General features: G+C 38.8%; 1 protein-coding gene across 5 annotated transcripts; it reads right to left on the bottom strand.

Annotated features, from left to right (window-relative positions):
* Positions 1 to 3,341: 3,341 nt before the first annotated feature.
* Positions 3,342 to 54,450, bottom strand: ZNF292 (zinc finger protein 292). 5 transcript variants are annotated; one of them, XM_053937045.1, is made up of 8 exons: positions 54,246 to 54,450; positions 27,392 to 27,546; positions 26,853 to 26,931; positions 25,371 to 25,506; positions 18,023 to 18,225; positions 15,135 to 15,271; positions 13,815 to 13,956; positions 3,342 to 12,078 (listed from the first exon to the last, which is right to left on the bottom strand). In XM_053937045.1, exons 1-8 carry the CDS (start codon positions 54,303 to 54,305, stop codon positions 4,906 to 4,908), a joined length of 8,085 nt encoding a protein of 2,694 aa, XP_053793020.1. In that variant the 5' UTR covers positions 54,306 to 54,450; the 3' UTR covers positions 3,342 to 4,905. The 5 variants fall into 5 exon arrangements, with proteins under 5 accessions (XP_053793020.1, XP_053793019.1, XP_053793022.1 ...); XM_053937044.1 differs by lacking the exon at positions 54,246 to 54,450 and adding an exon at positions 53,543 to 53,704; XM_053937047.1 differs by lacking the exon at positions 54,246 to 54,450 and adding an exon at positions 52,824 to 52,841.
* Positions 54,451 to 72,089: the final 17,639 nt, after the last annotated feature.

Genomic DNA, 72,089 nt, shown 5'->3' on the forward strand with positions numbered 1-72,089 from the left:
GCAGCTCCTGGACAAAACCCATCAAAAATTCCGAAGTGAAACCGCCCGTGAACCCTGTGAAACTGCAACTGCCGCAGCTTAAGTAACTGAGAACAAACCCCAAAATTTTCTTGGCCCGTCTGGACCCTCATGCATCATTTTATTAACACAAGGGCAACACTGTCAAAGAAAAAAATGTTTCTGAAATATCTGGGTTTTCATAACTGCAGACAGATATTTAAGAGCACATTAATGAAAAAATATTTATTCATTGTTTTTAAGGTAAGGTTTATTTGATAGAAAATGAAGAGAAGCAAATAGAAAATGAAAAGAAGCAAACACAGTTTAGCCAGTACAGGTTTCTGATAAAATTAGTGCATTAGCAGCACTCTAATAAAAAAGTTGATTAAGTCAGGGCTTGAAGGGTTTTAGAGATCCCCTAAAGCTCTGTGGCTGGTCAGAGATTACCACTTAGACCAAAAATTTTCCCATCAAACAAGAACTCTAATTCTTTGGAATGGATATTCAAAGTTTTATTTTTAATTCTATCTTCCAACAGCCAAGAAATTGTAAATAAACTCCAAAATCAATGTTTCGAGTCTTGGAGGATACTTCAGACTTGACAAAGCCAGTACCTTACATGAGAAATATTTTGAAAGATTATTATGGACAAACTCCACATAACCCAACTCACTCACAGCAAACTGCCAAGTAGCCTTCACATCATGTGCTGCAAAATTTGAGTGTTTGACATGGCTACTAATGAAAAGGAAATGAGCATCACTTAACCTGAGAGAACAGAAACCAATTCATCTGCTTTCTGAACCCTTGCTCTTGGCAACCATTTGGTCTTTTACTGACTCCCTTTCCCCACTTTTATATGCCTTTGTTCTCCAGTTTAAGTTTCGCTCATCCATGCACCCCTGAAGGCATTTGCTATTACATTTTTGGTTCAAATGAGTTTACAGGTTTGATCCCTAAACTTCTGAATCACTCAGACTAACATTTTAAAAAACTGAACTCAAGTGCTATGTTCTGCAAGGATATAAGCAACTGATAGGAAGCTGATCTGAGCCCATACTGTAATGGAGAAACAACATAATCACTGCATGCACATTCATACAAAAATATTTACCTCATTAGTATTTCAAAACATCCCTGCAAACATCAAAAGATCTGTGTCTTACATAGACTCTAATTTTCCTTAAAATCCAAGTAAGCTTCTTGCCTTGGGACAGAAGAGGTTTGAAAAAAAGACACAGACAAAATATTTCCCTATTTGCTGATAGCTTCTTTCCTCTAACTCCCTTCTCCAGTACCAGTGGCACCATTTCCTATCCCTTTAATTGTATCATCTCCGTACCAAGTCTCCAGGCAGGGCTGAGCAGTGCATGAGCAGGAGCTTCTACAGCTCGAGGACCTAAACCCCAGTGCCCCTGTCCCTCTCTCCCCTGGCACACAGGTGGGAGCCCCAGCCAACCAATTCTTTGGCACAGAAATTAAATGAAACAATTAGCCAACTAGCCTCTCACCTGACCCAACAACTGATTCCAGTGTTATCTGTACAAGCATTGCTCACTTACTATCCAGCATCGTAGACCAAATGTGCCAGCATAATGCTCTAGAACCAACAGTCCCCCCATCTTGCTGAGAAGGACCACCCTGAAACATGTGGGGACAATCCCACTAATCTTATTTACACTGAATTAGGGCTCAGGTAATAGCAGATTTCTTTACAAACATAGTTGAGCACCAGAGAAGCTGACTGTCACTTTAAAGGTGTCTTTTGATGACAAAACAGTCCATGCTCTGCATTCAGACAGACCCCTCTATTTGGTTGCTTCCCCATCAGCAACACCTGCTGCTTTAGTCAGCACATTCCTAATGCCAACAAGGGGCTTCAAAGAAAGCACCTTTGCTTGAATGCTCCACAGTTAATGGGTGACAATTCTGGAAGGCAGAGACATAGAGGAAGGAGAAAGAAAAGGCAGAAGACAGAGGACTGGGCAGTGGGGCCAAGAGCACCTTTGGGGCACCCCACAGGCTGAAGTGCTGCTGGTACATCTGGCTCGGCCACCTCAGAGCCCCATCCCACCCAGCAGCCCCAAGGGCAGGGGTGTTGCTTCAGGCCCCAGAGAAGCTGCCCATCCAGGTGTGCTACAACTGCTAGGGTGGGAAGTTTTCTGTATCACCCAAGGTAAAACATCTGAATGCAAACACCACATTTATTTCTTTGGGAGTTTCTGTAGGTGGCTTTACAAACCAGAGTGCCCTCTGCAGTCTGTGACATTTTAAATCAGACCCTGCCTCTGGTACCCCATTTTAACTTCAAAATACTCCAGTTTGTTTTTTAAAAAGGAAACAACAAACCCCATACTAGCTTACCTGTTGGACAGGCCTTCAGTAACCACCTAAAAGGGAGTGTACTAACTATATGGGTACAGCATCTGCTTTAATTGGATTGATTGGGATGAGACAGTATTAAATATTTTATTCTCAGAAATTCAGATCCAAATAAGAAATTGCTTCCTGGATATTTATGGCATTGGATTTTTTTATCCGTTTCTCTTTTTTTAAATAGCATTCTAGTATAACACTGTGTAGCTAAATAGTTGTATGCTATTCTCAGTCCACGAACTGCAAATGATACAGTATCAATCATTTGGAATGTTGAAACTACTCAACTTACACAACACAAACATTCTTCTAAAGACTAACAGTTGCGAGGTTTGTTGACAGTGACTGAAGTGGTTAGGTACAGCTGAAAACAAGAGAATTCAGGTGAGCTTTGAGGATCCTCTCCAGAGGATCTCTGCCCTCTTCTCCCCTGCAGAAGTTCCCTCTACAATCACCGTGGCTGGTATCCAACAGCAGCTCCATCCAGGGGGACCAGCGGCCTCTAGCAGGTAGAAAATGGCACTGTGTACTTGTAATGATTACAATGATCGCTCTTAGAGTCAAAATGGAAGGGTTTGTTTTGGTTTTATCATTCTCAGACTGCACCTTTGATTTACTAACGTGGCATAATAAGAGTTTGGTCACTTGGGAGGGATGGAAAGCGAGAGGAGCTGACGGGCTCTGTTCAAATGGAAGCACAGGCTTTCTGCGAAGGTAAGCAATTTAGCACCATGTAGCAAACCAAGGGCTGGGCCCGAGGTCAAATGCTGTTGCTGTTAACACAAAATCCTCACTCTCGCAACAAGTCATTTCATTTGGTTGTAGGAAGGTGCCCTCTGCACTGATATTCAGGAAAACTGTCAGAGATTCCAGGTGAATAGCTTACAAGCAGTCAAATCTAGCATTTAATGCAAAAGCTTTCCACAGCAAGACAAGTTTATAGAAAAAAAAAAATCAAGCCAATCTCACCCAAGATAAAGACTGTTTTATATTACTGAAGGTAGGTCACATCCAGTAACGATAATAATCTAAGAAAAGTTTTTGGTACCACACAATCCAGCTGGCTGAGTCAAACATAACCACGCATGAAAACCAACACTGAAGATTCCTGGGTACTGACAGCCCCCACCAATGCATTCACACTTTTGGTTACTCAACAAACGGGATACCTGTCATTTCAGTTAGCAGCATACAGAGGAATTGCTCCAATCCTGGGCTCTACAAGCAGCACCACTTCTGAGGCTCATTCCAGTGTGGAAAAGAGAGGTTGTGACTGGTGCCACGAACAGTCAGCGAGAGGCAGAGAAGCGCAAAGGGAGCCTATGCCACCAACAGAGCACAACCACCGAGTTTATCTGTAAGATCACCATCTCACTTCCCTTTCAGAAAGTGCCTTGTTTATTTAATTTTTAATGGTATGGCATAAGGACTCGTGTATTTTATAGATAGATACCAAACTGGTATTATCAAAATAAACCCATCTGTTTTATAAACCCACTATTTACAAAAAACGGTTTCTGAAGTTTTTTTGTTTTGTTTTGTTTTTTTAACAAAAATTAAACTATACACCAATCTAAGTTACAGAAACAAAAATAACCTTTATAAGATCACATGTATAAAACAAGAAATGAAATGTGTTTTTATTTAAGGCAATACTGGGCTACTTCACAAATCACCACCTCAAATATATACACTGCTCCACACTACTAATTTTCTATCACATTCACAACGGATTCTTTAATACCAAATATTGTTTTAAATCTTCAATTTAGCAAACTATTTTTATTCACATTTCCATTTTTATTATGGAATCATAAATGCTTTGTAACCAATTAAAAGCAATGAAAAATGTAGCTATAAGAAAACTATTATATTTATGTGTTAACTACATATGAATATCATCCATAGATACTGGATGTTAAAATTTACAAAAATGAGAGTGTGTCAGTACGTTTAACCTATGAAATGTGATCTTATCCAGCTTTTCTTCTGTAAATAAATGTTTTATGCAAAATAAACTGGATATGATAGACTTAGCTAGCTTTAGTTCAAAAGTTCTTAATTTAAAATGATTAAAGGACAGTTTTAAAAACTTGCTCACTTAGTTACAAATTAAAATTCCGAATATAAATGTGTCATTTAATAGTTTAGACTTACAGACTGCTGGTGGCAGCAAATGATTTACAATAATAAATATATACAAAAAAATGTATCTACAAATAAAGAAAACTGTTATACATGAGAAGTAACCTGGTGAAAGATACCAATCACAGACAACTCACAAAGATTTAGTTTATGGAAAAGAACAATCTGATAGAAAGTTGAGGTCTTGATCAAGTATTTACAAAACTGAAGCAATTACTTTCTTCAAGTCCCATAGGGATAAAAACAAATAAGACATTTACATGACTAATGTCATGTTTTTTGCTAGATTAAATCACTTCAAAATAAAAGAGCTCCACAGTTACTAGCATGCTTGATGGCTTCCTATTCAAAATAAATTCTATTATGGTTAAACACATTAGGTTTTCAGGACTTTGATTCCCCTTCCTCAGTACCCAAAACAATTACTTTTGCAGCTATAACCTCTGGATCATCCTCCCAACGTCCTTCGAGCTTTCTCAAACTGACAACAGGTTTCATTTCCTGAAGCTGCTTCAACACACGCTCAGTGCAGTCTTTAAGAGTCTTGTCTAACACTATCTTTACATTATCACCACATGGAAGCCGTGATGGGTTGGCAAATGGTACCAGGGTTTCAGTTTCAGAACACGACCAGGAAATGTTATCGCTTGCTACAGGGGCCTTCTCGCTGGCTTTCCGAGAGTTTGAATGGGATCCTTTTTTGGTTCCACCACTATGGTATTCTCTTTCAGAGTTCTTCTTTTGCTTCACAGCAGATTCTTCAAGGAACTTGAGGAACGACACTTCAAAACCCATTGGCTTGAATGAGCTCCAGTCAAAAGCTGCAGGTTGCTCCTCGGCCGTTTGAATGGCGACAGCAGTCTCTTCCTCCTTGTGCAGGCTACTCCCGCCACTGGGCAGTGCTTCCTCTGTTTTCTCAGCTCTCTTTCTCTTACTCTGAGAAACATTTTTTTCTTTATTTGCTCTTTTCAGGTTGTTTGATTTTTGCTTCTCTGAGGGGCAGGAGCTGGTCTCCTGCAAGTCACTATTTACATTGGAAGAGATTTTTGCTTGATTTTCAACAGTTGAAGAATCCTCATTAATTAGTTTAGTAATGAATAGTTCTGTCAGTTCATCCACTTCATCCTTCTCACCTTTTTCAGTTTCCTTTTGTGATAAGGTAGTTGTGCTTGAATCATTATTGCTCGCTGTCAAACTCGGTTCAGGCTCTTTCACATCAGTTTTTTGATCAGTTTCCTCCGGCTCACAAGAGGCTTCTTTTACTTGGGTGACAGAGTGTTTTTTAGATACAATAAGAAGATTCCTGTGTTGGGAAGTAAAAGCTTTGGACAGTTTGTGACATTTATAATGCCTTATTATGTTACTTTCACTTGTGACTACGGATGAACATCCTTTTATCATACATGGATACTGAGTTATGAACCTGCTTGTACATTCCGACAAGGCATCGTTTCTGGCCTTTATAAAATACACGTACTTGCCACGTTTCAGTGAATAACCCTTATTTTCCTGAACCTGTATTCCTTTTGAGTTTTTGTTTTCCAAGTTCACATTTTTCTTTCGTTTTGTTTTCACTGAAAGCCTGTTACCCTCTTTTCCTGATCTGTTTTTGAGTCCTCTCTGTTTAGACTTCAAAGGTTTCTCCTGATTTGCTTTGCTTGAAATATTTTCCTGGCCTGGTGTCAGTCTCCTGGGTCTTATTAGATGATCTTTATGCCTGTCATTATGTTTGTTAAAAATATGCCTCAAGAGGTTAGACCTAGTAGCATAAATACGGTCACAGCCTTCACAGTCACACTTGAACATGCCATCATCTTCTACTTTGTTTGGCTTTATATCAACACTGTGCTCCGTCTCAAGATGCACAACATAATTAAGATATGCTGTAAATGAGGACTTACACTGAGACTGGTCACAGAAAAACCTTCCCACCTCTGGAGCAGATTTCATGCTTCCAATTTGCTCTGGGGTCATGTCATGAAGCTTCATATAATGCTGTATCAAGCTGGTAACCTCCTGGAAGATGCGAGAGCAGTCACTCACCTCACACCTGAACTCTCTGACAGCAGGTTTGGTTTCCACCTCCTCGCGTTCTTCTTTGCCTTGCTCATTCTCCTCCTCCACTTCAGCAGAGAAAGCAGGGAGGTCTGATTTGTGCACAGCTTGGTAATGAAGAATTAGGTTTTGTTGTATTGTGAAAGCTGCAAAGCAGCCCTGATGGACACACCGGTATGGTCTGTAAGGGCTGTACCTAGTGGGAAACTCCAGAGATTTTGTTACGGGCTTCCTACCATTCCTCTCCTCTTTCTCCTTCCTGTGCTTCCTAGCCTTGCGTACTTTGGTTTGTTCTGGCGTACTATCAAAAGATGCTGGATTGTGCTGCTCCAGTGGAACAGAAACCACCTGTGGAGGTTTTTCCAGTCTTTCAGGAATATTATTTTCTGGCAGAAGTTTTTCCAATACTTTTACGGGCTCTACAACTTCCTTTATCTGAGTTTCTTTGACCAATGGAGCTACAGTTTTGTTTTCTATTACTAGTGTCTGCACAGTTTTTATTTCAACAGGTTGTGGGGCTGTGTTTACAGTTTCATTTTGAGACCTTCTGCCATAAGGCCTCTTAATTTTTAATTTTACCATCTCCTCTGTTGTAAAATGATGTACAAGCTGACAGTGTGCTCGGAGATTAGAGTTTCTTGTGAATGTTTTTGGACAGGTAGCTACAACACATTTGAATGGGGCATACTTCAGTTGGTGTTTCTTTATTTCTAGTATCATTTCTGCAGTGTACTGATGGATCTTGCCATAGTGTTTAAATAATGCGTCTTTAGTCATAGCACTGTAACTGCAGCCAGGATTCTGACATACAAAAGGTTTATTAACTCTATCACTAAACTGAATGTTACTTGCCTCTGCAGATAGCTGGATGAGAGGTTTATTTTCAGTTGATACAACAGGAACTGCTGGTGCTAGCTTATCTGCTGGAGGACACTGAGAAACAGTCTCAGAGATGGGAATGGGAGAATCATCTTCCAGCTTCAGTTTTTGCAAGCCTTCCAAAATTTCTGACATTTGGGTATCATCCTTTTGAGATATCTCAGACTGAGCAGAGCTACCTTTTGCAGCAGCAACCTTCCCTGTGTGCACAGCAAACTGTGTAGAAGTGGGTAGTTTTACACTGTGTGCAGAATTTTCTGAAGCAGCCTGGGCGTTATTTACTTGCAAGTTGTGTCCTGAAGCAGCAACAGTATCCTGAATTTCAGTTTTCACGTCAAGCACCTGTGAATTCATAGCAGTTTTAATTATTTCCAGGGTTTTTTCAAAGTTCTGCATAACACTGTCCTGTGAAATCTGTTCTTCCGAATTTGCCTGCACACAAGAATTTGCAGCCATCATTTGGGAATCCCCATTTTCAGTTTTTACTGTTAAAGGAGGCAGAACTGTATGAGCCTCAAGATTTGTTTTGAAATTCTCTTTGATACTGGCCATGAATAACTGATTGTCAACATTACTGAGTTTCTGTGCAAGGTTTTCCACTACTGTTTGAGAGCCACAATTTGCCAGCAAGTTGGACTGAAAATTTTCTCCCTGTATTTGCATGTTTCCTTCAGTGCTTTTGGTTAGAAGTCCCATTACTGTTGCATTGTTTACTGCTAATTTCTGTGATGTATTGGGTACAAGCAGGGGTGTAGGTGTTTTTCTCTTCCTCTTTGAAGAGCTGGTTCCCTTCTTATTCAAGTTACTTGATCCCGAATTCTTGGGACTACTGATAACTGAAACTCGTGAACTGTTCCCTGCAAAGTTTTGTGCTGCTGCAACAGTGTTAGAATATGAGCTAGGACACAAGCCATTTTCAATGGTCTTTAGCATTAAGTTCTCTGTTGCAAAAACAGGCAAAGTCTTGCATTCGTTTAGTGGAGGAATTTTGGCATTGAGGGTCCTGTTTTGGTCTGTCAGCAGGGTACTGGGGTTACAGACTGTCTGCAGCAGAGAGGGCGTGGCTGAGCTGGGGAGAACAGCTGCATTTATCTGAGTTGTTCCGGAGACACAGCTTGTAACCACACGTGGAAGTGCTTCTGTATTATCAAAGCTACTTGGGATGCCTGCAGTTTCCAAGGCTTGCTTTATAATTTGATTACCTTCCTCATTCCCACTGGTATTAAAGTTAGTCACACTGGCCCGTGGAAACATAGTCTGCAGTGCAGAACGATTTTCAGCTGCAAGTAACTGGAGGAATGATGGATCTTTAAAACAAGTCTCTGGATTGAAGGCAGACTCCTGAGGTTGCTGCAAGTTTAATGAATTTGAAGAAAGAATCATACTGGCAAGCAAAGACTGTCCATTAGCCTGCAGAGCTTCTGGAGAAATTTCTGATCCTTCAAGAGGCTTACAGTAAGACCTCTTAGATAAGTGACCACCAAGTGATCTAGGATTAGTAAAAACTCTGAAACACCTGCTACAGATAAATTTGCCATCTCTAATTATTGCTGGCCACTTTGCTCGCTTGTTATGTTTTGGCTTCCTTTCTCTCCCATTTGAGCCCCTGCCACGATCTTTTTTCACCTTTTCTGAAGCTGGGTGATGAGAACTAGTTTCACTGAAGTTATTTTCAGTACTCAATTGTGAGGGAAATATTTGATCAACACTTTCCTCTTTTGGGAAGGTAGAACTAGTGTTTCCTTCTAGTTGCAAAGAAAAGCTATTTGTGTTATTTTCCAGTTGTGAGAAGACTGAATTTGGAGGATTCTCTGCTGATGAAGGAAAGAGAGACATTGGACCATTTTCTGCAGGCAAAGGAAGAAAAGGATCTGAACCACCATCAATATTCAAAGGCATAACTGTTTTTGCCAGATCATCCAACTGGGAAGGTAAGGTTGTAGCAGACAAAGTTTCCATTTGTGAACACAAAACACTCTCTGGCTCGCTTTTAATACGAGTAGACAAATTTGGATTTATGACGCTTTCCACTATAGGCAACATAGGATTCGCCAGATTTTCTAGGTGGGTTGGGAAAAGAGTACTTGAGACATGCTGCACTTGACTGGAACAGGTGGGATTCAAATTTGATTTGTTCTGTGCAGTAAAAGCAGCATCACTGGGATTGCCCACTTGTGATGGCGTAAGATATACAATCTTCTCATCATTCGGCACATTTTGCAAATTGCTGGATTTTCGCGGTTTCTTATTCTTACGCTGCATTTTAAAAGCGGCATATTCATCAGGGTGTGCTGCCTTCATGTGTTTGCCAATGCTCTGTGATGAATTGTACGTTCGAGTACACCCCTCAACCTGACAATTAAATTTCTGAACTGGGGCTGCTGGTGACACAGCTGGAAGTAAAGAGCTATTTATGTTAGGCTGTGATGGAACAAATGTAATAGTTTCTAAAGTTTTTAAAGGCAGGTTGTATAGATTAGCTGCAGCTTTAATACTGTCTTCAATTTCAAGTTTGGAAATGGGTACACCGTTTCGATACCCTGTCTGATTCTGCATGCTGAATGGATTTACAATGCTCACTTGTCTTTCTAAGCTTTTTGATTCAAGGGCTTCTGGTTTTAATGTGTCTGAGGTCACAGAAACAGTTTGAATATTCTGAGTCTGACTGAGACAGCCTTCCTCCTTTCTCTCTTGGAAAACTGGAAGACAAGAGTCAACTGATGGGCACAACTGCTGGACTCCAGGTTTAGTAGTATCTACTTTACTAGCAGTAGCAGCCAATTTACCTCTTTTCATGAAGTTATCTCGGATCTTCTGGTTAACAACAGACAGCTTAATGCTGCCTGCTGGAACTGTTTCTTCTGTTTTTATTGAACCCACAGGAGACTGCTCTGAACCAGCATTAGGCAAGGAATTACTTTGCTGCAGTACACTCACCGATGCATTTACACTTTCATTCCCTACTGGCTCTGCTTTGATTTGGTTCCAGACGTTTTCTCCTTCAATGAAACTGCTTCGGTTTTCAGCTGGAGGAGATGTCAATTCCTCTTTAACTGCAACTCCATCAGTACTTTCATTAGCTTTAGAAGGCTGACTAAGATCAGGCTGATTAGTTTGGTTTTCAGGCTGCTCTTCTTTCTCAGTCTGCTTGTTGTGATCCTCAACATGCTTCTCCAGTTCGTTCTGTGAGCGGTACACCTTCCCACAGCCTGTGACTCTGCAGGTATAGGTATTATAGTGTTGTGCTTCATGATCATAGAGTAAATAGGCTTCAGAAAACACTCTGCCACATTTGGGAAACATACACTTAGCTCTGAAGACTTGATGCTCTCTCCTATGGGTCAGCAGCTCAGCATAACTGTTAAAGCCAGCCTTACATTTCATCTGTATGCAGATATAAGGCTTGCTGCCACAGTGCATTTGTAAATGATCGTTCAGGTGAGTAACACTTACAAAATGTCGTCTACAGTACTGGCAAATCACTTTTTTGCTCTGCATTTCAAGGAAACGTTTAGCTTCTTCATTATCTTTATGGCCCTTTGCATGTGCTATTAGATTTTTAAAATATTTAAAGCCTTTTTTACAAAGTGTTACAGGGCAGGTGAATTCATTAACAGGGGGTGGCTTTTGAACTGGCACTATCTCTGGTATATAAGGTTTATCTTTGTCATCGTTTTCATCATCTGAGCCATCATTATCATTAAACACAATGAAGTCTGTTGAATAGAGGCTGTTCTTCTTAATGGGTCGTTGCTCCTGTTTGGATACAGAATTTGTTTTCTGATTCTCATTGGCAGTTGCTATTTTAGGAGGTCTTCCCAGTCGCCTCAGTGGTTTCATAGCAGCCAATCTCTCCTTGCTAGATTTTTTCACATGCAAAGTTACATGGGGAACAAAGTTTTCTTTAGAACTAAAATTTTGGGCACAAATAGGGCAACTGTAAATTCCATCTTTGTAATGTTTCTGTGCATGCCTAACTATTCTATGACCTAGGAATTCCTTGTCACATAACACACAATACTGCATGTAAGCTTGCCAGTTCCTAAATCTAGCTGATATGAACCCTCTCTCTCTGAGTTTTTTGATTTCTCTTTTTTTCTGCTTTTCATCTCTGATACCCCTAAGAAGGCTGGTAGCCTCATCAATGCCAGCAAGCCCATTCAGAGAAGTTTCTTTACTATCTTCTTGGCCATCCTCAACCTTCTCATAAACTTCACTATCATTTAGTTCGTCTATGGATGACACGATGGATGCCTCCTCTCCCATAAGTGCCAGACACTGACGCTTTAGAGTTTTCCAGTCCCAGAACTCTGGATCAAAAGGCCACTGAGTTTTCAGTACAAGTAAGAGCTCACAGCGCAAAGAATTTGGTATTGGAAGATTCTCTTCATCATACTTCTGATCAGGCTGATTATATAGCATTTCAACAGCATAATATGCATCCACAGTGGGTTCCAGAAGAAATTCACTCAGCTGACAAGCACGTTTCACCTCCAAATCATCTGGAAGTAAGCAGGAGATAGTCTTGCAAATAGATATTTTGACATCTGCATTTTCACTGGATTCCAAGCGCAATGCTTTCACACACAGTTCAATGCACGTCGCAAGTCCAGCACCATCAATCTGTAAAGCAAGACTAATTTTAGTAAGCCATTTTATCTACCTCTTTCTATACTTTTAAGTAAAAGATGTCATTATTCAATCATAAGTGTCAGAAAAGCACCTGGGATTCACAGTAATACTTTTTACCACAAGAAACAGAATGGATTGTCTTCAGATGCTATTCCTTAAGTTGCTTAATTTGTCTTCATGCTACTAAGAAAATGCTGAAGTTTACATTCAAAGACCAATTAATTATATGTTCTGTCTAGTTTGAGGACTTTTGGACTGTATGTTAGAGGTGTTCAGTTTATATTAGAGTAATATTGAGCCTTTTCCTTGGAATAAAGCCTGTCAGTTGTGCCACAGGTATTTGAGATGAGCTTCTATGAAACATCAACTTAACACTGGGTAGAATTCAAATGGTAAAAATTGCTGCAGTTAAAGAAAAACACGTGATCATCAGAAAGATCTATAATTTGGAGATCACGTAAGGTAAAAGCTCTACTTTTATTTTTAAAAATTATGTCACTTCAAAGTCAACTGACCTCAAATGAACCTCACATGGCTTCAGTCCAACTGAAAGCAGTAAGTATAGTTAGGTTTTGTTAAATGATCCATCATTTGAATGTTCTAAAGGTCATGTGGTCTTTACTCATTCATACCCTAAGGAAACACCATTTACATTTACATTGACTTTACAAGCCCTTTATGCTGCCAGGGATGCAACAGAAGAGACTGTGGCATACACGAGAATAAAGTTCAGCAAATTTATGAATGTACAAGTCTACTACCTACATGGTCTCCAATTTCTGCCAACAAGTAAATGCTCAAATGCTCACTGGAGAAAAATCAATATGGCACAGAGCAGAGATCTTACTATCACAAGACTCTGTGAAAGTTATTTTCCTCCCCCTCTCTAATTCCAATTTATTTCACATCTGACAGAGGTGGGGGGAAAAATCCTTGAATTAGAAGCCCATGATTAGCCATACCAGAACACTGAAAAACAAAACCAGGAATTTTTATGCTTAGAATTAATTTCCCAACTTAAAGAAATCTTCACAAGAGCTCAATTTAGCTATCAATATTAAATATTGCAACTATTAAAGAAACTAAGAAAACTAGATGACAAGGTTAGCTGAGAAAGATGAGCAGGCTTTTAATGTAACATTGGATCTAAGCCCACAAGTGACAAGTATTTAATTTATCAAAATAAACTGCATTCATAAGTGGCAGTTCAAAAGATTTTGAGTTGTAGTTTTGGGGTTTTTTTGTGTAGTTTCTTCTTTTCTTTCTAATTTCCTGTAATTTTCCTTTTCTTATATATTAACATACACCCTTAATTTCCTTTCCTCATAATCTGGTCGTCTCAATTTTCTGTAATTTTTGAAATATGGAAAATAATGGTGAGGAATGTTAGGGCTTGCTTACAGAAAATACCATATTTAGGGACACAGGCAAATCTAGAGGCCATAACCTCACCTTTAGTAATTTTTTTCATCTCAGTTGTGGCATCCAGCTTTTCTGTTTAATCCCACTCTTTTTTTGCAAAGGAACCAAAGTTTTAATGATTCAAAATAAATCAAATTATAATTTACCTGCAGAAGGAAGTTGCTATGGCCTTTCCTAAAACCAATTAGGATTGCCCTGAAACTGATACTATACAGAAAGACAGGATGTCAAAGAAGTTTTCATAAATTTTCCTGATTACAGTTCCATTGAAAGTCCCAAAAATATTCTTTCAGGAGTATCCTTACCTCTGAATTAATTACTTTAATCAGGAAGAAAATGTGATAAACAGTCTTAGTTAACACAGAAAGTTGACGACATCTCTCTAGATACACTTGAATAGAAGGCTCTACCCTTTGCTGCAGTTTACTCCAGAAAAGAGTCAGTTCCCTAGAACAAGAGAACAATATTTCAGGGCCATCAATGCAACCACTAGTCTTATAACAAGAAATGCAAGGCTAAGAACAGTTTCCATTTTGACTTTGGGAAAGGAAAAAGCCTGAAATTTATTTACACCTTATCTTTTATTAAAATACCCACACTATTAAGTGTCTAAATTTCAAAATTATGACAATTCCGGAAGGACAGTTCAGAATAAATCCTGTATTACCACAATTCATACTACATATTTTACTCATTATGTGGCCTTGAAAAAAAGAAGTGTCCTGCACAGTGGTTTACTATTCACAGACTGGAACTGTATACTTCTGAACTCTTAGTAATTACTCACACCTACAGAAGATGGCTTTTCTCTGTGGTAGATACACTTTTTCTAAAGCTACTCTTCTTTAAGAGCTGAATCTGACTGTGATTTAGCAAGAAATTAATCCCCAAAGCCAAAGAATATCACAGTATCTACATTATCTTATTTGTTCATTCCTCCTCAGGTGCAAAGAGCCAAGAGTACCTAGTACCTTGTGGAATGCTATAACACCCAAAACTTTACCAGAATCTCTTAAAGCGAAATCCTGCATAAGCAGTTTTCTCCTGCTGCTGCACATAAAACAGAGATGCACACACAAAGCAAATTCTTTAGGAATTATACAGGTTTGCTAGTTAGCATGAGGAAATTAAAACTCTAACAGCTCAAATATCTGCCAACAAAGACCAGTTACTTGTTCCCACATTAATGACAGCAAGCCCTAAACAATAAGTATCTTCATCTAGCTTATTATTGTAGTTATAGTAGTAGTAAAGAGCTTCTTCCTTTCTAAGTTTGTTAGAAAGAGAAACACTGTGTTATTACAGGACAGAAAGAGCAGTACTTACTCATTAAATGCTGACATAATGCTGACCAGTTGCCTGCAGTTACTAAATTTCTTATTTCTACAGAAAAATTATTAACCAGCTATTGGTATTTACCTCATCCTACAGACACCCTTCAAATTCCTGTAATGGATTCTTATCTTCCAAAATACATTTCTTTTCTTTTTCAGCTTTCCAAGAGTCTTATCTCCTTTCTGTTTAGCTCACAGATTTTATCAGCTAAACAAAAGTTAACTTATGGCTTATGTATCTTCCCCAGACAAAATTTTTGTTCTTAGATAGAAAACAAGATTCAAACTCACCAGGCACAGTACATTTCCCCTTGCTGCAGCTGGCGAGATAGAAATGCTGCACATAGAATTAGAGCACTTTTTTCATCTCCATCAGATTCCAGGTTACAGATCATTTCTAGTGCATCCTTGCAATCTACTTCTGCAATCTAGAAGAGAAGAAAGAGAAGAACAAGACTCAGAAAGTGGTTGTATTTTCAGACACACAGTCACATTAGCCTTCGCAAGACAATAATTCAGAACTTTAATTTAACAGTTGGATAGAGATGAGCTTGAAAGCATATTAGCATATTTCTAGACAGCATCAAAACTCATCATGCCACCAGAAAAACTGTTCTATTAGAGTGAACATAAACTTTTTTCTTAGACATGACTTATTTGTATCTAGTGTCCCAGTCACCAAAGAATTTTAAAGTATATTAATTATTCACATATACCACATACATATGGTAATAGTGATATGAAGACTTATAACTTTAAAATGCAGCTTAATACAAAAAAGAAAATTACTTGTAATTCTAATCCAGAATTGCTACTGCTTTAATACAATGAGCTGGGGGGTTAACGAATCTGAGGTTTAACATGACTGTTCTAGTACTTTTAAAAAAATCAAAGATATAAAGAAAAGGAAAGCTGTACAGTAAGAAGCAGGTCATCTGAATGCTGATCTAGAAGAATGCTACAGTCTGTACAATATAAATTATTTGTCAAGTACCAATTGAAGTACTTAGTTTTATGGCAAATCACAGTTGCCCAGTACTACTAGACAGCTATATCAGTACTGAATCAGTGCCCTTGCTGTAACAACTACTGTCTAATTTGATTCTCAGTAGACTGGTTTGATTACCTCAATTAGTGTATCTTGCAGGACATGCTGGTATTTATTCTTTGACACCAGCAGCTGAAGAGTAGCTTGACTATGACAACAACACTGTTGGAAGTCTCTCTTGAGAAATCACAAGACCACCCAAAGCAAGAAACAGAAGTGCTCACCCAAACACCCAGCTGGTCCGGCACTCTGGGTAAGGCAGCAGCACAGCTGGGTTGGGCACCACGGTATCCAGCAATCAAACTACAATTTTGAATAGTACAACTACTTATTTTCACACCTCTAAATTGACACTTTGTAAATATACTAATAGCCCTTCACTGAATGTCACTGGATGTTTAATAACCTCAAAGTTATCTTCTAAAGAAAATGGCATTTCTTAATATGGAACAGTATAAATGTAATAGCAATTTAGACTGAAGATCTGCTTTGCTCAGTGCCCCATCTCAGATAGGGACATCAATGAAAAGCTTAGAGAAGAATACAGTGAACTGAACTTATTATAAGGGAACTTTCTTCATTAAAAGCTTTTCCAGCCTGTCACACTTCCTAAGGGACCCTGTTTCTAACAAAGGTTTGTAACATCATGTTTGTCAGTATAGCATTTCACATACTGCAGGTTTGAATTCTTCCATTATTGAAGGAAACTATTAAACTAATCCATGCTGAGAACTTGCTTAAATGTTACTTTCCTGCCTAGTCTGAACAGATATAAAAATTTCCACACTGATAATATACTTTTTTAGACCTTTTTTTTTTCTTTTACTATTTTCCTGCTGTTCTCACAATACAAAATGACTGTCCTTCTCAGTTTGTAAGTCCACCCTGACATGTTAAAGCTTATCTGCCTTCTCTTGGGGTAAGACGTGATCTTTCCAAAATGGTTAGCAATACTGCAAACAGTTAGCTGAAGCTGCTAATCTAAGCAATCCAAAGCTCAGAAATACCTGAATTAGGTTCTCGCTGATAACCCAGTATGAACTTATCTGTACCTTAGGGCATCCAAAGAAACAAGGTTAACCCATTCCTTTTGTCCAGGGGATTCACAGTTCATTCACTGAACCAGCCCATTCTGTTTTAGGGCTGAGTAAGGAAGGAAGTCTGTTTGCAGGGTCAGAAATTCCAAGTTCCATTGCGTGTCTCCAGCAAACAAAGGTAAGATTGCACAGCCCTGTCACAGCCCCTCCTAAGCCTGTTCTGACAGAGTCTGCAGCAGCCAGGGCTGGGAGGAGAGCAAGACTGATCCAATTCTACTGAGTATCTGAAGAACATGCTCAGTGAGAAGCTGTCATCTTAAAATTTCACCTGTATCTAGAGCAGGAAAGTTTTCCAGCTCTATTCAATGCACAGCTCTTATCCTTTTACGTTCAATTGCAATATGCTTAATATTTAACATAAAAAGATGACAGCAACAAAAAGACAGCAGAGACATTGGCAGACAAGAAAAGTGACATTTGCAGTTAGTTTTCCTTCAAGGAGGGAAAAGGCTCAGCTAAAACTTTGGAGTGGGATGAGAAATGAAGATGCCACCTGAAAGAATGCAAAAGAGCAAAGCTGTCATCTCCCCTCTGACTTCTGTATTTAAATTAGAAGGATTTTCTATTGCAAAGCAGATCAAAGATCTGATTTCACCTTCAATTACACCCAGGAATTTGGGTGAAGTTACATTTATTCTCTGAACTGCAAGCAGCATCTAAAGGGCCCCATTCTATGTACTAGGTATACACAAAAAGCAATATAGTTCAAGTAATAAGAGTGGGAAAATTATTAACTTCACTTTACTAAGGAGATCCGAGGCAGAGTTTTAAAATACTTCAAGCAAAATCAAACACAAAGCTGTGGCACAGCCAGAAAATGCCTATTAATGACCTAATAATACACTTCCATGAGTGTTTTGAGTCACTACTACTCAGTTTAAAAGTGACATGAATGAAAAGAAAAAATACCAAAAATATTTTAGATCATATTTTAAAAGAAAAACCTCTTCTATAGAACACCAGCTTATGATTAGTGACTTTACTATCATTGAAGAAATAAGTCTAAGAAAAAAAAATCTGCATTATTTACTTACTTCTTCCATTAGCCTTTCATTTGGTGATCCTGAACAAAGACAGACCAGGTAGGTTTGTTTGAAATTGCCTTTCGCACAGATTTCTGGATGGTCAGAGCAGAGTTTTGCCAGGGCAGTAGCTTGCACTAATTGCTTTGTTTTCATTAGGTGCTTAATACGCATATCCAGCAGGACAGGGCCTTCTGACATTAAAAATTCATTCACTAAAAAAAAAAAAAAAAAAAAAAAAAAAAAAAAAAAAAAAAAGCCAAAACATTATATGCATGTTACAGAGTTAACAGACTGCATTTACTCATCATGGTTAACCCCTACAATTTACACAAATCAAAACAGATATAAAAGATACAAAGCAAAGATGAGGGAAAAGTTTCTTGGTGAACTGCACTTCTTTATCATAAAGATTCCCTGTCACAGACCTTTTATACACTTGCAGGTTTTAATTCATTCTAATTTCTTGGCTAAACAGTTGCACACAAAACAGACTGAGAGACCATATAAATATTAACATATTTAGATATCATTTAATTATAGTTCTACAGAAAGACAATACAAAGCCACTACTCTCACATCCTTTGTACGCTTGTGCTACACCTTTGCTACTGTTGCCTTTTAAAGATTTTGCTATTGAAGGATATATGTGACAAGTGCAAAAGTTTCTGAACCCTTTTTTATTGGTGTGAAATGTTTCATGGAGTCAAACACTTTATGGTTCTTCAACGAAAAAAGCTTCCTTATTTGAAAAAAAGAGGCATATCTTGTATACATTTGACTGTGCATAGTCTAAAACTCAAAAGAGATGGGTACTGGATTTTTCAAACATGCTCCCACCAGAGCTAAACTCTGTCTACACTAACAACTCAACTCTTAAGTTACTCAGTGGAAGGCATAAGAATTCTACAAAAAGAGGGAATACACATTAATCATCCAAATCTTAAATATGCATCTCTGGTCTCATCCAGATCTTCAAGATCAAAATTGTTCCAGCTTTGAAGCATGAAATTTATTTCTACCTCTAGAACATTTAAAGCCAATTATCAAAACTAGAAACATAGACAATCAATTTTCTCTAATCCTTTTGATATCATCCCCTCCCTGTTTCCACATGGTAGATACATACTGCATAAAAAAATCAACATGGTTTTCAACTGCCCTCACTTTAATTTCATAACATACTCTCACATCTTTTTAAAAAAGTGGACTTTTTCTACTGATTTTTTGTTTCTTTTGTGAAAACCAGCACATTCATTATATGCTTTCAGTATTAGGAGTAAAATCTTGATCATTTCTGAATGAGTCTTTTTCCAGCCTTTGAGTATTCCCAAAACCTTCTGGTCATCTGCAGTTCTGGTCATTTCTAACACATCTTGATAGGAATGTTCATCATATTCCTTTTAATTGCCTCATCCTGAATTTCACCTGAATCATGTTGCCCATTCACTTAATTTATATTTTCTTGACTTTTCAAATTCTGTTATGATTTGATGAAATAAGTATGTAAATATGTAAATGTAATACATTTACATATGTAAATATTTACATTTACATATGTAAATGTATCCCCATACATTTCAATATGTAAAAAATTAATTCTCTCTGTAATACTTGAACTATTAGAATACGAAACATGGTTTACTTAAAAAAAAGCTCATCTCATTCTTTGCTTCTTCTCTTACTATTTATTGTATGTATGTATTATTGTATGTATTTATATACTATTCTTCCCATACTATTTATTATTTGACTCACTACTGTCTTTATTTCATGATTTCTCCTTCTTCAAGTTGCTTATATAGAACATTACTAAAAGTCCATCTTGAAATTGAAATCAGGTCAACTGTTTTCTTTACCACTTTAGTGCACAAGGCGTTAAGGCAGAAAATACTGCCTTTGCAGAAATTGGGCCTGTTAAACCCCATCATTATCTTTCATGCATTTTCAGATTTATGGTTGAATTATCATTTCAACCAACTTCTCAGTTATTTGTCCATATCCTTGTACCCTGTTACAAATGATCAGCAATGGCTAACTGATGTGTAAGCATATTCAAATCAAATGAGCTCCTTCTTCCTTTCCCCATGGCGATGAAGCTACAACAAGATTTGTATTTATGCAGGAGCAAAGGAAATCAGAGCACACTAACAGACAATGGGTAGACAGTAAACATTTTTTGTATTTATTAGAGGCCATTCTAAGCAGCAGATAAATGTTCCTTTAATGTCATTACCAGTGCATTATAAAAGATGCTCATACTCCTGCCAACCCACAAATGACCCTGTGACTAACCACATTCAATAGTGTAGCCTTGCTCTTCCTCTACCAGGTACCAATAATCCCTTCGCCCACAACATTTACTCCTGGATAATCTGCCTGGAATAACATTGGAACATTTTACCTTATTTCTGTAACAAGATACAGGAAGACCTCAGACTTTAAGATATATTGATAACCCAAGATGTTTCACTCTGATTTATTCCTATAATTGCTGTATTTAATATTGTAAACACTACATTCTATCTGCTAGTTCTCCGTAATCCCCTTCCTTTAGCATTTACTGCTTCAGCCAGCCTACCTTGCATAAGCATCAGCACATTTTCTGTTATCTTCTCAACAAGACACAGGAAGACCTCAGGGTTACCAGTTACATATTAGCTCTTCAGCCTTTATTCTAATCCCAGTGATTATAACCATTATGTTTAACATCTGAAAGCTCATTCAAAACATGAATTTTAATGCATTTGTTTCGTAACTGAATTAAAACCAATATTTTAAGACAAAAACCAGTACTGGGGTTACAGGACTAAGTTTATGGTGTGGAACAGTCTTAAAGACAAGATTTTGAGGTTCCTGAGGTTTTGTTTATTTTTAAAATACTTGATAAATGTATTTTATTGTGCAATGTCAATTTCAGAAGTATTGTGGACAAATTGCTAGCCTACCATAACAATTGTAATTTATAAAAATGCTTTGAGACACAAGTGCTTTTCTAGAACAAATCTTTAACAAAACTTAACCTTTATGAGTGTAAACCCTGACATTTAATGGGAACAATTATTGGAAAAAATATTAAATGTCATTTTTGTGCAATGCTCCCTCATCTACTAAAATTCACAAACATGTTTGTGCAAGGCATGCGTAAAATTCATATAAAATTTCAGAACATGAGGGAAAATAAAGATGTGCAGATAGCATCTGACAGGTGGTACTACAATCTACTAAATCTAGCCAATTAACTTGGACAGACTGTGATCTAACCTTTTCGACAGTTTCCCTCTTATTCTCTTGAATTCCATAGCTGGCATATCAGGTCCTACTACCAAGTGATTCCCCACCAAGTTCTCAAAAAGGACTATGAACTCTTATTATGGGTATTACTTGTACCATATATGGGCTAAACCAGAGAAAACGTAATCCACAGATTAGCGGCACATGAGAGCAGGAATAAGCTCCAGGCACTAACAGGTTCTCTGTAGAAACCAGTCCAGATTAATGCCACGTTTTAGCAGACTATAAGGCTTAAAGAGAACAAAGAATATTTGCCTTACAAAGCACTCATAATCCTACTACCAGACCCCTCATCAGATGTAGTATAGGTACAGATTAATCCACCACCTTTATGTCTTATCAACCTTGCTTCAGCCAGGGACGATGAAGCCAGGAGGTGAATATACACATGAAAAATCCATCTCCAAGAACTTCAGTTGCTAGTCAGGAAACTAATGTACTGGGTTTGACTGGAGTAGGGTTAATTTTCTTCACAGCAGCTGGTACAGGGCTGTGTTTTGGATTTGTGCTGAACACAGTGATGACCATGTGGAAATGTTTTTGTTATTGCTGGGCAGGGCTTACACAGAGCCAAGGCCTTTTCTGAATTTTGTGCTGCCATGCTGGGGAGGAGGCTGGGGGAGCTTGGGAGGAGACACAGCCGGGACAGGTGACCCCAGGTGACCAAAGGGACATTCCAGACCATGGAACATCATGCTTGGTACATAAGGCAGGGGAAGAAGGAGGAAGGGGAGGATGTTTGCAGTGATGGATTTGTCTTCCCAAGTCACCGTGAGGTGTGATGGGGCCCTGCTCTCCTGGGATGGCTGAGCACCCACCTGCCCATGGGAAGCAGTGAATTCATCCCTTGCTTTGCTTGTGTGCGCGACTTTTGCTTTCCCTATGGTACTGTATTTATCTCAGCATGTGAGATTTCTACCTTTGCCCTTCCTATTCTCTCCCCAGTGCTGCTGGGGGGGCATGAGAGAGTGGCTGAGTGGGGCTTGGCTGGGGTTGAGCCATTACACCTCTTTAGTCATCTTCAAATGTTAGTCTACATGTGCATTCACATTATGGGTGACTCTGAACTGACTTGACGCTTTCCATATCTACCAGGAGCTGGGACATAGAATCCTTCATGCAAACATCTCAGCACAACTCTGCTGAATGCAGCATCAATCCTGGATGCCTCTGTGGTGGCACAGTGTCTGGAGAAAGGGTAAAAGAAGTTCCAGACGGCTGCTTTGAATATATCCAGGATGAAAACACATTTTTCTCCTCTCAAAACTGAGGCTGCTGGTGTTCTTCAATTTGTGGTGACAGGTGCTCTAATTACTGAAAATAGATCCACGTTGGCTGTTACATTCTGCCTGTTATCCACCTTGCCAGTCTCTGGATAGTGATGGTTATATCCAGATCCTCTTTTCAGTGAGATATTCTTTAGATGCCTCCCTACTACATTTAAATTTACGAAAAACTCAAGAACCTAACTCTTCGCATGCAGGTTTAAATCTCTAAGGATAATTAGAATTAGATACCAAAAAAGCAAGAGCAGCCTGGCTTTTCATAAGGTTATCAAAGATCCTTTTCCTCTAGACAGTTCCTCCACTCCCCCTCAGTATCAGCTGAGGAGATACCAATGACAGCTTTGAAGGATTATACCATCACTACAAAAAAAGGGTAACCTCGAGGATGGAAAAGCAGGTTTCTGTTAAAGGGCACAAGCCACACTATAGAAATTGAGGATGGAAGTGCAGTGTTTTAACATTGCATAGGCTATGGCATAACCTTAAACACTTTGGTGTACTTGAACTTTCAGTCTTTGGCACACTGAGCAATAAGGCTGCACAGACAGACACATGACTTCAGGAAACCTAATTTTCAGTTGTTATTAATTCAGATCAGCTTCAATTCTAGATTAATAACAGTCCTGATCTCATATTAAGCTATCTGGCAGTTCAGGAGGAGGCAGTATGACAAAAGACCCACTATGTTGTGAGAAAATTAAGACAACATTACTGAAGTTTCCTTCTGTAACCCATTAATGAAGTGGAGAAATGTAGAAAATTCCTCTCTCCAAATACAAGTGCTTCTTGTCTATCATATGCAATCCTGAGAAAAAAAATGTCATGCAGGTGAAACCTGAAGTATAATAGCAGGTCCAGTCACCATGTAAATGCAATGCAATGCAATGTCTGATAGCAGTGCAGGACCTGTTCCCATGGGACTCTTACAAGAAATTCCTTAAAGATGCTAAAGTTAGCTCTCCTGAAGTCCATGGTCACAATCTTACTTACTGTCCTGTGTCCTCCTTGCCCAATACTGAATTCATGAGCAAGTTCTTAAAAAGACTCAACTATAAGGCAATTAAATATTAATTAAACCTCTCTCTTACAAGTACCTTACTGTTACAATGGCTGCAGTGTGGTTGAGAAGAAGCTAGTAAAGGAGTACTCTGTGGGACTCTGAGGACTACATACAAATCCAAAGTCTGTATTAGGTGTATAATAAGTAATTAAAAGAAGCAACAAAATGCAAATCTTGGGGAAGAGTAAGCCCAACTTCTGAAAAAAAAAATTGAAAATCATATTATACATTTATTGGACTTATCCAAGGGAGCTGTAGTAATTTGAATAAAAGGATATTCAACCTATTTTCTAAAAGCACTAAAAGAAGTCTATCAAATCCCTAAAGATACCAAGCTCTCTTGGCAGTAAAAAGAAGAATCTTGTACAGATAAATTATCAGTTAATAGAAAAAGAAAAAAAACCCAAACAAACTCTCAGCGGGTTTCTGTAGGATCTGTACCAGGGACAGCCTACATCCAGCACTTTTATAAATACCTGGAAAAGGGCAGAGAACCATGATAAAATACGCTGACAAAAGTAGGGTAGTAAAAACATGCCAACAGTCCATAACACAGCATAACAGATAAAATTAAAATGTTGATAAAACCCCCAAAATTATTTTCATGGAGGAAAAAAATACAAGCCTAAGTGCAAGCCTAAGTACAGGCATGATAGGGGAAAATCATAACATTTAAATAGGTACTAGTCCTCAAGAAAATGTCTTGTTTAGTTCTGATTTAAGAAAACATTGGTTCAATGCTCAGTCAAGAGAAGCAAGGCTAATGTTATGAAAGGAATATTATTATTATATATTAAATATTATGAAAGGAATGCTGAAGGAAGCAGAAAATCATATTGACTGCTGAATAAACCTTTAGTTTCCCATACAAGGAATGGGACAGTAAATTTGAAAGACATGTAAGACAGTACAGAAGAGATGAGATATGATAGCAGTCTGTCGAATCAGGTCTTGTGCATTCATTAAAAGACATGAGAATAGTTAACTTGTTAATAGATAGAAAATATCATATGAAATAAGCAGGCACCAGGATAAAAGGAGGCAGACACTAAGAGAAACTACTTCATTTGATGTAAGAACTGTGCAACTTTGCCACAGATGCTTATGTGTGATGCTTTATACAGATTCTAAAACCATTTAGGCAAAGAATCAAAAAAACAACTAAGATTTATTCACACAAGGATACCATTTCTGGACTGCAATCACCAAAACAAAAATAACCTATCAGGGCACTATCCTTGTAAGCCTCTGCTGATCATATACTCTTCCCTATGCAACTCTGTTAGCCATTCTCAGAACTCAGGTCTAAATGAATATTCAGTAAAGGTCCTCTTGGCATTTCATAACTGAGTAAATGATATTCCCATTTAAAAATAGATATGCAGTTTTTTTTTTTGGGTTTGTCTAATAAATTTTGCATATTAGTATTGAACTTACCCCATCAAAAATTACCTGTATGTAATTACCTGTCCTTTCACATAGCTTATAAAGAAAATGGCAAGAGAATTTGAGGCATGATTATGTTTTATGCAAAATACGAACATTCAGTTATTTGCATGTTACCATGAACATACTATCTTAATAGTTCAGAAAATGCTACATGCATATTTATTAATACAGTTTATAAATTACCAGAAACTATATAGAACAAAAAACTTCCATCGATCATAATAATATTTCAATGTACCATTAAATTGAAGTAAATAACTTTAAATTTTACCTTTATCTGGGTCCAACTGTTCCTGGGACAGAATACCACACAATATTGGGTTCTTCCACACTCCTTTCTCTTGTGTAAGTGTTGTTAAAATGTGCAGTTCCTGGCTGCCATTTTCCATCAAGTTTTTATGAGCCACCTGAATAATATATTTTACAAAACAAGGTATTGTTTAAAAAAGACATAAATAATGTGTCTTTCATACTCCTTTATACCTTATGTTATCAAATCAATGCCTTACCAGATAGAGAGTTAAATGTAAAATAAAACAATCTTAACATTCAGCCTATATAGGTTTTACTTCTGCCTCTGTTGCCTAATATATAAGCTGAGAAACCAAAAAAACTGAGTACTTCAAATTCACCTTGAGATTTATTAACAGGGCTACTTCTGAAATTTCTGAAACTAAATTTTGAAATAGGCCTCTCTTTTAAAAATGGATGAGCAATTTCTCTAGTCCACATACTGTACTGGTACCAGTACAAAACCATCTTCTCAAACTCTTCAGCAGCTCAATTTCTATGTACTGAAGACACTGAAAAAAAAATATTTTTATCATGTCGAAAGATTTTAGCTGTTAAGATCTCTCTGCATAGTTCTCTGCAAATGTGATGAAACAGTCTGGAGTCTTAAAATCAATTAAAATATCATCCACTGCACTTATATACTAGAAAAAATTCTGTGAGCAGACCTACACTTGGGAGCAAACTAAATACCTAAAAAATCTGTGGCTTAAGTAGCAATGTACAACTTACACTGGTCCTTAAAATAATCAAAACACTAAAACAACAAGAAATAGCTCATTTTTCTTTTATTTTTCCATCTGCTCTCACAGCTGTGGAACCCCTCAGCATCAAACATATCTCTTCAGAATTGATTTATATAAGGCAATTACTAGTCAAAATTCACTCTGAAAATAATCAGCCTTTCATCTTCCTACATTATTTAGGCTGTGAATCCTGAGGTAACTCTATCTGGTCTTTTCATTATTATTCTTTTCTCCTCTCCCCTTCTTACTTTTTTTAAAACTGTAGACTGGACCTCCCACTACATATTCCTGATAAATACAGAGAAGCACAACTTGTTCCAACACTCTCCTTTAATGCAGTGCTCTAACCTTAACCAGCCAGTGCCCTGTGAGAGATCTAAAAACCCTTCCATATCAACTGGCTTTCATTCATAAGTTTCAAACATACAACCATATATAGTAAAGAATGACTTATATGGTAATATTTCATCTCTAAGTGTGTTACTATTCAACCATATTTTAAAACATGAATTTTCTTTCAATAATCTGTAACTAGTTTTTTTCTCCACAGCTCCTGCATGCAGACAAATGATATTACCTTGAGCAATTACTGCAGAGTATGTAGGATTTCCAGCTGAAGGCCTTGCTTCTGACAGACAGGCTACATACTTAATATCCCTAGATTTCCAAACCATTCTGAAAAGCTATTCAGTCTTTATTTTATGAACTAAACTCACCTGTACAAAAGCCTGAAATTCTTCCCATTTATTTTCAGGTAAGTCCAGAGGCAGACACAGCAGAAGTTCAATACAGCTTCTGGAAGTCAAAGAGAAATATTATTTGAAGACATTTTTGATGTTGAAATTGTATAATCAACAATTCCTTATTCTAATATCAAAACAGTTGTTTGAAACACCAGCCACAAAACAGCTTGCTTCCTTGAACACATAAAGAAAAAGAGGTCATGAACATGCTTGCAGAAACTGTAAAAGCAAGTTTTCTACGAGACACCATAAAAAAAATCACTGCATCCAACTCTGTGCAAATTTCAGATAATATGCAGATCAATAATAGCAAAGCATTTCAAGCCAGGAATGTTGGCTTGTCCTAGGTCAGGAATCCTTCTTGCCTCAATTCTAACAACCAAATATTCTCCCTTATATACAACATCTACCATGAGGAAGGCAGGTGCTGAGAACTGGATTAGGAAAACATTTAGGCAATGAAAAGTTAATACCATACAGACTGGTTTTAGTAACCAAAAAAGCATACTCACAGTGCTAAACGTTCAAGCACAAAGGCTACGTTTTCACACTCAGAGGTAAGGTAAGGTCGTGCTTTAACGTAACTTCGGATAGCCACCGTGTACACCTCCAGCAGAGGCAGAGGATCTTCTGATGTCTTCCACTTTTCTGCATATTCCAACAAAGTCTATTTAGGAAAAGGAAAAAACCAATCCAAAAATCAGGAACAAATATAAGTTTAATTTTTTTTTATTTCTCACTTGTAGATCCCTTAATATGAATTACATATTCTCAAAGCATACTTTTTTGCCTTAAAATTAACTGTTTCATTAACAACTGACACTTAAGACTCCATACACAATCATTCTCTGATCATATAAAAACGTTATGACTGACACTTCCTCCCTGTGGTAACATCATATGATTCATTTTACATTCCTATTTTCCAAATCCAGAAGCCTGAAGAGCATATCATAGTTAAGGGACTGAAAACTCATTTTTAGACATTCATCTCTACAGTTCAGCTTCTAAAGCAAGTAAATTTGAAAGTATTAGTCTTTATTTTAACTTTTCTACTTCCAGGAACAATTTTACTTTTCCCCTGCCTTGCCACCTTGAAGACACAGGTGTCTTCAGGACATTGATTTTTACATGGCTCTGAAAGGAGTATGTTCTATGCATTTTAAAGATACCATTTGTACATCAAAAACACATTAGTAAAAAAATTGTTTTCCTACTTGCCAGATGAATACCTACAAACAATGATTTTAAACTAAAACTCATGAGAGTGATGAAATAAACATCAGCAACCAAAGTGCAGAAGACTTCTATTCATTTCAGTCAATGCCAGGAGACTCAGACACATTTAGGCAGAGTATCCAGTCAACATCCCAACCACATCTCCCATGGATCTCTGCTATCATGCCTAGGGTAACTTGATGGATTGCAAACTAATTCCTACACCATGGCAGGTTGCATGGAGTCTGTCATATTACAATGACCAATTTTGCTGTTTGCTTCTTGAGGGGCACAACACACAGAAAGCTGAGAGTGAGAGAGAGCAGTTTTGGCTGAAAGCAGGGCCATTATAATATACTGTTTGGACGAATATGTTCATGGAGCTGTGTGTATCCTGAAGAACAGACTCTACAGCCTTTCTGGGCAACCTGTTTCTGAGTGTTTAGAATTCCATTTATTAGGATTTTCCTCCACCAGTAACTAGAGAAGCAGTCTCACAGGTTCTCAACAGAGGGATTAATCCCACTCAAACTGGTGCTTGCACAGCTGAGGGTGTAGCAGGTGCTCAGCCAGGGCACACTGGAGCTGCTGAGGAGAACAGCTGGGCTGCTGTCCCAGAGCTGGTCCCAAGCTTCTGCTGGTACATGAGGCTACACTCCCTCCCACCCCTCCAGCTTTGTGCTCACCTTAGCCAAACTACATGTCAGTGCATTCCCCCTGGATGCTGAGCTCCTTCCCAACAGTCTCTCTGACCTCTCTCTTACCTTGCTTGCTCCCACCAAATCACTATCATCCACAAAAGTGCTGAAGATGCACTCTGTCCCCTCATTCACTTACTAATAAAGAAGAGAATATTTGCTCCAATATTGAGCTTTGATAGGAAGCCACAAGTAGCTGGCTGTCATCTGGGCTTTGTACTACTAAGTCTTTGGGACCCACACTTCAGTCAGTGGACTATTTCATAGTTTTGTTTATAAGAATACTATGGGAGATGATGATACTAGGACCTGATGTCTGGCAGAAAAACATCTGCTGAACCTTGTCTGCAAAACCACCTACTTCATGGAAGGAAACCAGGTTTGTCAGCGTGAAAGCATGTTACAGAGCTCATTCTGTCAAGGACATTTAGCAAAAGTCATAGTTCTCCTTTTTATTAAGGTCAGCTGTAAGTAAACTAATTTTGACAACATTGTTTCAATTCTGACACGGTTTGTTCTGGTAAGGAAAATCAGAGCCCTCTGAGCAACAAAGCTCTTCTGCTACAGAGTCCTCCACATACCTGAATAAGAAACAGAACAAAGTGCTTCTCAGCTCATTTAACATCTAATGTTGAAATTTTGTTTAATTTCTAACATACTAGTACGACTATCTGAAAGAACTTGCTATGTTTGGGATACAGTGAAACTCAAATGATAAAATGGAACTTGGTGCAAGTTTATGTATCACAAAGTAAGAAAACCAAATGTTAACTATTGTGGAAATGCAAGCCATCTTATTAAAAACCAAGACAAAACAAAACTAGGTTTATTCCTGTCTTCAAATCTGCTAAGCTAAGCTTAAGTAAAATTCAGCATTGTCTATGTTAGCTGCCTCTACTGAGTTAGATAGTGGTAATATTAAGAACATACTTAAAATTCTTATATTTCACAATATTCAAATAAATCCTCTCAATAAAGGATGTCAGCTATACTGAACTGAATTAGAAATCTGTTTCATGTGGTCGTTTGCAATTACAATACCATCACATTATATATCATTATATATATTCACCCAAAATCAAGACCCAAAGGTATCTCATTCGAGGACATAACAGGTAAGAAATACGCAAGTTTTGGCAAAGTTCTGCATTAAAGCCTGGTTTGGTTTTAAAGGAGATCTTACTACACAATCAATATGTAAAGAAGTTACATAGTCTCTCTCTTGGAGCAGAAGATGCTTCTGAGCATCTAGTGCATCCTCCTTGGACCTTGAACCTGACTGGAATATTGTCTGTTTTACTCTAACACTCAATTTGATGCTCTCCTAAGAGCAGCCAAAAAGCACCACAGATCATGGCAGAGAAATCAAGGAAGAGCAAAACAGAGATGAAGCACGTAAGAAAAACAGAGGAGGACTGGATAAATAAGATGACGATATTAGCAAACATGATTTCAGTACCACTTGGCAATTTTGCTCAATGCACTAGAATAATCAGATCAGAACAAAGGAGTTGCCTTCAAAGAATCTTGACAGAAACTCCAGTGAAAAGCCTCCCTTTGTCCTGATACTCTCATAACCAGAAGTACTGTGATTTCCATTATTGACTTGTCACATGCAACATGTTTAAGGATGCTCGTGGCAAAACAGCAAAGCTGAACAAAAAACAGCCCAGGAAAGTATACTTTATATTCTTCACTTTTTGGGTCTTGGAGCAGTGTTTTGGATAGAAAAGGCAATAACTTCTTCACTTTGTCCAGCTGATATAAGTAGTCACATTAAAAGAGTGAATAGCATAACCTTCAGTTTATGTGAATGCCACAGACCTGTAAAAGTAACCTCTCTCCTCAAACTGATGCTGTTTCTTGTTAAGAATTCACTAGAGCAATCAATACTGCACCTTTCATGGTACAGTACTTGCAGAAAATTTAAAATAAAAAGCACGGTGATATAATTCTTTTTCCTTATGGAGTAAACTTTTTCTTCTTTTAAGAGCTTTGGAATGACTTGCATTTTTGTACTAGAAAAAACACCACATAAGTGCTTTTTGTTAAAAGAGTATTACAATGTAACCAATTACACACTTGCTTAGAAGATAATTCTCCCTGTAAAGGGAAAATGTGAAAACAAGTTGCTGGGGAGACTGAATAAAAGAAGGTCAAACATGGTAATCTAAAATTCAGCATAGCTACTGTTCATATTGATTCATAGATATGCTGGGAAATTTATTTGCATTAGTCTGGAATGCTACTTAGCTCAGACAATTAGCTTTGTAACTGCTGATAAAGAGTTAAAACAACACTGTCACACAAAATTACTTCCCTTTCTGATTAATTTGAAAAAATGTTCTTCTCTTTTTAGACAAAATATATATTTAAAAACCCCAAACCAAACCACAACAATAACCAATCTCCCAAGTGGTAGCTAACATGTAAGACCAAGGCAGTAACAGCATAAACTACCATTCAGTTTTACCCAGCTTTTATCCAGGTTGTCCAAACTTGCTACAGCTAGCCTATAAATAGCCAAATCTGGCCAAGCAACTGGTCAGTAAGGTAAGTTGATATTTAGGAAGTTGATCTATGAAGTCATGAATCCTGACTTTAATACTTGAAACACCATGTTATTAGTTGATGCAAATTTCATTTTGAATATGGCCCACCTACTTTTACTCATCTCCTCTTAAAAAGACCACAGCAAACAAGATTAATGTAAGCTTTGGTAAATGAAGGACATTTCCAACTAAGTACCAAGCCAGGACAACATATCCTGGAAGTGTCTCAAAATGTTGAGGAAGCAGAGGAAGAAGAAGGGGTAAGAAAAAAGGAGGCATGAAAATATAACTAAACAATTGGTCATCTAAGAAGTGTGACTAAAGTGTATCAAGAATATTTTCACAGCATCAAGAATATTTGCCACTGCAAATAGGAGAATCTAAGGAAGAAAGCAACAGGCTCATTAGAGAGACACTGATTCATAACAGGACAAGTGACCACTGAGACCTGTAACAACAAGATCAGGAGACCCCAGGTTTCATGGTAGGTGGTCAGCATGCTAAAGAACCACCAGCTAGGCAGTATCACCATCCAATCGGCACATGGGGGGATACTAAAGACTGCTGAGCCATTATGACAGAACCAAGCAGGAATTCTCCCAGACAAATAGGAACTTTGCAGAAATACCGTGTAGTCATTAATCCTAGAAAATTGGATGAGAGAAGAATTATAAAAACACTGGCAGATACTATGACAGTCCAATGAAGACCACTACAACCCACATTCAGATTATTAAGAATAAATTGAAGCAAATAAAATCTCATTTTTAAGACATGAAGTTCATTAGCAGTTAGTCAAAATAGATGTAATCAACAGATTATTAGCAAATTCTGAGAATACACCATCTAACAAAAAGCATTCAGAGTGTTGGTGACTTGTTACTACCATCTTTTAAAAGCAGCAAACGCACTGTAAAAATGAAGAAGTTCACACTATAACATAGTGGCACTAATTTCAGCATTAAATAGTGCTATTTTTATCTCATATATATAGATCAGCCACTTCCAAGCCATTACATGAACTACATTAAGGACGTACACCCACCACACCCTTCAAAAACATTTGTTACTATGACAGATTTCCTTGTCTGGATGTCTCTAGACTGTACAGCACTGCCATTATACAAAGAAAATCAAATTCATTCTGCTTTGCTTAATGAATCAGTGTTGTGCTCTGCTTACAACCATAAAAAGAAAGAATTTTATCCCCAGCCCTGGGCCTCATTAAGTTATTTATCTCCCTAGTTGGGACATGCTTGTTAATCAAGCCAAGTACTGTATTCCAAGCACAGCAGCAAAAGTTTTGTTCCTCTTTGAGACTGAAGCAGGCATTTTATTTTAGCAGCAGCTTACATAGTCAAGAATCCTCCAAAAGTGGAATAATCTTGACCTCTACAATAAAAAAATGCACTATACTTGTGATTTAAACTGCAGAAAATGTATAACCACAGGTAAGATTCAGACAATTTTCAATCTTTATCAGAACCCTTACAAGACTGTTGCTGTAGCAACCCACCCACCACAGAATGTTTTTACTGAACAGTCTTCTTTGCTAAAACTAGCCCTACAACACCAAAGCAGTGGTAAAATATGTTTCATATTAAAAGGCAACATTATTTACTGTTACCAGGAGTTACACGTGTATGGTCCACACTTACATGTTTCTTCAGCTCTGAAGAAGAGATTCTTATCCTGAACATACCTGAATAAGGGTAAGCTTACTTAAATTTATGTAAGGACATGCCTGGGACTGTTGTTTTCATTCCCTGCTACACCCAAAGGACTAAGAGGCTGGGTAAGTGACAGAGAGTGGTCACACAGGTAAGCTGCACCTCTCAAAACAACTGTAGTAAGTAGCAAAACCTTTATTTCAATGACTTTCTTCAAGCACATCCACACAGGAGGAAGTCCAAACAACAAGCTTGACACAACTGTATTATGTGGAGATGAGTCTTAGGGAGCTGCACGTAAGGAGTGGCTGAAGGAACTCCCTCCATGAAATAAACTCCACAGGCAGCAAAGCAATGACAGAGCTCCATGCACACAGGCAGGTGCAGGAGCTGCAGTACTTCTCAGTGAGATCACTCTGCCACTTGCTGTTCCCATGGAGCATTCCCACAGAGGCAGGGCTCCCCTTGTACCTGCCAACAACCAACTGATACAAAAGAGCAGCTGCTTTCAGAGGAGCTACCAATGGCCTGATTCAAGAAAACAGGTCAAGCTTTATTCAAAGCTGGTGAAAAATAGCTACAGTTCTGCTATCATGAACAAAAATTTCAAAAGAAGGTGAGGGTTCCAGTCAAGAAAGGGTAACTGAAGAAAACCAGTGAAGCAAGTCTCCCATATGAACCATGCACATGATTTTTTTTTTTTTTTTACTTAAGATTCCTATAAAGGTATGTTCTAATAACCAGTCACAGCTTGTGCCACTAGATTATGGATCATGAGGAAATGAAAATGAATTGGAGATCCTGAGTTTGGTAACATCATACGGAGGAAGATGCACTGTAATGAGCCTGATAACATAACCACTTGAATCAAATAAAGTTCCACTGATTGCTCTGGACTGGTTTAGACTTGGATGCTTAGGAATAAAGGTACTGAAAGGAAGAAGGCATATAGAAGTGTCCCTGAGGGCTTTATCTTGGGACCAGTGCTTTTCAGTATCTTCATCCATGACCTGACACTGAGATCAACTGTACCCTCAGCAAGTTTGCAAATGATACAAAGCTGAATGTTGTAGCTGACATGAGAGAAGAAAGGGATTCTATCCAGAGTGACTTGGACAAGCTTGAGAACTGTGTATACAAGAAAACGATGAAGTTCAACAAATCCAAGTGCAAGGTGCTGCCCATGGGTCAGGGTAACCCCAGATGTGAGTACAAACTGCAAGAACTCATTAAGACCAGCTCTGAGGAAAAGGACTTGCTTGTTCTCATGGATAAAAAGCTGAACATAAGCCAACAAGGTGTGCTCACAGCCCAGAGAGCCAACTGCATCCTGGGTTGCACCATAAGAGGGGTGGCCATCTGGTCAAGGGAGGGGATTCTCCCCGTCTACTCTGTCCTTGTCAGACCCAACCTGGAGTGCTGCATCTGCAGTCCTCAGCACAAGACAGACATGGACCTGACCTGGTTGAGCAGCTCCAGAGGAGGCCACATAGATGATCACAGGAATGGAGCAGCACTCCTATATAAATAATAAATAATAAAGAATAAAGGCTGAGAGCTGAGGTTGATCAGTATACAGAAGAAAAGACTTTGGAGAGACCTCACTGTGACCTTCCAGTATCTTAAATGCGCTCATAAAATGGAAGGGGCGAGAAATTTTGTATGGGCAGATAGCAACAGGACAAGAGGCAATGGTTTTAACTGAAAACAGCTGAGTTTAGGTTAGATGTTAGAAAGAAATTCTTTACTCAGTAGGTGGTGAAGATAGATGTCTCATCCCAGACACTGCTCAAGGCTGGGCTGGATGGGTCCTGTGCAACCTGATCTACTGAACAGCATCCCTGTCCATGGCCTGGAACTAGATGATCTTTAAGGTCTCTTCCAACTCAAACCATGCTATGATTCAATGAATTTTGCACAGTCAGGTTCCTCAGGTGGTCATGAATCTGACCTTCACTTAAGAGCAATTTTGACCTCCCAGTCCCTGACATACGGTCAGACAATACATGAAAATGATTTGTGGTATTTTCTTCTTCATTACAAGATTATAACCTAGAGAAATTAAAAAGCAGGGGAAGAGATATGATTTCTTTCAGTATTTGAATATCTGAAGTTTGTCTGTTTAAGCCTGCAAGTTTACTAGACTAAAACGGAAAGATCTCACACAATTATTCTTGCCAAAGCTAGTTCAAAAACATCAATTGCCAAAATCTTTAGCTGTCCTTTTCCAAAAAGTGCATGAAAGTACACGTTTCTTGTCAAAATCATATTTAATTTTTCAGATACTTTTAAAACCAGGCAATTCTCTAAATTTAGTCTGTAACAACAGATACACACATCACAATGAATTAAGTCAATGGTCAGTTCATAACCTGAAAGACATGGACTTAGGTTTTTTGAAGGAATAAATCAGCTTACCATGGCAACACTATTATCTGACAATAAGACTTGGGGAGTGAGATATGATTTAAATGGATGTTCTTTGTGAAAAGTTGTCTTCTACATTAGATCATGTTAGAAAATCAGATCTAGTGCCAGATATTGTCTTTTGTTATATGTTAAATACATATAACAAAAGTGAAAGGAACGATTTTATAGTACCACATACTGTTTCTACCACATATGTACTGTTGAAGTACTACTTATCATCTAGAAGATGTTTTCTTTTTCCATGCAAACTGAGGAAAAACAAGGCTGTATGTATTTCCCTCAGGTCATTAAATATAGTGCCTGTGGTCAGCTAAAGAACAGCACAAAAAGAGAATGGTAATTCTAATACTGACCTTTAAAAGCTCCACACTACTGCCTGCTTGCAATTATTTAAACGCTTGCTTCCTCCAATTTCTTGTGTAATACTACACATGAGCAAGAACTACCTTTCAAATATAGACAGCTGTATTTTAAGAATGTAATGCACAGTAATAGTCTTACTCTTGATTGTCAATGTGCAAGTTACTAAAACATGCAATGATGAGCCATGAGAAGCAGGCAAAGCATGACACTGGAGCAGTAATGCAATGAAAATACTGATTGTGTCTATTGAAAGTCTTCCTATGCTATTTGACTGCTGCTGAATGTGAAGAACACCAACAAAGCAGCCATGCTGACCTGTGAAGAAAACAGAACAGAAGATGCCTCCTGGTTTTGTATTACCAGCACAATCCTCTCTTTGTATTACAAAACTAAGTGTAGCCCTGAAGGTAAGCTACAAGACTCTTACCATTTAAAACTAAACTGAAATTAAAATGGAAATGAATCCCAATATTCTGTACCCTATGCAGTTACTTGTTCCTGAACTGCCATCTTTCTGCTTTTGACACTTTAAAAGTAATTTTACTGAAGCTTAGACAAGTGAGATTTACTAATCTCTACCAAAAAATGTTTTCCCCTTCATGATTCTGTACTTCATTTTGTATTGTCACCTTTTGTATTGATCTCCCCTTGATATCTACCTTGAAGATAATCACTAAATGAAGATATGGATTTAAAATCCTGACTAGTAGAGGCCCAGATAATTTCTGTCTGCTGCATTTCTTCTCCAAAGGAGCTGTCTACTATTCAATTACCAAAATAACCCAATTAGTAAGATTAAATACACCTCCCCAAATCCTAACGCCAAAGGTCTATAATCTTAGGTTGCAGTTTTGGAAGTGAAAACTGACTTATCTGCTTCTCTCTGAAAAAGTATTTCCCATGCATGCTCTTCACATTGTTGACCTTTCAGGTATGGTAGTAACAAGCAACAACTATCTGCTTACGTTTAACTATTACTCAAAAGAAAACAGAACCAGATTTGAAACTGCTGGTTGAACTTGCCTTTCCCAGTAGAGTTAAGAGCACCATGAAACATTCAATAAAGTTCTCGCAGTATCCATAGTTCCACAAGGACTGCTCAGCAGTACTGGAATGTGCACACAGACACAACTCTCTGCTCGACCTTGAGAATCTCCACCAGTCACATCTTGCCAGTAGATAATCTCACTGACAACCCTTGTGTCCATGACCAATATCTTAGAGGAAATCCTGAGGAATCTCAGATGTGCAGCACTCCATTGCAGAAGCACGCAAGGCAGCCGTGCACAAGCACAGTTCCCAGATGGTGTCACATTAAGGGTGTGCACGCATCCTTATACAAAGGCTAACCAAGTATTTTGAGGTCTCACTACAATTTGGGCCATCAGACACGGAAACTTCCAAAAACACTTCATAAATATAAAGGTTTATGCAGTTGCTTTGAGATATCCAAGATGAACACATTTCTTTAAAAAAAATGAATATGCTGGTCCTTTTTAATACCAATAAATTCAATGCTGAAATACCTACATATACAAATATATATACAAATCTACATATATACAAATCTACATATATACAAATCTACATATATACAAATCTACATACAAATATAGATGAACAAAAAGTTTTTTGAAAAAAATCTGTGAATTATATTGTCTAATTGCAATGCAAAAATAAAGCTGTTATAAATAAATTTATTGTACATGCATAAATTCCTCAGACCAAGAACAGAACAATATATTGAGAAATAAAACACCTCTAAAAAAAGCAGTCAAAAAATGCTGAACAGCCACTAAAACACTGCTCTCAAGGAATAAAAACAGAATGAAATGCTCTCTAGTCTTTTTAGGATAGCCAGGAAAAGAATTCTCAAATTGCATACAGAGGTAACAAGCCCTTGAATGGCAACAGCTCATGGGTATTGGAGAAAGTGCTAGACATTGCAAGACAGCTTAGTCCCTGACAAAGGCCCTGAATCCTGAGATGAAACACAAGAAACTTGCTGACTTGATGTGGATTCTTGATCAAGCAGCTAGGTATAATCATGGTATTGATGCTATCTTCTGACCCTTACAATAACAGAATAAAAAGTTTAGGTTTGTTTCCTAGAAAACAACCCAAACAAACCAGTTACACTGAGTCTTGGGCTGAGACTAAACAATAATCTCATTCAAGATAAGTTCATTTTTGAAAGCTGTATTTTTCAGAGTAAAGCTGTGAGCCTGAAGCATAACCTCACTGACTGCTACAACCATTAAAGAACTGAGCATAAGATGAAGACAGCATTGTTCAAATTCCTGGAAAGCTGATAATAGTCTACTTTTAAGGTCAATTTATGATAGTTTACAAACTATGCCAGGCTGCTGGCCTTGAGTCTTTTGTGTAATTCAGGCCCTGCGCTAGTGTCATTACCGAATCACATGAAAAGTCACAGAACTGAACTGGTAAAATAGAAATGAACCTGTAAATAAGTGAATGGATCTCTCCCTTCCACGTGGAGCATCAGTCCTGGTTTGCAATAGTAAAATCATCCCACCCCAAGAATTCAATGTAAAAGAACTCAATTAGAAGATGACTAGGATGATAGCAAGCATGACCAGTGAGCACAAGACCATGTACTGGGCAATTGTCCTCACAGCTTCTAAAAAGGAATTGCTTCAAGAAGCATTTCAAGACCATCAGAATTTATGTGAACACAGCAACATTGCCTGTGATGCATCTCTCCTGTAAGGAAAATAAACACACTGATTCAGAATAGCTTTATAACATTTGATCTTTTTAACTAAGTATTTGAGATACTAAAAATAAATGAGAAATCCAAATTTAGACATATCCGAAGTCAAGAAGATTTCCTACCAATACATTAGTACCAGATGATGTCTTTGTGAAGTCTCACAGCAAAGTTGCATCCTAAAGGGACACCAAAAAAAATCTTTACAGTGTTACACTACAATTATTCTCAGCTTTGATGATCTAAAGCTTCTAGAGATGAAAACTACCTTTTAGTTTTGTGATTACTCTCCTCCTTGTTGTTCAGTGTTTTACCAGAAGATGGAGAACAAGCCCTTCACCACATAAAATGCCAACTACTGCAACTCCTTTTTTTTTTTTTAAACTGTGAGGTTAAGGTTCCTATGGAAGGTTCCCACCTTATTTGAGGAAAGTAGAGGCAGCTAAGGAACCACTGGGGTGCAATCAGCATTTACATTCACTTTGTATAAGGACAAACTACCCAGCTAAGATGTCAAATGAACAAAGTATTCAAGCAAAAAGTTGAACACCTCTTAACTAGTTCTGCATGTCAAAAAACCCTTACTTCTATGTCTAATTTAAACCAAGTCTACCTCAGATTGCCCATGACACTTTACCATTAGTCATTAGAAACAAATACTGTAACAGATGATTTTTAAAGCATTTAAGAGTAAACTAAATAGTATAAACCCCATCTCTTGCCTATATAAAAATGCACAGGGGAAAATGAGGGAAGAAAAAAATATGAGTATCTATTGCATTTGCTGTGGTATGACAACCTTCTGATCAAGACATTCTCCACATCACCATGATCATAATCAATCTTTATTTTCCTTTCACCTTTGTGTCCAACAGAAAAGCTCAAACATAAATTAATTGTTTCCATTTTGTTTTTCAGTTGGGATACCCTACAGGCTATTCTACAGATTTTTAGGTTGGAACAAAACTTGCATAGAAAAACACAGGTATTTTAAATCTGCCCACAAGCATCAGACAGAACCACACCCATCTGAAATACTGCTATGACAGATTTGCCATAATAAAATCAACAAAAGCAATTTTTATTTAGAACTGTACACAGAGAGGCCATTTTACATCAAAACAACACAGCACTGTACTTCTAAATAATTTCCAAAGCAGTTTAATGATGCAAATTAAAAGTGGCACTACTTAACTGATTCAGTATTTGTTTACCAAGGCTTAGCACTGTTACCTTGATTCTGTAGTTAAACAAGTGCTGCAAGAATATTAGCTCTTACGTGTTTGTTATTATAATACAGAACAATCCAGAATCAAACAGCAAAACTCCAGCAGGCACACAGTATCAGACTGCATATACAAAACTGTGGATGACATAATCTAATGCAACTGTATTTTCCACAGGACAAGTACTATTTAAATTATGGTTCTGATCAAAGAACATCAATCTCAATTTGTACTCAATTTTCATTTCTAAAACCTATCAAGATTTTAACTTGATGATATGCTGTTTTTACTTGAATGTGTCTTCTGAATTATTTCACAATAAAGTTGTTAAGCAAAGTATAGATCTAGAAAGTCAAGACTCCTTTGGCTGAAGAATCAGATGATGATGTTTTAATTCTAATGGAGATATTGACTTGTGCCCAGAAGAGAGAACTGAAGCCAGACTCCTAATTCCATCACTTAACACAAGATTGTATTTAAGCAATTGTTTTCACTCAATTTCTGCAGGCATGGTGCAGAGCTATCCAATTTTTTCCCTATTACACTCCTCCACTGACAGGCTGCAGTTTCAATCTTTTCTGTTTCTCTCCCTTCAAACAGAAAACTCCAGCTCCTTTCACACTTTGCAAAGCCATCCTAACATCACTGGCTTCTGTACCCTCCAGCTGAAAGCAAGGGAAAGTCATGTCAAGATTAGCAAGTACTGAATCAGCGAGTCAAGACAGACTCATTCAGAGATGAAGTTCAAAACCAGAATCTGAGTTTGCCAATTAGGCTCTGGTCCACAAAAAGCTCACAATGACTATACCATTGCACATGCACAAGGAGTGGATAATACAGAAGAGGGTTCTGAGAACCCAAGTCTCCAGTGAACCCATCACTAGTGGTCGTATTTCAGACTGGCATTCAGCTGGTTCCACTAACGGGATACCCATTAGCAGCTGAAGTAGACTTCTGGAGCACTGCTTCTGGTTTAGTTTCATCCAAAAGACATTACAATTTCCACACTACAAAGCTGTTCCACAATGTAGAAAGAAGTGTGCTAACAGGGATGATCAGATCACTTTCAAAGCAAACCCTGTGTCTGATCCAGAGTATTAACATATAGGAACTCACTCTTTTGGTTCACACATATCTTCTGAAACTGTTCTTTCAACCACTATCTCATTCATCTACTGAAGAGAGAATTTTAGAACACTAAAAGCAAGTTTTGTTAGACTCTATGAGCAGCTGTTTTCATACTCTTGTCTGTATAACAGTGTTTCTCCTTCCACAGGCATAAAAAAAGTCCACCTATGAAGGAAAATATAAAAAGATTCCTACCTGACTCACCCATGTATTTGAAGTACCACCTACAAGGTAGCACTGTTTTTTATTACTGGTGCCTTCAGAATTCAGATACACAGGTGTGCACTCTGTGATGTAGATACCCTTCACTTAGTAAGCACTGATTTTTTGGTGTTATCTAAACAAAGAAAACATGAACTCAAATACCTTCAAGTACTAGTTTCCTGAACAGTTCTAAAGGTAATCTGTAAAAATGTTACAAAACTCTATCCATCTACAAGCCTGTTTTTAATAAACATTCTCCCCCCACCATCCTCTTAATTTTTTTTATCAGACTAATCAAGTAAATCTAAAATCTTGTCTATGAAACCAGAAAACAAAGAAATAACTGCTGTATAACTGAACTTTTTTTTTTTTTTTGTAGCAAAACTGGAAAAATTAACTGGAAAAATTAATACACATCTAGGTTTTATGCTCAAGCTCCACCAGAAAAGGAGCTTCACAGAATCAGCAAAAAATCAAAACATGCAGTAACTTATTCCTGTGTTCATACTTAAGGAAAGCTATCCTCCCTGGAGACTTTTTAGAGACAACAGTTAAGTTCAGAACACAAAGAGAAAACAGATAATTGTTAAAGAACTGATACTACTTGCTGACTAATTTTGATTTGTTAGAATTAGAATACTTTTGAAATAAATGTAACCAACTACCCTGCAATGAATGATCCATTTTCTCGGCCTGTTCAACCACTACACATTCATACATATATCCAGTAGCTTATAACATAACTACATATTATGTGCTTTATCGTTCCACAAAAATTAGAAAATATGAAAGCTGAACAAAGATAAAAAGTTAGTAAGAATTACCATTAGCTGCTTTTTAACTCTTGCCTAAAGAGATTCTCCTCTAATAACCACTTAGGTCACTTCTGTGGATTTTTTTTTTCATATAAAACTCATTGCGGCTCTAGTTACCATTAATATGCAATTACTAAACAGATTTCAACAATTCTGAAAATGCAGGAGTGCACCGAGTATTTGTTCTTCCCTCTCCCTACATATATTTCACCCCCTGACCTTGATGAAACCAGAAAGTTAAGATGAGAGTTAAGAGTTAAGATGAATTGTGCAAAGAATCCGTGTCATAATCTTAAGGGTAAGTTTCTTCATTGACTTCTTGAGGATTTTTTTAACTATTGTTATAATTCAATTTTTAGGAACATTAGCACCCCAACTCTTTGGCACACAAACATAAAAAGTTAACCATGCCTCTAATCCAACTATTTATACATCACTAGGCAGATAACATAACAACAACAAAAAAATCTCAGGTTTGTTCTCTAATGCATATAACAGAGTAGAGGGGAAGTACCCACTACCCTCATTTTACAGATACAAAACCAAGAGACGTAACTATGCTGTTGGAAAATGTATTTATATTTTTAAGGCAAAGTCTGTGCTGGAGGAAGGTTTGAAAAAAAGCACCTCAGCAGCTATAGAAGCAGAAATAGAAGAACAGCTTGAGGGGCTCTACTACAACTCTCATAGTAATTATGTCATACACCATCACCCAGAAAGTTTAAAAAAAAAAAACCCACAGGAAGGGGAGACAACTGAAAGGTAATTACTAAACACAGAACCTTCTCTCAATTGACAGAGAGATGTTTCTCTCCCCAAATATAAGTTAAAAGGCACAAGCAATCTGCATGTTTTTCATCTGGGCATGCTGAACACATACTGAAGGAGCTCAGCTTGCTAATTATTAAACTGGAAGAGGCAAAACAAAAGTGAAATTACCTTGGTGTTATTTGTCCCATTATTTTTTAGGCACTATTTTTCTTAGAATTAACCCCAGCTAGTTTTAGAAAAAGACCTAGAAAAACCTAGGAAATTAATGGAGAACCTCTAGTTACATCCATAAACTATTTTAGAACAAATAACTTATTTAAAACACCAGTAAATAATTTCATTAAGCCTCATGCTTTCTCACATACAGTACCAGAAATTACCATTCTTTAGGCTTGCCTTTAATCTTTCAACATTTTGCATTTAACAGGCTCTTACTGATATGGCCATTGGTATCTAATTTCTCTCTTGCATCTTAACATAAGTGAATTTGCTATAGTTCTAGGCTACATTTTTCTCTATTCAGATATTCAATCATGTCTCAATTCAACGTTGTCATCCCAACATTCATATTTTAGTCTGTTTACTTAAAAAGAGCATTCAGCAGTTGGCTATTAAACAAGCATTTCATGAATGTGGCAGGATGTTCATTACAGTAAACTTTCATCCACTGCCAGGAAATCTAATTTACCTATTCTTTTAATTATCAGACTGGCATATGGGCAGATTAAAAATAGGAAGACAGCCAGAAATAACTGTGTCTAATCTGGAAATATGTATATTTCCTGCAGCATAGGTGACTTAAACTTGCTCTCTCATCAAGTGAAATGAGACATTACAATATTTCTATAGTTCAACTACATTACATTTTTGTATTAGCTGTCTACATCAGACGAATGCAACTTCTCCCACTGCTACTTCTGATGATAATGTAATTGATAATCTTCATCTTCAGTAGAAAGGTTACTCAATTGCCATTTTAAACTTGTCTACTCAGCACAGTCAAATTGGCATCCCAAAGGATGCCTTCCATCTGATTAATGTTTCCGGTGAAAGAACAAGACAACATCTACCATGTGTTTAATAACCACCAGTGTCCTTTTACCAGTGTCAAAGTACTGCCACTGTGTCCACGCATGGGAAGGGAGAGGAGCCAAGGCCATACTTTCTCCTGAATATACTGGCAGACCTGAGCAGAACTCTTGAGTTCCTGCTGTCACACTGACATGATGACCAACTCTGGCTGGGTATCCAAAAGCAGGGTTCAGTCGCTGCACAAATTTCAATGAAAACATTATGCAAGTTCCCAATCTGTAGAATGGGGATTATGAAGTTTTATCATCTTAACTATTACAGAGTCATCAACAAAAGTTACTTTTTATCCCTGCAATTCTCTTCATAAGACCAACCCTCCAATGATTAAAAAAAAAATTAGTTCAGCTTGTGTCTTTTGTGATTCTGAACATGTAATCTCTTCTTGTACCCATCCTTGTGTTCCCTGTGTTATAAACGAGTATATTTTAAGAGGCTCCTGAAACACATGGTCTGTTACAGGACCAGCATTGGTGGATAGGGGCAGAGCAACCTGGACTAACTAGTGTTTGATGCTCTGCTGCACTGACACGCTTGTCTCCAAACTGGAGAGGCTTGAATTTGATGGATGGATCACACTGTGGATAAAGAACTGGCTGATGGCCACATGCAAAGACTTGTGGTTAACAGCTCATTGTCCACACAGAGACTAGTGGTGCCCCTCAGGGGTCAGTACTGGGGCTGATTCAACATCTTTGCTGGGGACATGCAGAGTGAGACCAAGCGCACCCTCAGCAAATTTGCTGACGACACCAAGCTTTGTGGTGCAGTCAACATGCTGGAGGGAAGGGATGCCACCCAGAAGGACCCTGACAGGATGGAGATGAGGGCTGTGCAAACCTCATGGAGTTCAGCAAAGAGGTGCTATTGGTGCAAGGTTCTACCTGGGTCGGGGCAATCCCAGACACACCGACAGGCTGGCAGAGAAGTGACTGGGAGAAGCCCTGCAGGGAAAGACTTGGGTGTGATGGTTGTAGAAAGACAACATGATGCAGCAGTGTGAGCTCACAGCCCAGAAAGCCAGAGGGAATCCTGGGCTGCATCAAAAGGAGCATAGCCAGCAGGTCAAAGGAGGTGATTCTTCCCCTTTATTCTGCTCTTGTGGAACCCCATCCACAGTACTGCATCCAATTCTGGGTCCCAAACATAAGAAGGACATGGAATTGTTAGAGCAAGTTCAGAGCAGGGCCATGAAGTTGACAAGAGGACTGGAGCACCTTCCCTATGAACGCAGGCTGAGAAAGTTGGGGCTGTTCAGGCTGGAGAAGAGAAGGTTGTGTGGAAACCTCATAGCAACCTTCCAGTATCTGAAGGGGCCTACAGGGAATCCAGAGAGACTCATCATCAGGAACTGTAGTGACAGCACAAGGAGTAATGGGTACAAACTGAAATCAGGGAAGGTTAGGTTAAATATTAGGAAGAAATTCTTTTCTTTGAGGGTAATCAGACACTGGAACAGGCTGCCCAGGAAGGCTGTGGATGCCAAAAACCTGGCACTGTTCAAAGCCAGGCTGAATAAGGCCTTGAGCAACCTGTTCTAGTAGGAGGTGTCCCTGTCCATGGCAAGTGGGGGTTAGGGCTAGATGATCTTTAAGTTTCATTCCAACCCCTTAACATTCTATGATTCTATGAATCACAAGACTGAGGAACTCCTTATTCATGATTTAATGCCCAATCACTGAATGCACTTTACTAATTCACCAAAACAATATTTGGTCTGTTAGATATACAAATACCAAACAGGATTTTTCTATTCGACAGAACCCATTCACTCCATCATTCTGAAAAGCAGAAAAGGATCCTTCCAGATTCTGGGGTGGTTTTTTTTGATAAACAGAACACTGAGTATGCTACACCAGCTCAAATGAAAACTGCTCTATTCAGCCAAAAGACAACAGAGAGTTACAAATAAAGACTGGTCTTTATCCTAAAGAATTTTACTTCAGGGAGTTATGGTTCTCAAAGCAACAAATGCACCTGTCCAGCAGTTACGAGAGAATGAAAGCCAGGAGTCAGTGTTTGAAGATGGATGGAGCTTTGGTAGCTGTCCATGTAACATGAGTTCCTATAAGAACAAAGAACTGTATGACTAGTTCAGAATGAGTAACAATCAAGTGAGAGTTACATTAGTTAGCACAGGATTTACCTATTTCTCTGATGAATGTTTAATTTACTTTACCTACATACAGGAAATCATAAAGCTAGAAATACTGTATACCAGAAGACTGTACAACAGTTACAGAAGAGGAGATGGAAAAGACATTTGATCAAACTATTTTTACCAAAAACAAGCACACATTTTTGCAATTTTGGTCCAATTACCTACTGGATCAGGTCTACTTTCAGAGAATAATTTTATAAAGCTCCACTGCCTTTTTGACATTCCATATATCTTCTTTCTGAAAGTCTTTGTTCTGCCAAATACCAGGTGTTATTAGATTAACTCTTCACAAATTAAAGCAGTGTACTTCATCCTTAGAGATGAAAGACCTGAGAAATAATACCATGGAGCTGTCTTTAATGCATATTTGGAAAGATAAACAGAAAAAAATATTTCATACCTCAAAAAAAAGACTTTCATACTTCCTAAAACATGACACACTAAGTTGTTAACCAGTGCAAAAGCACAGACCTAATAAAATGGGAAATGCTATCTCAAAAGACAGTTTCAAGCCATACTGTTTACCCGTTATTTAAACTAAAATTGTTGTACATCATCATTGTAAAAAAGCTGGCGGCCTAAGAACCTCATGCTAATTTCCCTCATGAAAACTACAGAAATAAACACACTGTATTATAATTGCACAAGGATACGCATGGAGGCCTTTTAAAAACACCTATTTAAAATTTTTGACCTGTGAGTATTCACTTTTCACTAGAAGTGTTTCCTAGAGAAATGCTGGTTTGCTGATAGAAGGGGTTTTCTCTGTAACCTCAGTAAAAGCATCAAGAAACTTAACTCTGCAAAATACATGCATCAGGGTAACTATGAAACTAAGTATCTATTTGCTGAAGTTATATGGAAAGAAATTACTTACAAAACTTACATTTTGTCATCTTCTTAACTGCCTTAATTTGTTAGTTTCAGAGAACTACCACTTTTCTCTTGAATACTTGCACTTGGAAGGAGAAATGTTTTAAGTTAAATCCTAAGTCTTACATAGACTGTCACCTTCTTATGAAATTCTTATCAGAATTGCTACCTTCCCTGCAATTAAGAACTCCAAAAATCCCATACATTTGAAGGATATAGCAACAAAGCAAAAAGGAAGGGGGGAATTAGGAAAAAATTAACATCAAGAACTGCAAAAACTGTTCTGAAAAGTAAAAAGTAGAAAAGAACTGAAAATAGCATTGAAAATATATAGGTACTTCCAACAGAAAGAGAATATGCTACTTTTCATTATCTACAAGGGATACAATAAATCACAATAGTCTTAACCTGCAACAAGGTATTAAGTTGTTCTGCAAGGGCAGGCAGAAGAAATTATCGAAGGCAAAGAAAACTGAACTGAGATGTATTATGCAGAGAGTTTTTTTGAATCTTTTTCAATGGATAGTTTTGAGAACAGATTAAACAAGCATTCATAGCTATGGCCTACCAATAATCAATGCTGCTTTGGAATCATGGTCTACCTGGCTTACTTCAATACAGAAAAATTTATTAATAAAACCTTATAGTACACATCTCAAAAGTTCTAACAAAGACCAGCTCCAATCTAGTATGATGCTGGGGCTTGATGCCATTATTGAGGACAAGGATTAGAACATTTATGCTCACTCATTACATTTACCCTAAACAGCAAGAGCGCTTTCTTCTAAAGATTTTTGATGCACATTTTAACTGGATAGGTACACACACTGTTTTATTTGACAGCAAGACCACTTCCCCAACTCCATGAAGCTCAGCTAAAAAAAAAAAAAAAAAAAAAATCAGAGGGTTTTGCTTCTATCCACCTCCCCAAAGAGACAATGTGACTGTTTGACATGGAAGGTCTCACAGTGATGAAGTAGCACAAAAATGCCTGAGGCAGCTGAAAGTCTGCATGACAACACAGTGATGGCAGGTGTTTCTCTTTATGCACTTGGGAATCTCTGTGGTGTACTATATTTTAGCAGATTCCTTGCAATTTCTGGCAGCTGTACATCTCTCCCCGAATAGCAGAACATCTGGAAGTCACAAGTATGAAAGTAAAATTAAAAGTATTAGAAGTTATGATGGGAATCCTGCACTCATGGTAATGTATTTATAAAAAAATAGGAACTGTGAGACCAGAAGCAACACAGAATGGTAGAGCCAAATGTGTAGAGACAGAAATATCGTAACAGAAACTTTTAAGTGTTACCTCAGTGTAAAAATCATTCACTGGATTCAACAGAAAACACTTTTTACTCAAAGAAATAGAAGCTATGGAATCCATGCATACCCAAAAGAAGAGAGACAGACTTGATTAGACAGGGCATAATTGAACTGAAAGCTCAAAAAATATCAACTTACCAACAATTACATTCCACCAGTTTGTGCCTGTATTATGTAAACATCACTGCTAGCTGTTGAGCTAAAGAAAAATCTAAGATGAACATCTACCTATTCACTCAGTGAAGAGTTTGACAAAAGTTGTCTGGAGTAAGAAATCAGGTGTGATAATAAGAAAACAGGAAATGTCTTCTTACTTCTATTAAAAAGGCACCTGACATTTTGCTGGTGGTGTTTCTCACCATCAGTGAACGCTAATCTTATGGTCACATCACAACTGCAGGTGTTCAATGAAATAGCAAAAAAACATCCTTCATAGGCTGTTGAGGTCTTTAGACACAGAATTACTCCTGGCAAGGGATCACACTCTAACTCCTGCAGGAAAAAATAAAGCAGCCTACTGAAACACTTCCTTGTCATTAGATCAAGACAGACTCTGGATTTGGATAAATCCAGAACATATAAGTAACAAGTTTAAGAAACGTTTTATTTCAAATTTTATGGATAGAACTGAAGATTATTTCTGTCATTTTGGGTCTGAAGAGGAAGTTGCGAATACAGAGATTAAAAGTGAGGACAGCAATGACAGTTGAAGAGGGTGACAGCACCAGAAAGTTGTCAAGTCTGTGAGGTATAAAAACTGAATGCCAATTAAAGTAAGACTAATAGGAGAATCTGTAAGAGAAAACATAAGACTAATCTCCAACAGAGACAAATAATTACCAAAACCTTGTACTATACAGTGATTACAAATATGTAATAATAATAAAAATATTTTTATGTAGAGACATGCAGGTCTGCTTTTAGGAGGGATGTCTTAGATTATATATCCCTGAATATTACCAAGATCAGCTCTAGCATGACAGCACAACCTAAAAAAATAGGGTAAGACCATAAGGTCCTAATATTTCACTAGAACCTCAACACATGGTAAAAACCAGCTTAAAACAGTAGGAACAAACTGTACAGCCAGAGCAGTTAAAACCGATTTTTCGTTATAAGAAGCTTTGGGGCGTCTTTTGAAATGCCCAAAAAATTTCATTCCCTCCACTCCGTTTTTCTATCACCATTTCACCTTTTCTGCTACTAGTGTTAAGAAGAAGATGCTGGGTTACTACTGGGTAAACTGCCAACACTAGAAGGATATTAATGTGTCTACTAACAGCTAAGCACAGTTTTAATTCATGATCTTTCTCATAACAGGCAGACATGACAAGACAACCAAGAAATGAACCAGAAGTGCAGACAAAGTCATTGGGGAAAGGCCACACAACCATCCAAATACTATCTCATGCTTCTAATACAGGCCACTTTATGCTCACAACTTGTACATCAGTAGAACAAACCTAACTGCTTTACACTTTTAGAGAATTTGTACCACAACGTACAGCAGGAGAGGAAACAAAACAACCCTTAGAAGCAGATTTGGGAAAGAGATGACGTGTCAAAATAACAAAGGAGGGAAGACTCAAAACATGTCAACTACAGAAAAACAGAAGAGGTAGAAGCACCAGAAAGATTTCACAACCACCTAGTGACAACAGAAAATCTGTTACCAGTCTGCAATCTGTTTTTATTTCTACAAAACAAATTTTAAAAAACGGGGTACACTGCGCAATGACAACTAGAAGGGAACACAGCCCCTAGTGAGGAGCTCTGATATACCCAACAGCAGCACATTCACCTAGCTCCCAAGCACAAAAACCTGAACATACATTTTGGTCTTCTCCAACTGAATACAAACAATTGGTCACCTTTAAGAGCCAAGCCTGAAAATAATCTAATCAGCCACCACATGGTGACAGGAACAGCAATCTTCTTCAGATCATTCTGACTTCTTGCAAAATTTACACTTGCAATTTTTAGGCACTACAGTTGAAGATACTTGTTTTGTCTGCCACAGTCTGCACTCTTATAGTTGGTGAAAACATAACCGTTTGTCAAGGATTTGCTCATTACTGAATTATAACGGAAGACTACAAATCACAATTAAAAAAACATTTTACATATACCCATATGGACGTGAATTCCACTTGATAACAATAAAAATAATGCTCTTTATTGCAGGCTGACAATGGAGAACAGAACTACAATTACACAGATCTGGTACAGATTAAGGTCCAGTCTATAATCCCCTCAAAATTTAAGAATAATTGCACTGTTCCACAGACCAATCAGCAGCAACACATAAACATATTTATAGCTAATGAAATGCTGCATATAAAATACATCAAAGTAAACTTCATTCTTACAAGAGAAGAAAACAGGTCTACAACATTTTCCGTCAAGGTACAATGGTCTTGTTTTTCTGTGGTTTTAACAGTTGTTCTATACTGTTGGGTTATAAACAATAAAATATTTCAAACTGAGGTATTTCAAAACCAGATAAAGGACTTGGCTGTACAGCTCCCACTTCATTTAATAAGAACAGAATACTTAAATCCTTTATTTGCCTTTGAACCTAAGGATCTTTCCACGCTTTACTCCACATTCTTTAGCTTCCATCAGTTTGAAAATAAACTTATTTCTTGAATACTGTTACCCACTCCATTAAAAAAAATAAAAGTTAATTTATGGCAGCAAGCTAGGTGGTTGCTGTGCTCCAGAGTAACTACCTGGCAAAACAAAACAAGGACACCAGACCTTTCAAGATCTGTGCAATTATTACATGAATAGAAACTAAGCGTGAAGGGAAAAAAAAAAAATCAGGTGAAATCATACTGAGAGAAATACTAAGACATTACTTCATTACTGAGTTTCTAGACCCAAGATATAAATAAGTGATATATATTCAATTTATATATATAATAAATAACAACTCTCAGTTTCATACATTTGCCGAAATCCTTCTTTCATGCATATATTTTCAAAGACTTCATTCTAGAAAGCATGGCAGATACCTTTAAACTGTTATTTGAAAGAGATTTCTGAGATGGCTTTTATATTACATGGTTTTTCTACAACCTGTGTCATGCAGTGCAAACTAAGTAGCTAAACCTACTCTCTGAATCATGAATACTATTTTGTGTTAGCCCAAATAAAGGATTAAAACTGGAGAAGAGGCTGGATAAGTATTCTGGCACCACAAGCACAGGTGAAGAGATTTTAAAAAACGCCTGCTGAACCAGTACAAAAATACTTGCCTACCAACACTTTTTAATATGTTAAGCATCAGTTTAGACGTCTGTTCAAAATTTGAAAAAGCAGACTCTTTCAGTGCTGAATGGCACGTCTCAACCCTCAGTGTTACACATCAGCCTGCAAAAACCGATACGGCTGTACTATAAATCTTGGTATGGAAGGAACAGTAACTCATTTCAAAACAGCATGATTTCTAAGCCAGTTTCTACACAACTGATTTGCTCAGTGAAACTTGTTTTGAAAAAGGGCATGGTTAAAAAAACCTAGTAAACTTGGGCCTTGCAAAAGACTTTTGTAACAGTCGTTGAAGTAATAAGAAGAATATTCCTATTTGTTAAACTTTAAATCAATCAATCAACTCATGAAGCCACTCACTAAGAACATGTAACCATGATTTCAGTGATAAATCTGCTTTAGACATCAGTAATCTACTCTGTACATGTCAAGGATGGTGTCTTCATTCCCACCTACCCAACACTACTTCAGTTCAATGAACAGCTCATTCACAAGTCGAGCCGGAGCCAGGAAAGGCAGACTTCCACCTCTCAGTGTAAGAAGTTAAGAAAGTAGGCACAAAGATAAAATAGACTGAGAACACACTGATCTGAACCAACATAAATCAATCTCCCTGTGCTTAAACCAATGTTTCTGTGCATCGACATGGACATTCTAACCAGGCACAATATGATAAATTTTGACCAGAGAAAAAGGAACGTGACATATGAATTCTGTATATACAAAATAAAACTATGCTTAAAACATTTAGTAGCAAATCTTCCTGGTTAGTAAGAAGTAGAGACCAGTTTAATCCAGAAGCGACAGATGTGAAATTAGCATGCTACAATGGCCATCAAGAATCAACTCCTTAAGAAACCAAATACAAATTCATAAATAAAACACATTTCAAACCAACCATGTGAATTCACTCTTATCCATTCCACCTCTTAACAATTTGCCTGATTGTCCATGAATGGGCGACAGCAATGTGTAAACAGACACTATCACTTGTATCACCCAGACTATTAAACAAAGTAAAGCTACAGAAGTAGCGGTTTAGAACATGTGGCCTAAAATTTCAGAACTTGTTTTATACGTTGGGCTGCACCTAATGCTGTCCAAGAAAGGATATCTAAGAGAAATCAAGGCCATGTATAGACATAGATATGACTAAAATGGTCTGCTTTTTTACCAGTCTGTGGAACTAGTACCACAAAGTTTGTTTAGGAACGAATACTCAGCAGGTTCACCAGCTCAGAAGAAACACCTGCAAACAAACCCTGCCTTAGGACCAGCCCAAGCTCCGGGAAGCGGGCCTTTTCCCGACGGCTGAATAATTACACACAATGGTGCTTCAAACAGTGCCGGCTCTCCCGAGGTGGGATTGCGCTCCCTTGATAGGGCAAGAAAACGGGGAGCAACACCACAGACCTGCCACCACCACCGGCGACTCTGTATAGTCCACCACCACCTCCACCTTCCCAGCATGGCAGAAACTCCACTATCCCTCCAGTGTACGAGATAGGGAAGGGAGCAGCGGGGAGGAAGAGGGCATGGAGCAGGAGCCCCGCGCCGAGGGATCCGGGACGGACTTCCAGCTCCTGCCCGTCCCCTCGGAGGAGCGGCGGAGCCCCCACCTCCCGGACCGCCGCCTCCCTCCCTTCGCCCCCAGGGGAGGAGGGGTGTCGGAGCGACGGGGACGGGGGGGGCCCCCGGTCCGCCACCGCCAGGAACAAAGGGCCCTTCGATAAGCCGAGCCGCAGAGCACAACAAAGGGGCCTGGAGACCGCGAGAACCGGGGCGGGGGGAAGCGAAGCGGGGGATGGGGATTACGGGCCGGGCCGGAGCGGCAGCGGGCGCCGCTCCGCCTCAGCCCCACAACGAGCGGCGGCGGCGTCGATCGCCCGGCCGGGTCCCGAGCACCGAGTCCCCGCTCCCCCCCTCCCGCGCCGACCGCAGCACCGGGCCGCCGGCTGCGGGCTCCCCGCGGCGGGGGCGGCGCTGGTCCCGCCCGGCGCCCGCGCTCCGGCCTGGCCAAGCTCACACACACACACACACATACACATACACACACCCTGCCGGGGAGGGGAGGGAGCGGGCGGGGGCAGGGCACGGAGGAAGGGAAGGGAAAAGGGAAGAGGCGGCCTGACCTGGCAGAGCTGCTTGCAGTACTCGGTGGCCGCCTGCACGGCCGGCTCGCGGCTCTCCCGCAGCCCCGTCTCCAGCTCCAGCAGCCGCTCCCGCAGGCGCCGCAGCTCCAGGAGGTCGCCGCCCGGGCCGCCGCTCTCCCGCTCGGCCTCCTCGTCCGCCATCTTCGCACCCCGCTCCGTCGCGTACGCAGCCCCCCCCCGCCCCCCTTTCCTCCCTGCCTGCCTCCCCCGGCTCCCCCCGCTCCGCTCCCGGGTCACGTGATTACACAATGCCACGTTCCAGGGACGGGGGGTCACGTGCGGAGGAGACGGAGACGCGCGGGAGCGCGCGGGGCGCGCGCGCGCGCGCACCGCCCGCCGTCCCCCCGCGGCGCAAAGGACCGGGGCCGGGGAGGGGGGGCGGGGCCTGCCCGCCTCACGTGACGCGACGCCACGCGCGCCGGGGCGCGCGCCCCCGCGCGGCCACGCGACGGGGCCCTCCCCCGCCCGCGCGGCGACGCGTTTTTGGCGGCAAAGCGGCGGCAAATGGCGGCGGCCTCGGCGACGGTGGGGGCGGGTCGGATCGGTCAGTTTCTGCCGCTGTCCCAAGAGTTCAGAATCGTGGAATCAATTCGGTTGGAAAAGACCTCTCAGATCATTGAATCCCACCTATGAGGTCAACTAGACCATGGCACTAAGGGTCACATCCGACCCTTCCTCCCACCTGAGAGCGCCATGTGGCACGAACCACTGCTGGACGGGCCATGGCCGACACCACTGACATTTTGTGGCTTGTTGATTGCCTCGCCTTTCTTCCTCTGCCAGAAATGTGTTAGCCTCAAGGGTGCCACTGAGGTGTCTTCACGCCTAGATCATCCTGCTTTCATAATTGGAAATGGGAAGTGCGGCTTGGCTGTTCAAATGAAGCAGGTGAGACTTAGAGGTTCTGGAGGGCTTTGTTGCCCTTGCTTGCTGGGCCAAACACCCTCTCACACACTGGTGATGTGCTCACAATAGCGCAAAGCTCCAGTGATGGACAGTGTACTTCCCTGCATCTACTAAATTAGCTGAGGAGACTCCATCTGTCAAAGGTGTTGGAAGTACTGGAGATGGGCCTGAGGCATTGATTCTGGTGAGAAGGAAAACATGGATCTGATGGGCACTGAATTGGCATGGATACATGTTTTGCAGTCTTATAGGCTGCACAGGTTGACGTGTGTTGATGGCTTCACATTCTTCATGTTGCCATTGAGGAAGAGTCCTCCTCATTGCGGAATTGAGGAGGAAATGTGGTACAGCAGCAAGAGCCCTGCCTGAACTGAACTGAATCATTTCTTATAGCCAGCCAACACTGTCTTAAGCTGGGCATTTCACATCATCTGAAAAATGAGGAGCACTGATACTTTACACAAACTTGAATTGGGTGTAACGGTCTTTTGACTAGAAGAGACTACCAGCAGACCCCTAAATATGCCTTTCAGTCTTGCACTGACCCAGGTGCAACTCAATATCCCATACCCACTACCTTATCTTGTATGACCATGGGATTGATTTGATGTTCTCTTATTTTTTGTCACAAAAGACAAATGCCACTACCTACTTCTTGCATGCAGTTCAAAGCTGAGGTGTATGGTGAAATGAACACTTAATCAGAGCTGGGGAGAAAAGAGGTTCTTCCAGGACTGCACCAGTGTTAGTGTGCAAGTGTAGACATTCACAGTGATAGCCCTGAATATGCAACGTTTTGGAGACAGATCTGGGAATCTGGTCCAAAAATAACCACATTTTGGGTCATAGCAGTGAAGCCAAAGTGATATGTTTCTTGTTTCCATACAAGCATCCAAGTAGATATCTTATTTGCAACTTGTAAGCCCAAAACATTTTAAGTTTCTTGACTTTTATTGCACAGGAAATCCATTCTGTTACAAGCAGAAGACTTTCAGCTTTTCCATTTAAGGTTAATATAGTACTGGCTAAATCTGGTTTGTATATGTCCCTCGCTACCAAACCACCTATGACACCAGTACTAGTCAGTCATGCAAATGCTAGAAACAGTGGCATGAAGACCTATTTATTCTTCCTCAATCACTTAATATATTTACAGGATCTAAAATATCTTCTTCTCTGGATAACCCTGTCCTATACTGTGCCGTTTGCAATTATTTTCACTTAAGGGTGAGCCACAGTACCCCAGCTGATAGTCTGTCCTTGCTTTAGCTTGCTGTATTGTTTCTGCCTTGCCCAGGGGGTGTTCTGAATTGAGCCCAGGCCAGGAAGGAAGGAAGGAGAAAGGGAGTGTGGGTTTCTCGATCATGCCAAAGGTTAGCACTTGGAGAGGGTAGAGTAAGTGTTGTTTGTTTTGTTCTCCTCAGGGTCAAGAGGAAAATAGTCTGTCCTTCAATTGTGCTGCCCTGAAGAGGACTTGCACTTAAGCCTCCAGGGGCCTTGTGCAAGGGAGGAACTCCTGTCTTTAATCATGACTCACAGGCAGTGAATTGCAAATCTTATATCTAAGAGACACAGAAAATAATTATTAAGAGAAGGAATGACCACAAACAGTGGTGAATAACAAAGGAGTTCTTTTTTTTCTTTACAATAGTGAGAATGTGATGACAACAACTGATTCAAGCGTGGCAATGGCCTGAGAAAGGGGAAAAGAATAAAGAGCAACTACGAGGCCTTGTTGTTCATCCTCTATTTGACTCCTGGCAGAAGCTACACTGTGGAGGATAGAGCTCATGGAAGAGAAGAGCTGTTGCTTAATGTTGACAGGAGAAAGAGATTGTGCAGAGAAGAGGTTCTTTTCAGATACCTGTTTTCTTCATGGACATGTGGGACGGGCTATGTGACAGTGGAAGAATGTGAATATAAGAGAGAGGAGGCTTACATTGCAAAAGAAGAATCATTGACTATAAATGTAAATATAGTCAAGTAATCCACTTGCTGTTAGAAGGGAAAATACAGAGAAGAGAGAAGCAAATGAGGAGGATGCATGTATTAGGAAGGACAGTTAAAAGGAGGGATGAAAAAAATGAACTCAACCAAAACAGTCCAAGAACAAAGACGGTGAAGATGGTGAGAAAGAGCAAAAAAAGGATGGAAGACTGGAAGGGAAAGGGACTTTTACACCAGTTCAAAGACAGAATTTTTTGTCAAGAGGACCTGAAAGTCCTTGACTTGAGTGTGCTAGAAATAAAGATTTAAGATAAGGGCTTATAGCAGTAAATATTCCTCACCATCAGAAATTTATTTTCAATTACACTCTTCCCTGTTCTCTTATTCTTCAATTACACTCTTCCCTGTTCTCTTATTCTTGCTGCTTCCTTGACTGATTCATTATTTCCACAGTGTGGTGTTTTCCTAGCTCCATACTTTGATTCTCATGTCCCAAAGCTGTCATTTAGAGGAAGCACATCACATACTCTTTATGTTTTGGGATGCAGGGCCTGGTTAGAAAGGCGTAAGAGATAAAGGAGTCTTCATGACCTAAACTCCCCTGTATGTGGGTTATTTACCTATCAGTTGTTTGAAATAGCTTTAAATATAGAATAAAATTAGTCTCCCACCATTTGATTTTAGGTAGTGGAAGAGGGAAATCGAGCAAGTAGCCCAAGAAGTATCAGAGGTTAGAATGGTGACAGCGAAGAGAAAGCGTTGGAATAGTGATGACAGTGTAGCTTAAACTGTATGTAGCCAGGAGTTGGGAAGAGGACTAACTCTTCCAGGGAGAATGTCATGTTAGCAAGAAACAGCTGTGATATTTGTATATCACTGGAGCCCTGGCAACAAAACTAGATCTTGTAGGGATAACAGAAGATATGACAGAATAAAGATTAGGATGGGATCACACAAATATTAAAACACTCATGGTGTTTGGGAAGTTAAGGGGATTAATGGAGGATTAGAATTTGCAGCGTGGTAGATATTTAAGAAACAAACAGTGACAGGACAAATAAAGTAGAACTTGTTTGAGTTGGTATTGGGAAAATGTGTCAAAGAACTTCTCATAGAGAGCATGAAGATGTGCTGGAGATGTTTGGCTTCAAGTCTGGAGAGAAATAGTTTTTGGAAGAATAGTTAGGAAAAATACTACTTGGAACAAAAGTACGTTGATAACTAAGGTTCTTAATTTCAAAGGTCAAACTTCAAGAAATTAAGGGAATGAGCTGGTGATAACAAGTGCATTGAAGTGGTTGAGGGCTTGCTTGTGGAAAAAGTTTGGCAGCTGCCAAATCTCTCTGAAAAAACATATCTGTAATTCAAATCTCAAACAAGAGTGACAGTCAGTCCCAGCTTGATAAATAGCCACTTCAAAAGGGTTATTTGGAACAATCAAAAGCTTGAAAGAAATGGAACAATATGATTACTTGAAAAATATTAAGAAGGGTAAGAATAAAGTGAGAATTTTGAGATGCTCAGCTTCCTTTACAAAGGAAATTAAAGCAGGGGCTAATGAGAAAGAAGATATGAAAATGAATGTTTCCACATTCGAGATGAAAGAAAAAAAACTATCACATACCCATCTAAAACATCAGAAGATCTTTATTCATCCAGAAATCTCCATTAATGGTGTAGGGGGGAAAAAAAGAGCTATAATAAAGAAATGTGCTGATGATACAAAATAGTGAGACAATTTCAATATGAGAAGGATCAAGACTAGATGACCTTCCGAACCTTAATAACAGAATGGATTAATTTTAATAACACAACATGCAAGGAGACTGATAGCAATGCTTTCTGCTGGGGAAGAACCTCATTAGCTGGAAGTAACAGTGGGTAGGAAGTGCTCATTGCATTAGTTGAGGATGGCCAACTCATAAATATAATCCAGCTGCAAAAAAAGTTACTAAAATCACATGACATGCCAGGTCAGCTATTTCCATTAGATACTGCAGATAAAAAACATTGGTCTCACCTCATCTGAAATGATTTATGCAATTCTGGTCACTATTATTCAGAGAAGATGAAATTGCACCGCAGGAGGTACAGGGAAGGACTCAAAGAAAGATCAGTAAAATAGAGAATCTGTTTCATGCGAGGAGAGAAAAATGGTTCATTTAGCCTAGAGAAACAAAAGGTGAAAAGAAGTGTAATTTCAGTCTGGAAACAGTAAAAGTAAGCATCAGTTAGGACAAAAGCTTTTCAAGCTGAAGGATGGTAGTGTGTGAAGGAAAATGGGTTAACTGATTATTGAATATGTTGAAACAGATGTAGCTATCATGTTAGACAATAAATAGTGCAATTTCTGAGGCATGTAAGTGTTTCTTCACAAGGTTACAAAAGAAACTTCATGAAAATGGTAAAATGGTAGATTTCTGCAAAGCGATCTGATAATGAAAATTAATTGCAAATAAAACATAAACTCCAAAGGAGGCAAGAAAATTAATCTTGTTTAGTCACATCTTCCTTAATGATGCTGCTGTCTTCTGTCAAGGCTGGGCTCACATTCACCTATATTCAAAATCACTGATAAAGGTCTATATATTACTCAGTAATCAACATAACCTATATGTCTAACAGCAAGAATAAAACCAACTGAGCAGAGCCTGGTCTTAGGTTGTCTTTGCATAAGCTGGAAATGGAACAAGTTTTTGCAATATCCATTTTCAGGTTGCAGAAAGGAGCAAATTAATGATGAAGGAGAACAGCACATTTGAGAATACAGCCTGGGTTATGGCTTGAGCTGTTTTTTTCAGAAGGAAATATTACAAAATATTTTCAGAGCTATTTTAAAGCAAGGGAGTGGATATGTTCTCATTTACATAATTTAATACAAACCACAGTGCTAATACCTGTAATTAATGGTGCTTTTCTACTTTTCTAATTGTGTTTTCTGTTTATCATTTTCCTTTGTTCACTTTCCAGTGCACACTGCCTAAATCCTCAGTAGTTTAGTTCTCATTAAGAGAATCTAGCAGAGTTCTAGCTATACCTTTAAAAATTATTAAGAGAAAGAAATTGTGTCCTGGAGATGGATGTGTTTTCCCATCATTGCATTATTTTCTTCATTCTCTTCCCCATTTGGCAAGATTTGGCTTTTCAGTTAGGAGGAGTCCACAGAAACACTAGAAACACTTTCCTTTTTTGTGTCTAAGAACTGAATCTTTTTCATGAGTATGGAAGAAAGGGATTGGACACTAGGATAGGGCAGTTCTTGTAAAACAAGTTGGGGAGGAAGAGGAGAGAGTATAATTTAAAAACTGATTATCCTGCTAATAGGCAAAGGAAGAATTTACTTGTAGGTGTAAGGTCAGTTAAAAGAACATTTTGTTTTTCCTGTTGATCTGCATTCTGCATGATTCCTGATTCTTCATTATTTAGCTGTTTTATAACCAGTTAATTACTTAGTGTAGTAACCAGTTAATTACTAGTGACACCCAGCTCTTTGCTATGATAAAGCAAAGACTGCTTCTCAAGAACATGTTTTACAGCAACACATTTATTTTTTAAAAACATATTTCATTGCATTTTTCAGCAAATTAATATTGAAAATCTTTGGTAAAATATAGATCCCTGTGTCAATAGAAGGAAAAAATGGTACAACCTGCAAATGGCAGGAGGATGAGGTACAGGGATGGACTTTAAGAAGAGGTAGTATAAATGTTCTGTAATCTCTTATCATTCTCTGACTGGTGATGAACTACATATACTGCCTGTTACAGCAATATTGATTGCAATCAGATGATAAAATCATTGCACAGAAAAAGAAACCACTGCAGTGAAAATGAAAAGATGGAAATTTAATGAATTCTTGATTAAAAAATGATTTCTTGGAATTAAAACCTCATTCTTATAGCTGAGAGTTAGCCATGGGAATAACAAAATGCTGAAAAAAATGTAACCAGTTAAGAATTTGTTTCAAATTACGTATTTATCTTCAACAGCCATCCCACACTTTTCATCTACGTTCCTTATGCTACAAATTTTCCTCACTCAGAGCCTTAGATTTACTTACAATTAATCCACTGGTATAGTGATGGAGATTCTTGCTGGAATGCATTAACTTCCTCTGTTAAATCCTCCCTCAGGCAAATCTCTTGAAAAATATTTCCTTTGTCTAGTACACACAGTTTAGTAACTCCTGTCTTATAGTGAGATAGCAATTCTTTTGCAGTGATTTATGCATACCATCCAAACACAAAACCTGCATTAAATTATGTTACATTAAAAGATCTGAGACGTGCATGCCATTACTTAGGCACCATTGTGCAAGGAAAAATGTGGGTCTGATCCTGTTGCAGCTCAAGCCCATGCTTACAGAAACAGCAAATCAGTGTGACGTGGACTTGCAATGATGTAGCAATACTCAGTAACTTTTGGCTTACAGAGACCAAACAGCCTTTCAAACTCACTGATGACCATGTACACCTTTAGTATTTTTATTAAGCATACAAACAAAGTTGTGTGGCATTTCAAAAGAAGCAGGCTCAGGACTTCTGGAGGGAAGATTTCACAGCCTCTAACATAGCTTGTTTAAATGCTTCGCAGTCTGAACTGTTTGATTGGATTCATAGTATTCTACTTAAATCCCTGCTGGAAATTCATCTGATCTTTGTTCTTTCTCTAGTTGTCACAGTGGAACAATAGCCACCAAATCTTCTATAGCAGCTTACTACATTTTTGAGTGCCACTATAATACCTCTCCTTGAGCTCTTTATTTCACAACTTACTGCCATATTTCTAAGCCACATAAACCTCATTCCTTTAGCTCTCCTCACAGCTGGTATTTCCTACTTTCCTTGCTGTCATATGTGTACCTCACCCGCAGTGATGGAGTGCAGTTTTTATTTCTTGGGGCACAGTGTCCAGTGCCCAACTCAGTTCTCATTTGCTGGGACTTTGCCAGAGCTAAGTGGAATGATTACTCTTTGTGTCATCTATTACATTGTTTGCTCTAGTTTGTGATCTCCCTGATTGTTTTCTGCCTACACAGTCATTTCCTATTCTATATTTAAATTTCTGCCCTCATTTGATTTCTCTTTCCAAAGTGTTGTCTGGTTTGTATTTTCTCTGACTGATTTTAGGCTGACTCTTCAAGACCCATTTTTAGTGCTATTTCCATCCTTCACAGCACTTTGCCACTTTACCCAAGCTGATATCATTGCCAAACTGTGTCAGTGCACCCACATGCCATCACCCAGGCTGTTAAATGGATGTGGGGTATAAAACTGTTCCCAGGATGACGTACTGTGGGACTCCTCCTGAGAAAGCTTCCCAGAATGACAACAAACCATCAATTACTGCACTTTGAGAGCAATTTTACAAATGTTGTGCACCTACAGGGTTGCTACTTATCTCTGGAATGCACTGATGTGGCTTACTTGGTAAAATGCTGTGTGGAACAATGTCAAAAGCTTGTCATTGTCATGATGCATCATATCTGCTATTTGCACTTATTTGTTAAAGCAATTATCCTGTCAGAGAATGAGATTAGTATCAATTGATACAATTTTTCTCATGACTAACCCATTTCAACTGGTTTTTAATAATTATCATAATCTTCCATGTATTTACCGATTTTTTATTTAATAATTTGTTCCATTTCAGGGGATAAAAGTTAGGTTGACAATATAAAATGCTCTATGTTCTCTATTCTCTCTTCTAAAAATAAGTATTTCATTTATACTTTTCTACAGTTTGAACCTTCCTTGCTTGCTGTTATTTCTTGAAAATCGTCATTAATGATTCAAACACTACTTCACTTAGCTCTCTGAACATTCATGGTTAATTTCTTCACAGCCCACTAACTTAGCCACCTCTAACTTTCCCCACAAAACCCTCCCCCCCGCCCTCGCCCCGCTAAGTATCAAAGAGTTGGACTCTCTAAGCCTGTACTTGACAATCCCAATACCGTTCTGCAACATGTGTGCTTAGTGTCAAAAAATTGTTGTAATCAGCAAAGCGTGTGTGCTTGTTTACACCCCGCTCGGCCAACGTGTAAGTACATGATTAAATGCCTCTGAAATCTCTGGGACTTGCGACATTACCGAACTTAATGAGACTTCACAGCGGCGCCTGCTCTGCAAACAATGCAGACTGCTCGCTTGGGGACCTGGCGTGCTCCCCTGCCCTGAGCTGTGTTTGAATGTCTGCTCGCTGTTGGATATTATCTCTGAGCGCCCCGGGATGCCTGGGAAGGGCGTGGTGCTCGGGCGGCAGCGCAGAGCTGAGCGGGGCCACCGGTGGCTGCTGCGAGGTGTTGAGCCCGGGCGTGTGCCAGCCTCGCCTCAAGCGCCGAGTCTCGGCTGTGGCCGCGGGCAGATCGATCGTGTCAGCTCCACCCCGAGCAGGGAAACCTGTGCAGAGGCGCCTGGAACGTGCTGATCCTGAGAACAGCAGCAATCCAGCATCGGGTCTTGCTGTGACTCCCATGACAAGCCTCGCTTCTCAGCTGAACACAGTCATTCGGATGTGGCAGCGCGCTGCCGTGTCTCTGCTGCTTTTGTGACGGAACCCGTGTGTTGATATGGGGCCGTATGACAGCCTGGATATCCTGGGGCCATTTGGTGCCTGCAGAATGCCTCTGGATCCTCTGTCGATACCTGCCTTGGCGTTTTTAAACCTGTTTTCAGAACCTCGGTGTCTGTAGTGATGCTCTGACAAATAGGGGGTAGATAGAGTAAATTTAGGTGGGCTGCTAAAAGGTGAGGTTTTGGTTTTTGGGGGCTTGTTTTGAACCTTATCTGCTCAAATATAAGAATCTGAAGTGCAGCTCTACATGTTTACATCTGAGATAGGTGTCTAGCTTTCCCTTATAACCAAGAAGAGTGGCCAATTTGTCTTGGCCTGAGATAGTTGTCACAAATAGGTCTAAAAGTGCCTTTTCCCCTGCTTTTGATTCTGAGGGAATCTAGAAAGTCAGTTCAGCTGTCTGTCTGAAATTACAGTTGCCTCTGTCTGATGAGGCAAATCTCAGGCTCATTCATTCAAGTAAACTTTGCAGAGTATGTGTAGCCATACCTTCAAAGATGCATTCCAAATATGGTAAATAATGCAAGTATCAGTTCATATCCATGCATGCTTTCCCCCCCTAATTTCCTTCCCCACTCGTTCCTCTGCATTAAATTTTATTTTGTTAGATTTTAATTTGCTAGACTGGTGAATCACTTACTCCATGGTTAGTGCTTGCTCATTCCTCATTTGTAACTGGCACTGATCACAACCTTGTATGTAGGATTTGGTTGAGTGGGAGGGAAAGCATGTGCGTAGGATTCATATTTCTTCTTGGAAACATTTGCTAGACCACCACCCAGAAACTTGTGACCCAGTACTTGTTCACAGGCAGCAAGATGAGTAATTCCAATATAAACTGATGGTAGTCACAGAGGACTCTCTTGTAAACCCCAGGAAACTGAACCCATCACTCACTACATCCCCTGTCCTCCCTGTTTGCACTGAGCAATTCTGCAAGGTGTGTTCTGAGAATACTAATCATATGTTTGTGAGTACTAATTCATTATTTGCTTAATATAGGTTTTTAAAGCATAGTGCTATGAATGTCAGTCTGCAAAAGTTCCCAAGAATGTTTCTTCCTCTGTCTTCACTACACATTAAAGCAGCATTGGTGGAAGACTTAAAGCAAACAGCCAGGAAACTGTTAAAACACAAAGATATTGGCACTGAGCTTTACTTTTCCCTGTCAGAGTGAGCTGATTTCACACACACGACCCTTTAAACCAATAAATCAATGGTAAACTTGTGACCTTATTTGCTGTAATGAATCACTTGTATTGCCCTTTCTGCAGCATATCAAACAGCAGCAAATCTGGTTTCACTGGCCAGTGCACTCTGCCTGGTTCAGTGCTGCAGTGAAGCTCTGTTTAAATTAGAAATGTATGTTTGAGTTTGACAAGGCATATCAAATGTTAACATTTGTTCCCTAGTCATACTTCTTCTTGGTAGTATTTGGTCCTAGCCAGTAGAAGTAGCAAAACTGTACTATCTCTGAATTCCCTACCTAACATCTAGATATGGCTTTTTAAATGTTTTTTTAAAAACTACCAAAAAAAACTGTAAAGGATATTAGCAGGGGAAAAAAATACAGTCAATTAACAAGTGGTGGCACTGAAATGTTTTTATTAGCTTGCTAGCCAAAAGGTCTGACTGCCTTCTTAAAGTAGCATGTAGTGCACTCTCAGATATCAACATTGTGAAGCTGGAGCTGAAGGTTTATTTTAAAGATTTTGTATGGCACTTGCCAGCATGACTTTTTGCCAGTCTGTAAGTATCTGCCTCTACCAAGGACTCTACAAGCTGACAGTCCTCAATGCGTATTTCTATGATTTCAAACCTGATATTGTTAAATGCATTTTGTGTTAGTCTGTGGACTTCTCTACACCTATCAGACTCTAGGTCCTGGTGAAGTTACTCCTACCTGTGAATAGCTCTGGGAAGGTGATTATGTTCCTGAAAGTCTGCTGCTCTTGCAGCATCATCCTTTCAAAGGATACAGGGCATTCCCTTCTCAGTATCAAGCAAGCAGAGTGTTGGTCTGTAGTTGTTATATTGTCTAGGACCATACATCATGGATAAAAATAATTTGGATAGAAGGATAACCTTTGCTTCAGAGAATTTTCAAGCTCAATACCCACTAAAAGAGGTTACAAAGAGCAGAGACAAAGAAAAGGAATGTGGGAGACAATTAGCAGATAAGATAAATCCTCATTTTCCTCTCCTTTTTAACCTCCTGGATATGTTGTGGGAAGTTACAGAGAACTTCTACTTACAGCATGTCTCTTAGGTTTTCTAAATGCAAAAGAAAAAAACATGATTTTATTCATTCCAGCATATTAGACAAAACATTAATGATGCTTTGCACTGGATTCATCTAGTTCATTGTGAATATTTTAAAAAACGGATATGACTATCTAAGCCAGCTTTCTTGACCTGTCTGTAAGCAGTGGAGAGAAGCAAGCAGTTGTAGGGCATCACTCATTTTATTCTAAGGCGAGAGCTAAGACAGACCATGCCTGTGTCTTTCAACTGACTGCCAGAGCAACCAGCATGGACACTGGCTGTCTGTACTGCACATGTCCAAAGCTGAGGGGATTTGAATCCCACTGGGGTAGCTTTTTTTCCTTCTGTGCACTTGTGCAAGGGTAAAATACCAATAATCTATACTTGACAGCTTACTACTGAAGTGCGCACATAATGTTGCACAAAGTAATTCCTGAGTATTGAAGCAGGGAGTGATCCTCTGAAGCATTTCCTACTGTATTTTTCATGTCTGAAAAGAGGACACACACACCATCTAGATCATCTGAACAGGAGACTATTCAGTCATTTCTCAGATCTTTCATTTTGTGTTCTAAACTTACCTTAAGAAATAGTGTGGATCAAAAAGTAATGTAAAATAGCAGTGTTACATTTTTTCCTGGTTTTCAGACTGCCTTCCCTTGCCTTCTCCCTCCTCCAAAACTTACAGCTTAGACCTTTATAGTCTACTTATATAGGCATTTAGCCTAAAATTGAGATGTAAATTTAATGGATTGCTGGCCCCTGAAGACAGCCATGTAATATTGTTGGCAGCATATGGTTACTGTTCTGCTGTGTGAGAATGGCTACATTTCAACAATGTGGGAAATTAAATATCCAGTATTCAAAGCACTGTAAGTTCTACTTTGAAGTGTTATTATGTAAATGTAAGCCCTTTTTATTTCTGATAGACAACAGTACAGATGTGGGCAACACTGGCTCATTTTGCTTTCCAACATGGCATTAATTATAACACTCTAGCCCATTTTCCATGTGCTGACTCACACCAATAGCCAAATACCATGTCTAATTTGCTTTATTAGTTGCTCTGATAGTCTCTGGCAAATGTGAAACAAATACTGTGCACAGTTCCTCCAAAGGGCAGGTGGCTGTATGAAGGGATGGCTTAGATATGATTAGAATAGACCACTGTGAGTGAGGGAAATGACCTGCTGCACTACGTAGACCTAAAAATTTTGGTGAAGCCCAGAACATTAGTTTGACATCTGATGGCTTAAGAAAAATGCCCAAGTGGGTTGAACTGAAGGAGTTTAGGGGAACAACTTTAGTCCCCCAAAGCCAGTATGAGATGGTGAGCTCTCCAGGGCAGGGGACCATTATCTGCTTGTTCTCTGTGTGGGTTTCTTAGGTGCTGCTGCAATATGGAACTTAAGAATGGTGAATTTTTTATTCAGCCAGATTACCTGGCAGCCAGTTTTCTCTGTGCAGTGACAGTAAGAGAGGGTAACAGCAACCTGGTAATGATCCTCTTGGTGATGTTATAGAAATAACCTGTTTTCTTCAGGAAACTTTTCCCAACTAAGTTTCTATGTCAGTGCATTTTTAAAATTATCAGCAATGTAGGCTACTTCTTGCTTCATGCAATTTGATTGGAATTTGAGGAACTTGAGCATTTTTTCTGCTTTTGTTTGTAAATCAAGAAATACAGTTCTATGAAATGTAAAAGCAATTAATAATATAAACCTCTACTAATATAAGAGGTGATACAGTGAGATTATGAAAGCATTCACATTTGGGGCTAGAAAAGGATAATAGCTAATTGACTGAGCAATCATTACTGTATAAGATAATGAGGGTTGCTGAAATAGCTAGTTGTATAAATGAGACATCCTGCATTATTGATCAGACTTCTTTGTTTTAGCTGCACAAGAGATATACATTTCACATTTACATGGCTATTAATCAAGTCTAAACCTCACATGCAATGATGCATTCATATGGTTTGAGGGTGTGTGTGTGTGTGTTTTGTGGGTTTTTTTTTCAAGAAAAGGGGTAAAAGTTGAAATATGTTTAAGGCAGCATTATCCATCTCTCATGGGCTACCCTTGTGGGGCTGCCCTTGTGGTGCAGGAACATATTCATTGACATAATTGGTTTGATCCATAGTCTATGCAGTCCAGTGGTTTACCTCTGTCTGATAATAAATAAATTAATAATATTTACTGTTTCAGGAGTCTAACAACTCAACTTCAACTCAGCAGCATTATACAGCACAGGAATGGACCTTCCTGACCTTGTAATCTTGTTTAGTCATCTTATGAGGTGTAGTTACTTTTATTAATTAAAAGTAGAGAATAAGAATATTGAAATGCAATCTCTAAAGCCCTTGAAGTTAAACCTACATGTTAATGACATTTTGTTTGCTGTCCCACAGTGCTGTGAGAATTGTAATATTATCTATTCTAAATTTGCTCAAAGGAATTGGATTTCAAATAAACCTATTAATAAAAGAAGCATGAAAACAGAGCTAAACAGGAGTCATCATCCTATTAGCACTGTAAGTTGCCTAATAACAAGCAATGATTAAACATTTTGACCTTGAAAATCACAGTAAGAAAGGGGAAGAAATATATCTATTCCTTATAATCTTTCTGATTTTCTTCAGTGGCACTGTTTTTACTTATCTTGCATGAAGTAATGTTTATTGCACATATTTCTGAAGTGCCATAGTCCATAATATTAATTCCATTAAAAACAAACAAAAAAATATGTATTAGTGAGCCCGCTTTACACTATGATTTTAGAATAGGAGAGGCTTTTCAGTCAATTATTTATGTGCAATAAGTACTGAAAGACTTATTGTCTCAGAATAATCAATGTTTGGCTGAAGCTTGAGAACACTAATAGCTAATCTTAAAAGTCTTGATCCAGTGTCATTTGAAATAATGGCAGGACTTCTGTCAATTTTAAACAAAGGAGGCTGAGGCCAAGAAGTATTTCTTTGAGAGATAATTTCAGATAATCAGTTGAAAGCATCTGTAAAAGAATAGAAAATCTGACTTTCACTCTTTGCATAATACAGTACGAAGTATTTCAGCAGAAGGGAGCTCCTAATGGTGTGTATTTTCTGGGGGGGGTCTTTTTTACAGATATATATATATATATATATATATATATATATATGTACACACACAGGTATATGTAACACATGCACTTGAGCTGGTGTTACTGTCTCTGCGAATAAACTGATGGCAGCTAAAAAAATTAAGATCAAACTGAGAAGGAGTAGGGAGACTCTGTGGAATACTGAAATAACTGCATATCTCTGTATTTAATACTCAAGTTACTTCTTTTGTTCCTTTGAATCCCCAGCAATTTTTTTTCTCTCCAGGATATGCTCTCACTCATTCTGGTTGTTCTCTCTCTTCAGCCATCCTGATAATTTGCTTAAGTCATTGCAGAGCAGCTTGGGATATGTGGGATCCTCTCTCCTCCTAGGAACATCTGGAAGATAGCATAAGAAATTAAGGAAGTGACACCCAAAATGCAGAAGATAGTACCACTGCTACAGGATGCCTTCTGGTGCAGGGTCTGGTGCAGGCTCTCACTTGTGGCTGCTGTGTCAGCCTGTAGGGCAGGGCTGGACAAAGATATCAAGGAGGCATTTGAAGATTGCAAGGGAGAAGGAAAGAGGAGTTTCTGGCATTTAGTGAGCATTCCATTCTCTCAGATGGAGTACTGCTCTTTTCTGATTTTGCACAAATGATGAAGAGTAGATTTTGGCTGTATTTGGAGGAAGTTCTGAAATGTAATTTAATTATTATTTTTAAAAAAATCCTCCAAATCTCAACCTGCTCATCCATCCAAGCCAAAAATGCTATCCAAACTTCATTTTAAAGGTTTTTCCTCCTCATTTAGTTGTCAGCAGGGATTAGGGAGATCAATAAAGAAGGCAGGGATGAACACAGCAGTAATTAAAAAACCCAAAAGTTAGGTGTGCTCTCTACAGTCTTTTCTGCTGGAGTATGGTATAGTAAACTTTGTCTTACCCTTATTAAAACAGGCAGATTCCGTTTAACAGTGCTAATATGTAAACACACTTGGAGGGTGTGTTTCTGTTTATGGATAGAGTGGACTTATTTTTGAACAGAAGCATTTGTTTTTTGAAGCAAGAGAGCCCTTCCCCAGTCTTTTACAGACAGTACTGGGTGGCAAAGTAGAAAAGCTTTCCTCTAGCAAGGAAGAGGCAGCATCAGGAAGCAGCCTGCAGATAAGCAGATATCTCTAAGTAGGGAAGTAGGACAGATACCCTGAGACAGCATCTGGCAGAGCTACGGAGGAGACGTGAGCTCTCCTTTCCAGAGACAGCCAGAGAAGGAGCTGTAGGGACCCAGCTCCTAGAAAAGAGCCAAAAGTTCTGCAGCTTCATAATATTTAGGTTCTGAGCTCACGCTGATTTCAGCCTTAACAAATGCTATATTTAGTGTCACATATGTTCCTTAAAAGAGTCCCAATCCAATTTAGGAACGTACTGCCCCAAAGAAACTTGAAAATTTTAGCAATTCGTTGCATTTTTCTAATGCAGAATGGCAAAATACTGATCTTGGCAAAGCATATTCGATGGTCCAGTTTGGGGTACATATTTACCTATATTTTTATCCATATGCTTGTACTGACCATAAAATCATGATATCAATGTGGCAAAAATACTTGTGAGAGTATCGCTCTAGTTAATAAACTAGAAGGTGCCCTCTCCCCCTCCAAAACAGTGAGCCACGTTCTCTCATTTCTCATTCAGTCACACATTAAGACAGATTTGACCAAGTATTTTTAGTTGGAGATTTGGAGCGGCTAAAGTAAGAAATCCTCTTAATAAATATAGGAGCTTTTTTTAAACTATCTTTTATACCAGTGTAATTCCATTGACTTCACAAGATTTTTTCCTAATACATTCTGATAGGGAAAGAGTAGCAGGTTGTGGGCTTTTTTTTTTTTTTTTTTCACTGTGGGGATAACATTGTCACTGTGCTTAAATCCTCATGATGAAATAAACGTTTTGCATAACTTTTGCTTTATACTAGTAGATGGTTTGCTACAATACATGGGAAAGTATCAAATATACAATACAAATTTTACTTATTTTCATTGTTATGAAAACAATTTTCTAGCTTTTGTGAAACATTACAAACCATCCTGGCTTTCCCAAAGGACTGCAAGTTGAGGTGAGTATAAAATGGGCAGGACAGAGGCACTTTATAAACTTCAGCAATTTTCATCAATTTGCTTTGAATGACAAGAAATATTAAGTTTCTGTCTTCCAGGGAAGCACTTCTCAATAAACTATGTTTACCAATAGCTCTCAAATTTCAACTGTATGCTTTTATTATTAAATTAAGCAAAAATTGTGGGGAGAGAGACTTTTTTAAAATTTATTTATCTTTTATTAGACCAGCACACATTGTTGAGAAAAAAAGCCAGACAAACTTACACGTGCAGAAATCCGTCTTCAGTTGTGAAACAGGAGCCAATTTCAAGCCAAGCGTAGGCTGGGGACAATTGTCTTGAGTTTAACTCCGTTACAGTGATGAGTTGAACAAATGGAAGAGAAAAAGGTGTCTGACACCTTGAAGCAGACGAGGTTGTTAGTGAAGGCAGAGGTGATAAAGGTTGCGATAAATGTGTCTGAAGTAGCAAATGGAGTCTGGGGGTGTTGCTGTTATTAAGAAGAGAGTCAGAGCAAGGGAGAAGAAAACTGAAGATCAGAAATCGACAGAGGTGCAATTCACCAAGTCCAACTATACAATAAATTTTTGGTAAGAGACTGATTGTTTTGTGAATAAAAGCCTCATTTTCATAGGAACACGAGAAGCTGCAGGGGGTCTCTTTCAATATCCTGTCTCCATCAGTGTGTGACACAAAGCAGGTCCTTAAAAGGTAATTTTAAGCCTTTGGGTGTTTAAGAATTTTTTTAAGCTATAAAACATTAGTAAATCTCTCTGGGTGGAACAGTGAGCAGTCCAAGGTAGCTACCCTGGGCTCTCAATGATGAAAAATAGGCACACGGTAAAAGTGGCTTAATCTTGTGCTGAAATAGATGTTTAGGGCTGTTTCTCTCCATTGTCTGTAAGGCAATCCAGAGTGAGTAACTAGGCTTTAGGCACTTCACTTCTGCAGTGAGCTTTTACACCTGAAGTGAACTCTCCAGGACATGGAAACACAGCAGGGTCTTGAGCTCCGACCCAAGGCTGTCTGCACTGCCAGGGGCTGTTCCCAAAAGGTGTTTGAATGTTGGCCTCCGCTTGAAAAGAGGAAGGGAAACCTCCAGTGGATGCAAGCCTGGCTGTACCTCTTGGCCTCGTTGCCAGAAGGCAGAGTAGGACCCGTCCTATTTAGCCGGCATCTACACAGACTCTGTCACTTGAAATTGAGGACTTACAAGTCTCTAAGCTGCCCTCTGATGCAGTTTTCAGAAGTGCCTCCATTGCATTAGCTTTATTCTAAAAACAAGATAAGATCCTGCCAAAAATCTTACCTTTATAAAGGTATTCCTTCTGTGTTTTTCCATGCATTCATTTTCTGGACATTAAATTCAAATGGAAAATTTACAAACTAACGTTTCTTTTAAATGTTTGTATCAATCACTGTTGCTCTGTTTTTTATTCTCTGTTAAAACAATGCCATTTCTATAGTAGTGTTTTAGAATATATTTTTAAATAATATTCCCCAGTTTAAAAAGAAGTGTTAGAAAACATTAATTTGTTCTTTTTTAAAAATGAGCTTGTGTTCACTGAAAACTGTAGCCAAAAAATGGATGTTCAGTGTTTGAGTTCCCCAGGAAACTCATACAGCACTG

The sequence above is a fragment of the Vidua chalybeata genome, chromosome 3 (genome assembly GCF_026979565.1).
Source record: "Vidua chalybeata isolate OUT-0048 chromosome 3, bVidCha1 merged haplotype, whole genome shotgun sequence".
NCBI classification, from domain to species: Eukaryota; Metazoa; Chordata; class Aves; order Passeriformes; family Viduidae; genus Vidua; species Vidua chalybeata.

What these genes read in the sequence shown, in the direction of transcription:
- ZNF292 (XM_053937044.1), bottom strand. Translation starts at nt 53,704, where the DNA reads ATGGCGGACGAGGAGGCCGAGCGGGAGAGCGGCGGCCCGGGCGGCGAC. An exon ending in GGGGAAATGTACTGTGCCTG is followed by an intron (nt 13,957 to 15,134) that starts GTGAGTTTGAAT and finishes CTCTTGTTCTAG; the next exon opens with GGAACTGACTCTTTTCTGGA. An exon ending in TTAAAGTAATTAATTCAGAG is followed by an intron (nt 12,079 to 13,814) that starts GTAAGGATACTC and finishes CTTGCTTTACAG; the next exon opens with ATTGATGGTGCTGGACTTGC.